At 39.0% G+C, this 62,581-nt stretch overlaps 1 protein-coding gene across 2 annotated transcripts; it reads right to left on the reverse strand.

The window, feature by feature from the left end:
* Window positions 1-1,201: 1,201 nt before the first annotated feature.
* Window positions 1,202-14,424, reverse strand: RPS10 (ribosomal protein S10). Of its 2 annotated transcripts, XM_007483702.3 has the most exons (7): window positions 14,289-14,424; window positions 13,312-13,391; window positions 9,291-9,440; window positions 7,515-7,686; window positions 6,159-6,236; window positions 1,899-1,954; window positions 1,202-1,289 (listed from the first exon to the last, which is right to left on the reverse strand). In XM_007483702.3, exons 3-7 carry the CDS (start codon window positions 9,438-9,440, stop codon window positions 1,248-1,250), a joined length of 498 nt encoding a protein of 165 aa, XP_007483764.1. In that variant the 5' UTR covers window positions 13,312-13,391; window positions 14,289-14,424; the 3' UTR covers window positions 1,202-1,247. The 2 variants fall into 2 exon arrangements, with proteins under 2 accessions (XP_007483764.1, XP_007483763.1); XM_007483701.3 differs by lacking the exons at window positions 13,312-13,391; window positions 14,289-14,424 and adding an exon at window positions 10,979-11,136.
* Between the last annotated feature and the right edge of the window lie 48,157 nt (window positions 14,425-62,581).

A 62,581-nucleotide genomic window follows, 5' to 3' on the forward strand; every position in this document is an offset into this window, starting at 1 on the left:
TAGTATACATGTCAGACCTTTGGGAAGGGAAAAACTTCAAAACCAAGCAAGCATTAGAGTTACAAAATGCAAAATAATCTGGATTACATCAAATTAAAAAGTTTTTGTGCAAACAAAACCAATGTAACCAAAATCAGAAGGGTAGCAACAAATTGGGAAACAATCTTCATAAAAACCTCTGACAAAGGTTTAATTACTCAAATTTATAAAGAACTAAATCAATTGTACAAAAAATCAAGCCATTCTCCAATTGACAAATGGGCAAGGGACATGAACAGGCAGTTCGCAGCCAAAGAAATCAAAACTATTAAAAGCACATGAAAAAGTGCTCTATATCTCTTATAATCAGAGAGATGCAAATCAAAACAACTCTGAGGTATCACCTCACACCTAGCAGATTGGCTAACATGACAGCAAAGGAAAGTAATGAATGCTGGAGGGGATGTGGCAAAGTAGGGACATTAATTCATTGCTGGTGGAGTTGTGAATTGATCCAACCATTCTGGAGGGCAATTTGGAACTATGCCCAAAGGGCGATAAAAGAATGTCTGCCCTTTGATCCAGCCATAGCACTGCTCGGTCTGTACCCCAAAGAGATAATGGACAAAAAGACTTATGGACTTCTCCATTAGTATCAATGCAATGTCCCTGAACAATCTGCAGGGATCTTCTACTTCTACTACTTCTACTTCTACTACTACTACTACTACTACTACTACTACTACTACTACTACTACTACTACTACTACTACTACTACTACTACTACTACTACTAACTAGTATAGGGAAATACTACCCACAAGCAGAGGATAAAACTGTGGGAGTAAAAACACCGATGAAAAGCAACTGCTTTCAGGGTTGGAGGGGATAAGACTGAGGAGAGACTCTAAATGAACACTATAATGCAAATTCCAACAACATGGAAATGGGTTCGAATCAAAAACACATGTGATAACCAGTGGAATCGTGCGTCGGCTATGGGAGAGGGAAAGGTGGGGGGGAGGGGAGGAAAAGAAAATGATCTTTGTTTCCAGTGAATCATGTATGGAAATGACCAAATAATGTTTTTTAAAAAAAAGAAATGACAGATGAAAAGAATGGTAGCCTTTCGGTTTAAATATTGATACATGAATCAATCTCTTTCCTGGGAAGGAACAGTCACAAAGACATGAAAAATGTTAACAAAACCAGGCACAAGTAATACTTTTTTCTCAAATTTTATTCAATAAAACACATCTTCACAATTCTTATTGAGGAGGTTGACCACGTCCACGTCCAAATCCACCTCTCTGTAAGAGAAAAGGAAAGGTACATTTATGTCCCATAATTTCACCTCTAGCTTACTCCTCTTCCAAGAAATTTCTCCTGTGGGTTTTGTTGAACCTCATCATTATCATTTAAATTTGCTTTTCCCTCAAAGAAATATTGAAAGAACTTCACTGAGAAGGACCAAGTGGTATACGAAGTGATTCCTTCCACATTATGACTTTCCCCATTGTGGTTTCAATATATAGCATGTGTGGGTATCAGCATAAGAAATTAAATGGGCTTTTTTTTCAGAAGCTGAAGACAACAGAAAAAGTTTAGAAACTCAGAAATACATACTTAACCCAAGATTTATAGTAAAGTACTATAAACACCTCATAAAAGAAAAATTTCAGACTTCTCTGGTACAAAGGGAAGGCTGAAAAATTTTTTGGATTTTCCAGATCAAGGGAGCATTGCACCCTAACCCTGGAGATATGGAAGGACTACTTCCAGCAAACTCTTGCTGCTTTAGACATACTAAAGTAATTATTTCAGATCTTCAGCAAAAGCATAGAGGCTTAGTACAAAGTCTCTAAAATCTATATCAGGCTCTTTACCTATACATCAAAATCCAAAATGAAATTACTTACAAATTGGAATTCTGTTGCTGATCCAGCCCCAGCCTCAGCCTTCTTGTCAGCACCAGCTAGAAAAAGCAGCAATGTTAGTTGATAAAGTAAGTTATAGTTTCAAGATGAAGACCACTGTCCCCAAAAAGGAAATTGGCGGGTGGGGGGAGGAGGAAAAAACAAACAGTATTTGAATTTATTAACACACCTGCATACATCATTTATTATACACTTACTATATATGCCTGGGCACTGTGCTCAGAGCATACAAAGGCAAAGAGTCCCAAACCTCAAGAAGCTCAAATTGTTAGAGAAGGTGAAACAAACATGGGCATGCCCACAATTGACTTTGGGGAAGCTTCTGGGAGTTCAGGGAAAGGGCTCATATAGAAGGTGGGATCTGAGCTAAGCTCGGAAAGAAGTTGGGGGAAAGAGGCAATGAGGGAGAACTGTCTAAGCATAAGAACCACCAGTGCAAAGACAAGAGAGATGGGAGAAAACATTTTGTGTGTGAAGGCTATTAAGGAGGCCAGATTATCTAGATCTCATAGTGTTAACTGGAATAAAGTATAGAACAAAGCCTAGAAAGAAAGGGGTCCAGTTGTAAAGATTAGGTGCCAAACAGATTTTATCTATATATACCTATATATCTATATATACCAATACCAGAGAGGTACTAGAATTTACTGAGTATGCTTGTAATGGTCAGTTTAGAAAATCAGTTAAATGGCAGATGGACTAAAATGGGGAGGTAGCTGGGAGACCAATTAGAAGACTATTACAAAAAGTCCAAGAAAGGGAAGATTAGGGACTGAATTAAAATTGTGGCTATTGGAGTGAAGGCTGGATTTAAGAGATGTTGTGAAAGTAAACAATGACCTGGAAGAAGATTTAGCAAAGAGTATCACAAAACATACAACTAGAAAAGACTATTCAGGAGGAGGAACAACAAAGGGCTCAGAAATTTTAGTTATTAAGAATGAGGAACATGAAGGGGCCATTAAGGCAAAAAACACAGGAGATAGCTAGTGGGGAATGTTTTTTAAGAATAGGAGAAACATGGACCCATCTGTAAAAAGTAAGAAAGGATCTAGTACCATAGGGAGATGAAGATAGAAAGGAGACTACGGGGATATTAGGAGGGACAATTTGCCAGAGAATTTGGGATAGGTATTAGACCAAAAGCTGCCTATCAAGGGGCTTGCTCAGGCAAGAAGGGCCACATCTTTATGTGAAATAGGAATAAAGGAGACAGTAGGGGAAGATGTCTGAACAAGGGAGGAGCCTTATATCACCTTTTCGGTGAAGTATTAAGGTAGGCCCCAGCGGAAAAGGTAAGGGATGGCGATGTTAAAGGAGACTTGGAAAAAAACACACAGGCACAGGTGGTACAAAGTTTCTACCACTAGTGAATCCAGAGTTTTTAGATGTGAAAAACTCCACAATGTTATTTTAGTTCCCATCTGACCCACTCTTTGAGATACTACTGACCATTCCCTGCTCCTTCATATTATATTTATCTCCCTCAATCTCCTCCTGCCACCAGCCCCAGTAGTATTTGTTGTTTGCTGTCATCTTTTCCAATTTGCTCTTTTTTACTCTCCCTGCCTTACTTTAGGCCTCCATTGAAACTGGCCTGGATTACTATTCCATGCCTTCCTTTCTGCTCTTGGTTATCTAATCCATCTCAAGGACCAGAATCACTTTTCCATCTAATTAAAGTAGGTCACACCTGGATTCCAGCTCTATATCCTTCAGATTGCTTTGATCTCCTTACAGGTTTTTTACCTTCCTATAGATTCAGCAAATCCCCTCAGCAACTACAAATTGCCTTTCTCTGCTTGAATATTCAAGGACTGCTTCCCACATCCAAACAACCTTTGCAATTTTTTTCTCATACCACCCCCCATCTCCTCCCACCCATACCATCTTCCAGCCAAACTGAACTAATTTCCAGTGTAACAGGTTAAGGCTTGTTTTCTTCTACCTTTGCATTTTCAAAGGCCTAGGAACATAATCACTCCACCTCTTCGATGAAACTGCTTTCTCCAAGTTTTGTTTTTTAAACAAGGGGACAGAGATGAGCAAAGTCATGTTTGACAAACCTGTCCTTCTAACACAGCAGCTACTTGCTATGATATAAATCCAGTCAGCAAAAGGCCAAATCTGGCCTACTGCCTATTTTGAATTGCCATGAGCAGAATGAAGTTTTACGGCTTAAAACGCAATAAATAAATGTAAAAATCATTCTTTGAAATGCCAAGTTAGCTTGGCATTTTCACACAAACCATATTGATGTGCTGCCCTCCCTATTAGATTGTTCTTCCCTCCCCCTCCTCCCCTCCCCAGAGGCAGCTGAGTGGCTCAGTGGATGAGAGTCAGGGTCAAATCTGATCTGACACTTCCTAGCTGTGTGACCCTGGGGAGGTCTTTGCTTACACTCTTCTGTCTTGGAACTAACATACAGTATTGATTTCAAGACAGAAGGTAAGGGTTTATAAAAAGAAAAAAAAAAAGGTCTTTTCTTCATCTTTTATCTTTTTATCTCCAGGGCACAGAGTGACTTAGACAATGGCATTTAAGATGACTGGAGAACTCTTAAAAGTTCAATGCAGGAGGGGAGTGAAGTAGTTTAATAGATAAGAGAGGCAGGCCTGGAGTTGGGAGGTCCTAAATTCAAACGTGGCCCCAGAAACTGACTAGCTTTGAGAGCTTGGGCAAGTTACTTAACCCTAATCAATTGCCTAGCCAGTACCACTCTTCTGCCTTGGCACTGATGATACTTAGTATGATTCCAAGATAGAAGGTATGGATTAAAAAAAAAAGGAAAGGAAAGGAAAAAAGCTCAATGCAGGATCAATAGCTGAGGAATTCCTGAAAAGTCTGGGAAAGAGAGTAGAAAGGTAAAAGTTCTTTGATGAGCTCAAACAGATGGGTTACAGAAGCTTAGATATAATCCTATATAAAATACAAAGATTATGCTGTAACATCAAATTTACAAACCTTCAACCCAGGGATTACCAGCCCACTGATTTACAAGCTGCCCAGTGCTCCTGAAGACAACTCATTTCCTTGAGGGCAGCTCACCTAAGCTCACTACTAATTTAATATTTCAACTGGTCCCCACTACCAAAGGGCAATCTCTCTATCTTTCCCTGCATAACTATCAATCTCTAGACACTTTTCCAAAACTCCTCAGACCTTATACACCACCTCTTCTGTTCACCCTCTCATCAAAAAAGGCCTTTCTTCTTGATCTCCCTCTTCTTTGGATTCCACACCTCATCTCAGTTCTCTTGTGGGCAGGGGATAAAGAGCTGGGCACAGGGTTAGAAAACCCAAATTCAAATCTAGCTCCAGACATTTACTAATAGCCTCACCCACGGCAAGTCATTTCTCCTTATCCACAGCCTCCTTTCCAGTCAAACAGCCCCAGGTTCATTCCATTCTTTATACTACTCTTAACAATGATCTTTATATTCCCAAGATTTCAATCTATTTTATGCAGGCTGATTTACAATCCAGCTTTCATTTCTTTCTTGAGACACCCCCATCTTCAACTGGATGGATTTTCCAAAGACAATCTCAAACTCTATAGACCTTAACCCTAAACCCCCATTTTCCCAATCACCCAGGCTCACAAAACAGTCATCCCTGATTCATTCTCTATATCCAAACAATAAGTCTTCTCAATTCTATCTGACACAAGCTCAACACTTCCGCTTCTTTCTACCAAGACACCCAACAACCTGCACCAGGGTCCTTCTAACTGGTCTCCTCCATACCATTGCCAAATACCTAAAGCACAGTTCATCTTTTCATTCCTTTGTTCAAAAAGCTCCACTGACTCTCAAAAATGCACCTAAGACAAAATACAAATTGCTCTACTTACAGCATTTGGACTCCTCTATAGGTTCTCTCTCTATTTGTTATTACCACCCTCTTACATTACATCTAGTCAGTCAGTGGTTTACTTGCTGTTCCCCATACCTAGAATGTACACTGGCTTCTTTTCTGTTGAAATTCCTCCCTCCTTTCAAGGCTTAGCTAAGAAATACTTCCTTACAAGGCCCTAATCCTCAATTAAGTGGTCCCCTCCCAAAAATATGCAACATATTTTGCAGTTTTACTAGGATACAAGTCCTATGTGTTTTCCACAACCCTCAGCAGAATACAAGCTTTTCCAGGGCAGGATTTTCTTTTTCTTTATATGCCCAATACATAATAGCTGTTTAATAAATTTTTGGTCAATTAAACTGACAAAGTAGGAAAATGACTTACGGGGAGCAGCACTTCGTCTGTATGTGTCTCTGTCAGCTTCACCCCGAGTAAGTCGGGCAGGTCGCTCACCCTCCAGACCTATACAAAATAAAGACATTGTAAATACTAGGAAATTTTGAATATAAACATTCCCTACTTTCTTTGGAGGGCCGCAGTGTTCCTAGCACCTTGAATGACTATTTTAATACATGGTAAATGAAACATTGTATATTTAAAACAAAATGAGCAATAATTGTATTCCAAATAAACTTTTGAAACGGGACTTTTTTTTACACACAAGAAAAAAACACCAACCCAAAGCCTCTCAAATTATCCTACCAACAGCTCCAAAAATGGAGTTTCAGAAAACCTAGGAAGCTTCTACAATTCCTTCGGTTAGGCTGGTTGCTCCCATATTTATTCATTGAGACATCAGTTGGAATAAATTAATTAATATTAGAAGCACTCACATAGGAACATACAGGAAAGTTCTCTATTAAGATCACCTCAATCCTGAAATTTCATGTAGTAGAGTGAGTTACTATGATACTGACACAGTATCACACAATGGAATTCTGAACAGACAATATTTATGGGGGAGACAAAAGCAAATGGAAACTTCACTATATGTAGGACAGAAGTTTACAGGGGCTTTACAAACTGGAAAAAACTCTCCAGTTGTTGATTTGGCATACAATAAGTGTGACAAGATTGTTAAAAATGTTAATGAAATGTTACAGAGGAAAATTAATATTCTTCTGGGCTTTAGGAAGAAATAAACAGAGTTCTTTCATCTTTCTACCTAAGCACATCCCTTCAAATAGGATCAAATGTTTCCAAAAACCAAAATCAAAACCTTGGAATTGGAACCAATTCAGCATTTCAAATTCAGTTGGCCATAGGAACATACTGAGAAAAATGGTTGATGGGGGGAATTGTGCGTTGAAAAACTTCATGATAGGGGGAAGACTGAGGAAACTTTTGAGCAAAAGACAGGGGAAAAAACCCAAACTTGAGTTTTAAAGGACAGTCTGATAAATAACACCCCCCTAAACAAGCAACCTCTAAACTATTTGAGCATATAAATCTTTAAAAACTCCCAGGTTATATTAGCAGGGTTCCTTTCCTACTAATGGGGCAGAAAAAGGATGAAGCAACAAAGGTTTTGAGAGCAAGGTCAATGTCATGAGTCAGTCTTTAAAAATAGATTTTAAAAGCTTGTTATGACAAACTATTTTGTGTACTTCGTTGTTTTACTCCCAAGGCAAACAATATTCTAGTAACAAATATCTGGTTCTCATGAGTTTTCTGCCCTGATATGTATGTGCTTGAAAAAAGTTCATGATGGTATAACCACATAATTTTTAAGCATAATACCTTTAGGCCTTGGCCTTCCTGTCTCAGGACGACTTCTGCGAAGTGTGGCAGGCACAATCTCTGGGGGAAGATGAAGGTAATCCCGGAGATACTGAATGCCCTCATTGGTAAGGTACCAGTAGAAATGCCTCCATGCAAACTGCTCCTTAACATAGCCACGAGACTTTAGAGACTGAAAGAAAATAACCAATCTATCACTTGAGGTTCTTGTAATCAAATGGCCTGAGAAAGAAATAGTAAATCTACTCTTTCAAATGGGGGGAAGAGGGGATGCAGCAAAAACAACCCCGAGACAAGTAGTGCTGGTATTTTTCTCCAAATTACAAAGGAAACTCAGAAGTTCAACTTTAGATTGTTTAGGACCACAACATAATTAAGTGTAGAGATGTGATTCCAAAGCCAGAACTTCAAATATTAAGTCTAATGCCCAGCCAAAAATAATGGTTTTCAGTTAAAATAATGAATCTACAAACCATTTGAAAGCCAATACTTCATATTGAAATTAACTAAAATTTCTCTAAGGATCACTAGAAGAAACTCAACTTCCTTGAAATTAGAAATGGTTACAAAGGAGAAAAATGAGGATCATGCAAGGATCAGCACCACCTGAAAATCATTTGATGCCTAGTACTATATTTCACAAAGGAGAAAATTGAGGCACTAAGTGACTTGAAGTAACATTAACTAATTAGTGGCTGAGTCAGATTTAGAACATTTTGATATTTTAAATAAGTTGATCTACAGTTGACACTCATTGAATATTTTCTATGAACCAAGTACTATGTTAACTAAGGAAATCAGTATAGGCAAACATTTGGTTCCAGCCCTACAGGAACTCAAATGGTAAGTAATGGGGCAGAAACAAACTATGCATATGTAAGATAAACATAATGTAACTGGAAGGCAGGTAGGTAAGCCAGTGAAAAGGAATGATGTTGGGAGATTGGGCGTAGGCTAGTGTTCCTGGATCATAAGAATATGTGGAGAATTAAGTTTAAGGACACTGAAAAGATAAGGGATCAGATTAAGGGCTTAAAAAGCCAAATAATGGATTTTTATATGGACCAAAGATGTAATAGGAGTGTAGAGGGTTTACTGAGGAGGGAGGGGGAGGAGAGGTAACAAGAGCAGATCTGTTTTTAGGAAAATTATCTTCGATCTGAACAGAGGATACTTTGGAGCTAGGCATGCTAGCTAGATTAATCAAAAAAAAGGGGGGGGGCCAGCTGGGTAGCCCAGTGTTGAGAGACGGGAGGTCCTAGGTTCAAACATGACCTCAGACACTTCCCAGTTGTGTGACCCTGGGCAAGTCACTTGACCCCCATTGCCTAGCCCTTACCACTCTTCTGCCTTGGAGCCAATATACAGTATTGACTCCAAGACAGAAGGTAAGGGTTAAAAAAAAAAAAGCTATTATAGGCTTAGAATTCAGAAAATTTGAGTTCAAATCAAACCTCAAGCTGAGACACTTCCCAGTTGTGTGACCCTGTGCAAATCATTTAACCTATTTGTCCCAGTTTCTTCATTTGTAAAATGAGGATAACGATAGCATCTATCTCCCAAGGTTGTTGTAAGAATCAAATGAAACAATTATAATGCACTTAACACAGTGTCTGGCACATAACTGTTAGCTATAACTATTATTACTCTCCAATGGGCAGCTTAACTTTTTTTAAGGCTTACCTCAAAAAGTCCTAAAATCAACGAAGAATTTTTTTTTGGACAAAATGTTTAAATCATGTCATTCCCTACCATCTTCCCACTGTCCTTTAGTACCTGCATGGCCTTCATGACATGGAGATTGGGTACATTCTTGTCTGCCAACTCAGGGTGCTTTGGCATGTGGACATCTTTCTTGGCTACCATTACTCCCTCCTTAAAAAGGAGTTCATAGATAGCAATTCGGTTCTTCTTGGGCATCAACATCTGAAATATCAAATAACAATAGTGAGTTTGAGGAAGATAGTCAATTATTGGATGCTTCAAGAAATAACATTTCTATACAATTTTGTCACCCAAATAGTCTAAGAATGTTTTCAAAAAGGTTCTCAATTTAAAAATACACATCTTTAGAGTAGCTAGATTTCAGACTCAATGTAGTTTATTCCTGGTGTCAACTAATCTATTTACTGAATAAAGTGTCTGGAGACAGGACCTCTGGCCGAGAGATATAGACTAGCTGTAAATACCATGCAAAAACTGTAAGTGGAAAAAAAAAACAACCCAAAAGAAAAACTGAAGGCAGAAATACCATTCTGGAGAACCACTACATTTCTTTCCATTTGTACTAGCTTCCATCTGGCCTTTTTGTCTTTAAAAACAAAACAAAAAGCCCAAATCCATACCTTCTTAGAATCTTGGCATCTGTTCCAAGGCAGAAGAGCAGTAAGGGCTAGGTAACTGGGGTTAAGTGACTGGCTTAGGATCACCCACCTTATAAGTATCTGAGGTCATATTTGAACCCAGAACATCCTGTCTCCAAGGTCTGGCTCCCTATCCACTGATCCACCTAGTTAATTCAACTTCTGTCTTTCTTTATAGTACTTATCCAATCCCAAACAGAAGTTAGAAAAACAGCAATCAAGTTAACACAGAAAAACAACATGAGCTCTGGGTTTGGTGCCAGAACATCTGGAAGCAAACCCTGTCTGTGTCACCTAGTTGTGATTTTTAACCTGTCTTCCAATTTGTAAACTAAGGAAATTGGTTCTAAATTCTCCTTTCAGCAGTGAACCCCATAATCATACCAAGGGAAGACCAGATACCCCTCACCATTTTAGTCTGAATATAAATAGGATGGTTTGGGGGGGGTCTTAAATATTCAGAAACTGTACACCTATTTGAGTAAAGAATACATCTATGCCATGTAAACAGTTATTGAGGAAGCACACTTCGAAGGAATCGGGTTCAAAATCCAGCTGTTTCTACTTAGGTCACTTCGTCTCAACCTCTCTAGACTAAATTCCATCCCGTATAAAGTTAAAGAGCGCGTGGATGACTCTCGCAGTCCTTTCTAGTTCTCGGGCTATGTTCTTATGATCTTTAATCCAATTCCCAGCCTGCCAACCCCAAACCAAAGAACCTTAGCCTCTCCAGCGCCCTGCCCCATCCCAGGCCCCACTCCAAGGCAGCACGGGGAAGCTCTGGGGTCGGGACTAAGTACATGCACACTTCCTCGGAGAATTAAAGTATAGCTTAACGCACAATCCTAACACCCTTAGGTTTTGGGGGGTGGCAACTGCGAGCCGAGGCCTGGGGCCGGAGCAGCCCGCGCCTCACACCCTCCTTCCGGGCTGGCTTCCATCCCGAAGCCAGGGAAGCCACCTTTCTTGTTACATAGAAATAAGGACACTCGCAGGGCCGGGAAAGCCCTCAGGCCCAAATCCGGGTGAGGCCACGGGTCTCTGCGGTGGGATGGGTCCGATGCATGGCGGATGGAAAAAGGGGGCCCATTCCTGACTAACCTTGGCGGCGGTGGCGGCAGCTGCTGCTCTAGAAGGAGCCCGGGCTAGAAAGGAAAGAGCATGCGCGGTGCGGTGCCTCTTCCGGGCTAAGTGAAGGACCCTGCCAATGACGTCAGGGTCAGGAAGGTCTTGGGTGTCTTTGCCAGTGCCTGTCCAAAAGCTCGCAGGGAATCTTAGGGGCACCCTTTGATGGCCTTCTGTGAATAATTTCTTTTAGATGAAGCGCGCATGCACTCTGAAAAATGCACCCGGGTCACCAGCCCTCTCTTCTGTGGGATACCCACTCTAATCAATGCAATTTGATTATTGATGCAAGCCAAGATTCCAAAAGACAAGGGATGAATGATGTTCTCTGTCTCCTACCATAGAGGTAGGAGACTAAATACACAGAATGAGATCTACATTTCTGGCATGACCTATATGGGAACTTGTTTTGCTTAACTGGGCATATATATTTTTCAGTCATTTCCAGTTCTTTGTGACCCCATTTGGAGTTTTCTCGGCAAAGATGATAAGTATTTTACCTTTTCCTTTTCCATTTCATTTTTCAGAGGTTGGATTTGAACTCAAAAGATGAGCCTTCCTCCCTCCCTCTCTCTTTCCTTCCTTCATTTCATTTCTGTCTTAGTATCAATACTAAAAGAATAGAGGCAAGGGCTAAGCAATCAGGATTGACTTGCCCAGTCACCCAGCTAGGAAGTGTCTGAGAGCAGATTTGAACCCAGGTCTTCCTCACTCCTGGCCTGACTTTATCCACTTTGTTACCTAGCTGACCCCTAGGTTTCTTTTCACACATTCTAAGTCTTTTGGGATTCTTTGGCCTTAGCATTAGTATGCCTTGGCAGATTTACAACCTTTTAAGTGGAGGCAGTGTGATGAAAGCAGAAATAGACTTGGATTTGGAGAAAGAATCTGGGTTCAAATTCCAGCACTAGTATCCACTACCTAAGTTTCTTAACTAGATTTCATAATCCTGATCTGTAAAATGTAAGGGTATGCCTCTTCAGAACTTTGGAGAATTTGCATTTTGTAAGACGCAGGTAAAATGTCAGTGAGATAAAGGGATATATCCCATTCCGACTATGTTCTAAAGAGTGAGACCCTTTAAGCTTGGAGTGAATCAAATTCACCAGATCAATGGAAAGAGTAAGGCCATGCCATCTCAGAAAATGCCTTTGCTTAGTTACTAAGTAGCTAGCTCCTTACCTCCACCCATTCACCTCTATTTCTTTGTCTTCCTGGCTTCCTTTAAGATTCAATTCAAATCCTGCCTTTTCCAGGAGGCCTTTCTTAAACCTCCAAGTAATTAGTTAATCAACTAACTTACTAAGGACCTACTATATAATTTCTGCCCTCAAGGAGATTACTATCTAAAGGGGAAGACCATATGCAAACAAAGCAAGCTACTTATAGTATTAGTTGGAAATAATTTAACAGAGGGAAAACACTGGAATTGAGAGGGATTGGGAAGGGCTTCCTGTAAAAGGAGGATTTTAGTTGAGATTTAAAGAAAGTCAGAGAAGTCAGTAGGCAGAGCATTTCACAGGCTTCTGGGATAGCCAAAGAAAATACCTGGAGCAGGAGAGATGGAGGGTATTGTTCCTGGGACATCTAGGAATCCAGGGTCACTGGAACAGAGTTCTTGGCAGAGAGTAAGGTATGAGAAGACCACAAAGGTAGGAAAGGATTGGGTTATGAAAGGCTTTGAATACTAAACATAATGTTATTTTTCAGTTAGTTCATATCTGACCCTATGTGACTATTTGGGGTTTTCTTGGCAGAAATACCAGAGTGGTTTCCTTTTCCTTCTCTACCTTAATTTACAAATGAGGAAGCTGAAACAAATAGAATTAAGTGGCCCTTTATAAAGCTACTAAGTGTCTGAGGCTAGATTCAAACTCATAAAGATGAATCTTCTTGATTCCAAGCTCAGAGTTTTATCTACTGTTGACACCTTATTTTATCCTGAAAGTGACGGGAAACCACTGGAGCTTACTGGATTGGGGAATGACATAGTTGGACTACTAAATAATGTCTTCCCTTTTCAAATTGCCTTCATCTACATTGTATATATCTTGTATGTACAGTTATTGGTATATGGTTTCCACTAGAATTGTTCTTTACTTTCTTTATGTCCCCAGGACTTAGCCTAGCACCTGGCATATAATTTAAAATAAATACTTGTTTGATTGACAAATCACACACATAGTCAGGCAGCAATGGTATATAGGAGAAAGGAAGAAAAGACAAGTACTCAACAGAGAATGCTAGGAACAGAAATGGAAGCTGCAGATTATAATGAATACATTTAAGACATTAAGCTATAAAAATACCTTTTTCCAAAGTCCCGCTGAACCTTTTTTTTGATGGGGTACTTTAAGAATTTTGGCTAGGCAGAAAAAGCAAGAGAACTCTGAAAAAAAAAAAGTCTAGGTCAGTTGGGGGATCTTGGAAGCAGTTGAGAATATCTCCCAGAATTCTCCTCCAAAACATAGAAAGGGAAAAAAATCTAAGATAAAATCACCCTTTTCAAATAGCAGCCAGAGAAAAAGGAAAGAAAAAAATAACATAACATCATAAACAAGAAGCTTCAGCAAAAGAGAGTAGAGACCCTCAATATAGATTTTTTTTTGTTTTCTAAATGCAAAATATAGATATGATATTGTCATTGTCACCCCTTACTTACCCAGGGCAAGAATGTATATGGAACTGTTCTTTGTCCTAGTATATATCTTTCTAATTCAGTCTGCTGAGCATGTTCAGTGTCCCACTCTGGTAAAACCATCTCCAAAGATGGTCTAAATCAGGTTGAAGATAACCAGCAGGTCTCAAACCTGTCAGTGAGTTAGGGGAATGTCTGCCCCAAGCATGGAATGGGTGAATGAAAACAGTTTGTTCCAACTGTCACGAAGGTGGCTGAAGCAGGCCCTATGGAGACACTTAGTGTTTGGTCAGACATCAAAGATGCCAAGGTCATCCACTATATCATAGACCATTTGCCAGTCATCTTAATTTTTGTCCTGCCCCTGGATTCAGGTGACTCTGGAAGAGTGAGGCTGATTGATAATTTTGTGTAGCTCTGCCTCACTTAAATCCAATTCACATGAAAGTCAAGACATCTCCCCATGATGGCAGCGGTCCTCTTTGAAAATGTAGGATCAACAACAACACTGAAGTACTAAAGGGAAGAGATGACCATGTTAGGGAAGCCTTTAAAGATTTCTATTTCTGACAGCCAAGATGGCAGAATAAGAAAAGTTATGAGCTTGCCCAAATCCACCTCCAAACAGCCATGAAAGAAAAAAGATACCTTAAAACAAATTTTGGAGAGACAACCAACAGAAGCCAGAGTGAAGCAGGAGAGGGAGAGCAAGAAGGACCTGTCTTGATGAGGTAAGAGGTGAGAGCAGTGCAGTCAGCAGCCCCAGAAGCAGACTGGAACAAGCACACCTGGGGGAATCCTCAGGAGAAGGAACACAGGGAAGATGGCAGTTTAGGAGTGGAATCCAGCTTAAATCCACTGCATGTGGCATCTAGGGGGAGCCCAGGGACAGTGCTCCTTCCACTCCAGAAGTGGAACCGAGCTTAAACATATAAGCAAGATTATGAAAAAATCCCCAAAACAAGGAAAAGACAAAACAAAACAAAAAAAAAAACAAACAAACCAAAAAACCAATCTGTTTCAGCAAAAGGGAAGACCAAAATGCAAGATCACAAGAAAATAACAATGCTGAGATGGGATTAACTCTCAAAAAGAAACATAAAAGTGTATTAGGCTCAAAATGAACACTTAGAAGTTCAAAAATGGACCAAAAAACAAATACTAAGAGACTTAGAAGAAAAATTAGAAAAGAAAATTGAGAGCTATGTGACTCAGGACAAGTCACTTAATCACAGAAAGAGAAAGAGAGAGAGAGAGAGAGAGAAAGGAAAGGAAGGAAGGGAAGGAGAAAGAAAGAGAGGGAGGGAGGGAGAAGGGGAAAAAGGAAAGAAGGAAAAAGGAAGAAAGGAAGGGAAGGAAGGAAGAAAAAAAATTCTGCTGCAGACTATATAATGTCAAGTTTGGGTTTGGAAATTTCATTTCAAATCTATTAATTTATGCAATTTATTCTCTTATTAGCCTAGAATGATAATAGTTGGGCCTGTGGTCAGTCAGGTTGGGGTAGAAGGCAAGACATTGAAGTTTTCAAAAATGTCCAACCACTGCCTTTGGGTGCCTGCTTCTCCAATTGTGTCCCCTGCTCCCATGCATATCAGCCTGGGCACATCCAGTATTCTCAAGTGACATTCAGAACCATTCCTAAAGTAGGCCTTTTCTAATATTCTTTATTAAAGCAGACTGCTAATAGCATAGCAGGTGGACAATCCATCTGTTAGCACTCCCTTTTTTTTCTGTTTTACTTTCCTCATTTATTTATTTATTGAAAATTTTATTTAGTAAATTTAGAACATTATTCCTTGGTTACAATAATCATATTCTTTCCCTTCCTCCCCTTCCCCCACCCCTCCCATAGCCAACAGCAATTCCATTGGGTCATGTGTCTTTGATCAGAACCTATTTCCATGTGTGTTGATGTTTGCACTAGGATGATCATTTAGAGTTTACATCCCCAACCATATCCCTTTGACCCATGTAATCAAGCAGTCGTTTTTCTTCTGTGTTTCTACTCCCACAGTTTTTCCTCTGAAAGTGGATAGTGTTTTTTCTCATAGATCTCTTCAAGTTGTTTAGGATCACTGCATTTTCTCTGATACAGAAGTACATTACATTCGATTGTACCACAGTGTATCAGTCTCTGTGTACCATGTTTTAATGGTTCTGCTCCTCTCACTCTGCATCAATTCATGGAAGTCATTCCAGTTCCCATGGAATTCCTCCTAGATCTAACTTTTGATACATGACACCTCCTTTCCTAATCAGATATTTCATAGATGATCCTCTTTATATCACAACTATCCCCCATTCATTTCCTGTACTCAAGACTTTTACTTTCATATCCTACAGTCATCCACACTCTCCAAATATCTTTCCATTGTCCTTTAGGTCACCAACAATGAATTCTTCAATAATTTTTGGCACTAGATTTTTCTTAGGGGCCCAAAACAACATTTCAAAGTTAATAATAACAGCACCTAGTATTTACATAGATAGCCCTTAAATGTTTGTAAAGCTTAAAAAAAATCAAAGAACCCTTACCTGGCATGATAATGCCTGTGTAACCCAGATCAAATTGCTTACCATGTCTAGGAAGGGAGATAGAAGGGAGGGAGGAAGACAATATGTATCTTACAACTTCAGAAAACATAGGTGGAAAATTATTACATGTAATAGGTAAAATAAAATATATTTTAAAAAAAGAAAACCCTTACTTTTTGTCTTAGAATAGATACTAAGTATTGATTCCAGGGCAGAAGAGAGGTAAGAGCTAAGCAGTTGGACCCAGGACACACAGCTAGGAATTGTCTGAAGCAGAATTTGAACCCAGGTATTTCTGACTCCAGGTCTAACACTCTATCCACTGTGCTACATAGCTACCCTGTTTGTGAAGCTTTTACATCTCATTTATTTTCACAACTCTGGGACATAGTTGCTATTATCCCTGTTTCATAGATGAAGAGACTGAGCAGATAGAGGTTAATTAAGTGTGTTGCTCAGTCTCTTATAGCTAGTAAATATCTGAGATTGGATTTGAACTCCAAAGGAAGGGAAAATTCCAACTTCTATCCCACCTTACCCCCTCTCCCTAATTCTTACAATTTATGCTCAATATCAGAGGTGTTAAATACGTGGGCCTGGAGTGTGGTCTGAGCCAGACTAAAATGTAATTGGGAAATATTTAAGAAAATAAATAAAAAAGATGATAAAACATAGACAATATTAATATATGGTTTAATAAATCAAAATGTGACTTGCTGGTATCCCTACATATGGTTTAATGGCCCTGTTTCTTTTTGAATTTGGCATCATGGCAGCCAAAACAATGACAATGGACTAGAAACCAAATCTAGGAGCTGTCCAAATGCCACTTAGACTCCTGGTCATAAGTTTAGAACTGGAAAGAATTTTAGAGCCCATCAAGTCTCACTTTCATTTTGAAGATGAAGAAACTGAAGTAGAGAGACTGCCTATGACCATATAGTTATTATGTGGCAGGATCTGAACAGTGACTCCAAATTCAAAGCTCTAGCCACCATGCCATTGGTTAAGGCAAGGGAATGTTGTCTTTCTTGAATTTCAGTATTTCAAAGATCCATGATTTCATTAGTGGGGATACCCTCTCAGTGACAAAGACTAGAATTCCTCCAGTCCTTAAAAGGAAGGGAACAGCATTTATTAAGCATCGAATATCATGTGGTAAGCAGTGGGCTAGCATTTTACAAATATCACCTCATTTGATCCTCACATCACCCCAGGCCCTACTGTTGTTATTGTCTCTATTTTACAGATGAGAAAACTGAAGCAAACAGTTTATAGGAATTCCTAGGGTCACACAGCTAAGTAAGTGTTGGATTGGAACTCAAGTCTTCTTGACTGTAGGTCCAAAATGGTACCCAAAGCACCACCTAGCTACCTAATGGATCATCTTTGAGAGTTGCTGAGACCAAAAAGAGTCTTCATCATCTGGTGGCCATTCCTTCACCATAGAAGAACCTCTCTGAAACTTAGTTATGCCTGTTCTCAGTCAACAGAGACAATTTATCAAAGGTTTGATAATTGAGAGCTTTCTAATTTGGTAAAATTTGGCCAAGCTTGTGTAAGAAATTAAATTAAAGGTTTGACTAAATATGTGAGAATTCTAAAATAACATGGTGGTCACTGATTTAAAATATCATAGCTCAAGTCAAAATGATTTTTAATAGCTTTTATTGATAAAGATGTGGAAAGAGTGAAAGTAGAAAAAAGTGAAAAGAGGGTAAAGCAGATATCTAGCCCATCACACTAAATATTGCTCCAGTACTCAGCTCAGCCCAGCAGGGTTTGGCAGGACTTGTTAACCCTCCACCAGAGGACCTGGAATTCCACCCACATGGCCTCCTCCAAGAGGGGAAGGCCTCTCTGCAACTAATCTCTTCTAAATTGTTCAATCATCAATAATATGCAATAGAGCATATATTTTATACATTGCCAATGTATTAGGTACATTATATAATTTATGTACATTGCACAATATTAATGTGATAGATTACATACATGTTATCTATTATTATAACACGGTAGTTTTCTTATTTTTGTATATGAATAGATTTTTTCACCACAAAGCTAAATAAATATGAAATAATTTGTCTTCTTTTTTGTTTTGAGACATAAATTTCCTGAAGCCACCCTGAATGAGGAGGGTTTGGAACTCAGTTTTTGTGACTCTCAGCTTTGGACTTTTTCTATTCTTTTTTCTGTAAGATCTTGGTGAGGGAGGTGGTGGTGGAAATGATTCTGTGGCCCAATGGATGGGCTTTGAGTATGATGGCAGCTTGCTGTGATGGAGAATGCTGGATTTGGAGTCAAAGGACCTGAGTTTCAATCCCCTTTTCTGTCACATAGTTCTGTCAAATGACACTAGATGGAGCAGTGGATAATACATTGGGATTAGAGTCAGATAGACCTGAGTTGATTTCTAGTTTCAAGTCACTAGCTGTGTGACCCTGGCCAAGTCACTTAATCTCTGTCTCAGTTTCCTCATCTATAAAATGGGCACAATAATAGCACAGGACTTTCTTCATAGGGTTGTTCTGAGGATCTAATGAGATAATAATTGTAAAGTGCTTAGCATAGTGCCTGGCACAAAGTAAGTGCTATGTAAATGGTGACTGTTATGATAGCACGATTTCAGGACAAAGTAAGTGCCTACTAAATTGCTTGTTTCCTCCTTCAAAGACCAACTCATTTAGAGTCTTTAGATATCAGGTTACTATATATGTAAAATGGAAAATATCTTGGAAAAGCTTTAAAATCTTGATTCATGCTGTGACCAGTCAGGATTTAAGAAGATGATTTGGATTAGGTTTTCAGGTAACCAGTGCATTGAGATTTATTTTGTTCACCTGTCCATATTTATTACAATTGATAGGAGGAATGGTGGGAGAGAGGAAGAAGAAAGAAGGAAAGAGAGAAAAGGTAGGAAGAAAAATGAAAGCTAAAGTAGAGAAAGGAATAAAAAGCATTCATAAACTATTAAAAGATATATTTAAAAGTTCAGGAGAAAACATGAATAAACAGGACAATTTTGTACATAGGTTACTGTGTTTAATATAAACTTAAAAAATAGGGAACAAGGGACAGCTGGATGGTTCAGTGGATAGAGAACCAGTCCTAGAGATGGAAGGAGCTGGTTTCAAATATTACCTCTGATACTTCTTCCTAGCCATGTGACTCTGGGCAAGTCACTTATTTTCATTTGCTAGTTCTTACTGCATTTCTGCCTTGGAACTAATAATTAGTATAGACAGAAGGTAAGGGTTTCAAACAAAGAAACACAAAAACCTATGCTATAGAAGTCCACAATCACATATACAATATCATTTTGGTTTTAATTTATTTAAGTATGTTTGTTGAAGATTGTTAAATTCATGATAAAAAAGAACATTTTTAAAAAATTAAATGAGAGTTTTGAATAGCTCTAATTTTAGGGAAGCTAGAACTTATCTTACTGGGTTCAAATCCAGCCTCACACACTTACTAGCTGTGTCACCCTGGGTAAGTCACTTAACTGGGTGCCTCAGTTTTCTCATTTTAAATGAGCTGGAGAAAGAAATGACAAATCACTCCATTATCCTTACTGAGAAAACCTCAAAATGGGGTCAGGAAGAGTCAAATACAAGTGAACCTACTCAACAATAATAAAAGATTACAATAGTCATTTACATCTGTATATTGCATACTTAATCTGTTGCAACATCCCCCATTCTTTCTTGGCCCAGAGGAGATTAAAGTCAGTGAATGAATCTCTCCAAATCCTTCACTTCCTAGGTGAAAGGGTTTACTGATGTTAGCAGGAGTGTGCCAGGACCATCTCTAACTAACTGCCTGGGGAGAGCCATTAAAAATTTCAAATGGTCATTTTCACCTCAAAAATCCCCAACAGCAGCAAGTCAGGGCTAAATTCACATTGTTAATTGTTTAGAGTTCAGAAAGTGTTAATAATGCAGATTAAAGTTAAAAATACAAGTGGTTCTCCCAGTTCACATAGAAATCCTCCAGATCATCATTCCTTATAGCACAATAGTTTGGGGTTTAGGCTTTAAAACAGTGATGGTGAACCTTTTAGAGAGAAAGTGCACTCCCAGTGGGCTGCTGGGCAGAGGAGTGGGGGATGTGAAAAATGTGAATTTTGCTCAATAAACATTGCTTGAGCTTCCAGGAGTTATGTAGAAAACTCCTGGAATGAAGTCTTCATCCACCTAGGGGTTTGGTGGCTCATTTGAGTCTGGAAACACCACTCCTAGTCTCTGTCTTTCCCCTTACCTTCCATCTTAGACTCAATACTGTATTTTGGTTCTAAGGCAGAAGAGCAATAAAGGCTAAGTAAGGCAATGGGGGGACAGGGACACACAGCTAGGAAGTATCTGTGGATGGATTTGAACTCAGGACCTCCAATCTCTAGGCCTGGCTCTCAATAGGCGCCCTTTCTTCATGTTATAAAGAAATTATTCTTTCTGTATTTTTAGCACTTTTCTTTTCTTTACAATTTTGAGTTCTGAATTCTCTCCCTCCTTTGCTCACTGAGAAGGCAAGCAACATTATACCAATCATACAGGTGAAATCATGCAGAACATATTTTCATATGCCTGCTAGAGATTCTCAAACTATCCTCCACTCTAGTAAACCCCATCTCCCTGTCAACTAGAAAAAAACACAGAACTATTAAATAGTCAAAATCACTTAAATCAAGGGCTAAGAAGGGGTTTGGCGCTAAAAGACCTCAGCACTAATAGGCCACAACAACAGAGCTGCTTGATCCCCTCAACTGCACAGAGTCCAGATTGAACTCTGGCTGCTCTGGTCACTGACCCCTGGGAGTGCCACCTACTCAGGAAGGATTCCAAGGAACAAAAAGAAATTGGGGAACCTATATAGCACTCTAGATGACCTGGGGGCTTAGGGTGAGAGGGACAGTTGATTGACTTTACAATGGTAAGAAAAGAAAAGGAGGAATTCCAGACAGAAATAACAGTGAGGGGCTGATGCTTTACACAGGACACAAAAGGAAAAGACCCAGCCCAGGGCTGGGCCACCTGGGTAAAGGACTTTAGCCTAGGGGAGAAACCTCTGGGACAAAAGAGATACTTAACATCTGATGGCTTTAGCTGCTCCCACCCAAACTACCAGGATGTCTGTTGTCTGCTGAAGTGGGACCTTCCCTCAGGGGGAAAACTCTGCTGTGACAAGGTCAAAACCTGGGGTTTCTACCTCCAAACTAAATAAACTGGGGATCTCTAGATTTCTGTGTTGACATCCCCATCCTCTAAACCAGACTAATCTGGGAGGGTCACTCAATCCCTCTACTCCAAGATGAAAGCACTTCAGATCAATAAAGAAACCCCTCCCCACTGCTACCCCCCCAACACACACACACACACACACACCTGCACAGTCTACATAACTCAGTGTGGTGGAGGAAGGAGGAAACATAAGTTCTAGGGTCTCTAAGCAATAGTTGCTTAGAGGTGATTCAGCTTCCCAGCAGGGCAGGGGTAGGCTCAAACAATGCAATAAGGTTTTCTCACAAAGGAATGGAGTTTTTCTCACAAGAGAGAAATTGGACTAGACCATAGAATGGGAACTGAGCTAACTCCAGAATTGAAACACAAGATGGCGTCATTGTGGTTCACTCCATTCCCACAATTAACTATTGGCTCTGCTCATCTCAATTCCCTCAACAGCAGTCCCAGTAAAGGACTCAATCCAGCATTTTTTACTTCATCTCTTGTTTTTCTTTAGTCCTGGCCCTACTAGATTCAGTAACTTGTTTTCACAGATTACCTTTATATACAAGATTTCCAAATCTACAGCTATTCTGCCTATTCTTCTAGCACTATCATCAGAATTGCTGCCACTACCATTGCCTGGCACTAACTTAGACAGGAAATGATGACTGAGTACAACAAGGAGGAAAATAAGAGGATAGGCTAGGGATAATGTAGCTTGTTTTTAGTGGTGTGCTGATAAACATTTGGTAAATGTAACAACCATTTCAACTACTAAAAATATACTTGAGACATTTTTTGGGGAAAACTACCTTTTATTTTAGAATTCATACCAAGTAATAATCAAAACAATCTGGTTAAGAAACAGAGTAGTGTATTGATGGAAAAAGTTTAGTTAATGACCATAATAACCTAATGTTGAATAAATCGAAATATCCAAGCTATTGGAGAAAGAACTCTTGTTCTATTAGACAAAAACTGCTTGGAAAACTGGAAATCAATATGGCAAAAACTTGGCATAGATTAACATCTCACACCATACACCAAGTAAAGCCAAAATGGATATTTGACCACTAAAGGAGGATATCATAAACAAATTAGGGAAATATAAAAAATTTTATCTGTCAGACTAATGGATAAAGGAATAATTTATGACCAAACAAAATGAATAAGATCAGTTACTTCTAGTTCTTGGATTTTAATATATAAAGACTCAATTTCTTCCCTAACTTTTTGGTCATCCTTCTCCTTCTGGTCTGATTGGCTTTCAAGACACTATTTTCTTGTTTTAGTTCATGTGCCTCGGTTTCCAGATGACTTACTTTGCTTTTTAAGTTCTTTTCCCAATTGTCTTCAGCCTCTCTTAATTGTTTTTTGAATTGTGTTTTGAGTTCTTCCAAAGCATGTGTCCAATTCATAGGAATGTCTGCATTTTTGCTTGGTGTTCCTTGATCCTCCTCTGTTTCATTTGCTCTTTGTTCATTACCTGGATAGAAGCTGTTGATTGTAATTTCTTTCTTCTTTTCCTATTGTTTACTCATATTTCCTCCCATTATTGGCTGTGTTCTTGCTTCTTGGTTTATTTGCTGGAACTGGGGTTTGGGCTATTCTGTCCAGAAGGGGCTCTGCTGATTGATTAGATTAATGAGCCCTGAGGTCTGCTGGCAGCAAAAGCTGAAGGTGGAGGTGAAAGTGTGGACACTGAAGAGAGCTGTGCTTCCTGCCTGTACCTCCAGGTTAAGGTATTCAGTAGTGGTTGCAGCCTTCTCCTTGTGAATTTAGTCAGTGAAGTCCCTAGGGGAAGGGATTAGAGAGTGAGTTTCCGTGCCCTTCTAGAGCTTCAGATCTTCCCTACTGATAAGATTAAGCCAGGGTGAGTTTATCTTCAGAGCTGGATGTGCCCTGAGGCCAAAACCTCCAGAAGAGAGTGGGGTGGGGGGGCCCAAGATGGAGAGTTTTGGCTAGAGTAGGCTGCCCCTCTCTATGCTTCTCCTGCATTTACCTCCCTGCAGACTATGGTCAGGTCCCCGAGCCGGGCACTGTGGCAGCAAGGCACTCCCTCTGGGCCAGTACCTTCGCCCTCCCAGAGATTCCAGGGACCCCCAGAAATACAGCACAGTAGGTGGGGCAGGGGTCCTGGGACCTTCCTTCTTCCTTTTCCTTAAATCCCAGAATTCAGGCTTTTTTTGTTTACCTGTTGAATCAGGCAGGAGGGTCCCCCAGCTCTGACCTGTTGTTAGATTTGGTTTTCTGTTCCCTCAAAGCACTTTGGTTTTGATTGGTGTTGAAGGGATTTCAGAGAGGTCTGGACTTTTGCTGCATCTAAACTACCATCTTGACTCCGCCCCAATCCCACCCCACCCCACTCCTACTGCAAACTAATACAATCAAGATTAGGAGGGAAACAACAATTTAGAGAAGAAATTTGTAGCAATTATCTTTGCAAAGACCTCATTTCTCAAATATTTGGACAATGGAGCCAAATGTATAAGAATACAAAGCATTCCCAATGGATGAATGTTCAAAGGATGTGAACAGGCAGTTCTCAGGTGAATAAATTAAAAATATGTATAGTCATATGAGGAACTGTTCCAAATCACTACTGATTAAAAAAATATAAATTATAACAACTCGGAGATACCACCTCATACAGATCAGAGTGACTAATATGAGCAAAGGGAAAATAATTTAAATGCTAGAGAAGATGTCGGGAAATTGGGGCACTAATGCATTATTGGTGGAACTGTGAACTGATGCAATCATTTTGGAGAGCAATATGGAACCACATCCAAAGGGCCATAAAATTATGCATGTCCTTTAACCCAGGAATACTACTATTCTTGGTCCTCATTTGCCAGTCTTCAATCCCTTCTTCTTTTATCATTAGCCAAAACTTGAGCTTAGGAATGAAAAGCAGGGTTTGATTATATATACTTTTTTTTTTTTTAAGGAATAAGGGAAAGGGACCAACTTGTACAAAAACAGTTTTAGCAGCTCTTTTTGTAATGGCAAGGAATTGGAAACTGAGGCGTTGTCCATCAATTGAGGAATCGCTGAACAAGGTGTGGTATATGGCTATATCAGAAAACTATTGCACTATAAGAAATGATGAACAGGATGAGTTCAGAAAATCATGGCTTTTAAAGACTTAAATGAATGGATGCAGAGTGAATTGAGCAGAACCAGAACCACATATACAGTAGCAGAAATATTGTCAACTGTGAAGGATTAAACTATTATCAGCAAAACAAGTTTCCAAGATAACTCCAAGGGACTCCATAAAAACAAAACAAAAACAGAAAAAGCTACCCACAACCAAAGAAGGAACTGTTGGAATCTGAATGCAGATCAAAGCACACCATCCTTCACTTTATTTGCTTCCTGAGTTTTTCCATTTTATATGTGATATGTCTTCAGTCATGACATGAAAAATATGGAAATATATATTACATGAATGTACTAGTATAACCTATATTAGATCATTTACTACTTTGGGGGGAGGGAACAACTGAATTGGAAAAAGTCAGAAAACAATTGTAAAAGTTTTTTTCTACATGTAATAGAAAACAAATAAATTTAGAAAACAAAAAATAATTGAAAGAGGAAATAGAAAAAAGTGAAAAATTTCTATTAAAAATAACAAAAATAAAGAATTGATACTGAGTATAGGTTTTAAGGCAGAAGATTATTAAGCAGTAGGCAATTGAGGATTAAATAATTTGAGCAAGGTCACACAACTAGGAAGTGTTGGAAGTCAGATTTAAACCTGTTTCTGGTGCTTTATCTACTCACCCACCTAGCTGTCCCATACAACACACTTTTAAGTTTAATTTTATGTATAATATATATATTTATTATTATTTATTCATATATATGTTTCTATATTAACATTTTCTCCGTTACTTTCTTAACTCTAGACAATTGACCAAACAATACATCAAGTGTTAGTCTGTAGTGTTTACTGAGATTTCGGTGTTCACATTGACAGTTTAATAATCAGCTCTTGGGAATCAGTTGAGCATACCTCTGTTCTTTTAAAAACATTTATATAAATCACGCCCTGTTTGAATTTCCTCAACTCAAACCCTGGTTAATGATAGGGGGAGAAGGGGTTGAAGACTGGCCAGTGAGGACCTAAAGCTGGGAATCTCTACGATATTCTGCCTGCCAGCAAACATAGGGTAGGGGGAGGAATGCCCCATTCCTAGACCTTACTTTGAAATAAGGTTGCAGAAATATTCACCTCTCAACTATTCATGGCGTTTGCAGGGACAGAAAAAAATGAACCCCACAGTGTCTCTACCTTTTTTTTTTTTAAACAACTACATTACATTTTTAAAAACGTAAATCTTTTGTTCCTGTAGTACTTCCATTTCTGAACATATCCTTTTGTCCTCCCCTACCCAGGGGTGTAAGCCTTGTGGCAAAGAATAAAAAAGTGGAGGAGGAAAAAAAAGCACATTTGAATGGGTCTTGACCGATTTTATTTTTGGTAACTTGTGGCTGTTCTCTGAATTGCACCTCATGGAGGCAAAAAATGTCCCCCTTCCTTTCACTTCTGAAGCTTCTTTTTCTTTTCTTTTTCCTTTAAGGATAGAGGCTTTGAAGCAAGTTTTGAATGTGGTAAATTGAAGCAATGGTTTGGTGGATGGAGAACGGGAAGAATGGTTAGGCTTGTGGATCTCGGGAAACCAAGTACAGAGTGGGATGGGGTAGGGTGGGAAGAGACAGAAGGAGGAGGATTTTGAAGAGGTACAAGAAATGGTCAGAAGTGAAGATGTTGGGGCAGCTAGGTGGCTCAGTGGATAGAGAGCCAGATCTGGAGACCAGAAGTCCTGGGTTCAAATGTGACCTCAATGACCCTGGGCAATTCACAACACTCATTGCCTAGCCCTTACTTCTCTTCTGCCTCAGAACCAATATAGTATTGGTTCTAGGGCAGAAGGTAAGGGTTTGTTTGTTTTAAATGAGAAAGTAAGATGAGGAATCTGATAGGAAAGGAATAGGAGGAAAGTGATACTTCCAATAATCTCTTCCTTGTGTATAACTTGTTTAGGTATTTTTTATACTGCAAGTGATTTAATTCAATTCAAAATCACTTATTAAGGCCCTACTATGTGCTGGGTAGTATACTGAGGATAGAAAGACAAAAATGAAAACAGTTCCTGCCCTCAAGTAGCTTACATTCTATCTGGAGAAACAGAACTCAGATAAATACAAATATACTCAAAGTAAATTACCTCATATTAATTAATTAATTGTTAATTAGTAATTAGGGGCAAGTGAATGAAAATGAACAATTTGGTATTAGAAAAGGCCTTTTATAGGGAGTACTTGAGCTGAACTTTGAAAGGATCTGGGAATTCCAAGAGGCCAAGATGAGGAAGGAGTGTTCTTGGAATGAGTTGTACAAGAACATGGAACCTGGAGCTGAAAGGTACTGTATAGGGAACAACATTGTCTGGAATGTATTTGTACCAAGGGGAGTCTTGAAGCTTTTTGAGTCTATGCCTTAGGAATACCACTCTGGCAGCTATGCACTGAATGGATTAGAGAGGGAAAAGAATGGCAGAGGAAAGCCAATCAGGAGGCTATTGCAAAAGTCTAGATGGGAGGGAGGAGGGCCTGACCAAGAGTGGTGGCCATGTGAATGGGACTTAGTAGTGTTAGAATTAAGAAAATTTAGTGACTGATTAGATTTTGGATTTTGGAACTTTCTTCCTCTTCATCTCCAGGCTCCCAACTTTCTTAACTTCTATCAAGTCTTTTTTTTTTTAACCTTACCTTTTGTCTTAGAATAGATACTATGTATGGGTTCCAAGTCAGAAGAGTTATAAGGGCTAGGGAACTGGGGTTAAGTGACTTGCTCAGGGTGATACAGTTAGGAAATATCTGAGGTTATATTTGAACCCAAGATCTCCTATATTTAAGTTTGGCTCTCTGACCACTAAGTCACCTAACCACCCCTAACTTGTATCAACTCTTAACTTAAATCCTACCTTCTTCAAGGAGATTTTCCTGTTTCTCCTTAATATTAATACCTTCCTGCTATTGATTATCTCCAATTTATTTTATGTTATGTATGTGTGTATATATATCATATATATCTTATTTTTTAAAAAAAACCCTTACCTTCCATCTTAGAATCAATATGGTATATTGGTTCCAAGGCAGAAGAGCAGTAAGGGCTAGGTAATGGGGGTTAAGTGACTTGCTCAGGGTCACACAGTGTCTAAAGCCAAATTTGAACCTCCCATCTTTAGGCTTAGTTCTCCATCCACTGAGCCACCCAGCTGGGCCCCCACCCCATAATATATATATATATATATATATATCTTATTTGTATTTAGTTGTTTGCATGTTGTCTTCCCTATTATATTGTAAGAGAGAGGGGACTATCCTTTACCTCTCTTTGTATCCCCAGTGCTTACTACAATGCCAGTCACATGGTAGGCCCTTAATAAAACATTTGTTGGCTGAGAGTGAGAGAGAAGAGTCAAAGATGTCTCTTAGGATATGGACTTGGGTGATTAGAAAGACTGTGGTACAGATAGGAACAAAGGAAGGAACTTCCTTTAGAACTCAAAAACTTTTTGAAGCAAATATTAAAAATTTATTACATGTACTTGGGAAAAAATATGTTTAAAAAGGATACTTCTACAGGTAGGAGTAGAATTAAGAAGGCTAGGTTTTGGGGAAAAAGAAAATGAATTTTGTTTTGTATAGACACTGAGAATATCATAAGAGGACAGAACATCAGTGTAATTGTGTGATAGTCATGAAACCCTGTTGACCTCAGTTTCCACATCTGTAAAATGGGTTAGAGAAAGAAATAGCAGATCACTCCAGTGATCTTTGCCAAGAAAACCCCAAATGGGGCCACTAAGAGTCCAACAGGACTGAAATGACCAAACAACAACCAACAACAATAAAATAGAACCTCAAGGTAGAAAAATCTGGTTGGGCAGTGGGTTATGGGAAATAAAGCTCCAAAGAGAAAGGAGTGCTAAATATATAGATGTGGGATTCATCTATTTAGAGGTGATTAAACCCATAGGAGTTGATGAGATCACCAAAGAAATAGAGAAAAGAGGAGGCAGACTCCACTGCCCACTGCCACTAGCACCAATGCCAGTATCACCGTCATCACCATTACCAGTGCCCAAGCAAAGAGCAAACTGAGCGCTGCTTAGTTCTTCCTCCTCCACTTAGGCAGCTGCCAACTTCCTTCAAGACTTGTTCCAATAAACTATTTTTTTTTTAGTTTTTTAAACTTTATTTTTTTTTCAATCACACTTAGAAACAATTTTTGACAATTTTTTTCTGACATTTTGTGATTCAGATTCTCTCCCCACTTTTCCCCTTCCCCAGGTGGTAAATGGTCTGTTATAGGTTACATCAGAGCTTTCATGTAGTACATATTTCTATTTTCTCCTTGCCATAACAGAAGATATATTTCACACATACAATAAAAACACATGAAAGAAATAAAGTGAAAGATGGCATGGTTTCATCTGTAATCAGATACCAATAGCTCTTTCTTTGGCTTTATTCAAATAAACAATTTTTAAATAAACCTTTACCTTCTATCTTAAAATCAATACTGTTTATTGCCTCCAAGGCAGAAGAGTGGTAAGGGCTAGGCACTGGGGGTCAAGTGACCTGCCCAGGGTCACACAGCTAGGAAGTGTCTGAGGTAAATTTGAACCTGGAGACCTCCTGTCTCCAGACCTGGCTCTGGATCCACCAACCTACCTAGCTATTCCTCCCTCTCCCTATAAATTAATAAAGCATAGATTACTATGAAGTTCATAATGTATAGAGAACATAGTCCACTTAAGAGTATATCATAAATTGGAATTTAAGTGGTATTTATATAAGAATACAGAAAATAAAAGAGCAGAAAGGAGATTTTCAAATGCTAAAAAGTGTTACAAATGTGGAAAAGGATTAAATGATGAAGGTGGAGGTGGAAGTCATTTTGATAGGCCATTTAAATATGGATATACATCCTAAACCCTAGATAATATCTTCAGGGAATTTTGGGTGGTTTATCTTGGACATGCTCTTTGTAATCAACCAACAAGCACAGTAGGATCTTATATTCTCCACATCTGTCATTTAATTGTGAAAATTTAAAAATATAGTTTAGTGTTAGATATCCGCTCATTCTCCAATAATACTTTCAGTAAGTATCACATTTGTGATAGATGACAATTTTCAGCACAATGCTGGTGCATTAAAAAATGGTTATTGATTGATTGAAAAGATTTTTAATAGATAGGAATGTAGACTCATAGACCTGTGCTTTTCTTTTCTTTTCCAACCCTTACTCTCTCTCTTAGATTCAATACTAAGTATCAATTCCAAGGCAGAAGGAAGGTAAAGGCTAGGTAAATGGGGTTAAGTGACTTGCCTAGGGTCACATAGCTAAGAAGTGTCTGAGACTGGATTTGAACCCAGGATCCCCTCTCTAGACCTGGTTCTTTATTTACTGAGTCATCCAGCTAAGTACTAGAGATCCAAAGAAAATTAAGAAAGGAAGGAAGGAAGAAAAAGTAAAGGAAGGGAGGAAAAGAAGGATAAAAAGAAGGGCAAAAGGAAGGAAGGAAGAAAAAAGAAAGGAACAAAGTAGAAAGGGAAGTAAGGAAGAAGAGGAAGGAAAGAAGGAAGGAAGAAAAAGAAACCCTTCCCTGTTCTAAAAAACTCACATCCTAATGGTGAGATAATATGCAATCAACTACATAAAAACAAGGATAAATTGGAAATAATCAACAGAGGGAAGGCACTAGAATTCAGGGATATTGGGAAAGGCTTCCTATAGAAGGCGAAATTTTATCAGGGACTTGATGGAAGTCAGGGGTCAGTGAAAATGTTTTTAGTTTGGAGATGGTTGTCATATTTGAGGAACAGTAAGGTGGTCAGTGTTACTAGATTGAAGAGTATGACAAAATCCAGTTCACTCTCTCCCTTTCCTTGCCTCACAAAAGTGTACCTGGAAGCCATCTTTGCCTTTAGCAGCAACTTCCTTCTTCTGGTTTTCTTTATAGCAAGAATATAATGTTTGATAGTTTTCAGGTCCTCTAGAAATATTTCATTTGCTCTTGGACCTCACATTTAGAAGACCAATAGTAAAAATGAAGTTTATCAACAGACTGAAAACTGCATTATTCTTAATCCAGTCTATCCTCTTTCCAATTAGTCAAAATCTTTGCAGAAACAGGGCAGAAAGGACTTCTGTTAATAATTAAAATTTTTTCAGCAAATATGAAGGGAAAAATGCATTCCATCATAAAAGTCTATATTAAATTTAACAAGGTATAATAATAATAACTCATACTTGTATTAAAGTTTGCTAAGTATTTCACATATAGTCTTACATTTAAACTTTTTAAAATTCACTTTTATTTTTTCAATTGATGAAAATCTATTTTCTCTCCCCTCCCACCTCTTCTCGTCCAAAAAAAAAAGTAAGAAAAAAAGAAAAATAAAATGCTTGCAGTAAATATTCATAGTCAAGAAAAACAAATCCCACATTGGTCATCTCTTATTTTGTCTTTAGAGTTCATCACCTTGGCAGCTAGGTGGCATAGTAGATAGACTGCTGGAACTGGAGTCAGGAAGACCTGAGTGAAAATCTGTCTCTACCTAGCTCTCTGAATCCCGGACAAGACATTTAATCTCTCTTTGCCTTAGTTTCCTCATCTTTAAAATGAAATAATAATAGCAAATCCCTCCCCGGGTTGTTGTGAGATTCAAAGGAGATAATATTTATATAAAGTGCTTAGCACTACATCTGACATGTTGTAAGCTCTATGTAAATGTTATTATTATTATTTTTTAAACCCTTATTTTCTGTTGTAGAAGCAATATTAAGTATCAATTCCAAGCCAAAGAGCAGTAAGGTCTAGGAAATGGGGATGAAGTGACATGTCCAAGGCTAGATTTGAACCTACATCTTCCAGACTCCAGCTGGACCCTCTATCCATTGTGCTATCTAGCTGCCCCAGTTATCATTATTATTAACCTCTCTCTTAGGAGGTGGGTAGCATGTTTCATTATTAGTCCCTTTGAATTGTAGGTTACTGCATTGATCAGAATTCTTAATTCTTTCAAAGTTGTTTGTCTTTATAATATTATCACATGTCTTGTTTTCCAGGCTCTGTTCATTTCATTCTGCATTCACTGATCTAAAATCATCTCAGATTTCTCTGAAAACACCCCTTTCATTATTTCTTAAGGTTCAATAATATTGATTACATTCATAATCACATAGCCTCCCCCCAGTTCTCTTTTTAAAAAATTCTTCCACTATGTTTCCATTTCTTTGACATTACAAAAAAAAAGAGTTCATATATATTTTTTTTACCAAAAAAGGCTTTTTTCACTTTCATCTCTTTGGTGTATTTGTTATTGTTGTCCATTCATTTCAGTCTTGTCTGACCCTTTATAACCTCATTGGGAGTTTTTGTGGCAAAGATATTGGAACATTTTATCATTTCCTTCTCTGGATAATTTTACAGATTAGGAAACTGAGACTAACAGGATGAAGTGATTTGGCCACTTACATGGCTAGTAAGTGTCTGAGGCTGGATTTGAATTCAGGAAGATGAGTCGTCTTACTGATTCCAGACCTGGAACTCTATCCACTATACCACCTAGCTGCCCTTCTTTGCTGTATCGATCTATCTAATTTGATTGTCACAATCTTTGAGGTAGGGGCTGTTACTATACCCATTTTACAGCTTGTGGGTGTCTGAGGGAGAATTCAAACCTAGTCTTTTTGACTTAATGTCATAACATTTCAAAATAGTAACTTCTCCATTTGTGTTGTCTTTGCCTTCTTCTTTGTGTGTTTTAAAATTTTAATTTATTTACCTATTTATTTGTTTTTTTATATAATTTTATTTTTAGAATATTTTCCTAAGGTTACATGATTCATTTTCTTTCTCTCCTCTTTTCCTTCCCCCCTCCCAGAGCCAACAAACAATTCCACTGGGTTATACATGTGTTATCACTCATTCTATTTCTGTATTATTTATTTTTGTAAAAGAGTCATCTTTTTTGTGTTTTAAAAGTTTTAGTTGTGCTCATTTCTTTAACTTTTAAAAAATCTTTATCATCCACTTGACCCTCCAAATAAAAGTCTTCCTTTATACCAATGAAGTACAGTCTAGCAAAACAAATCAACACTGTCTTGTCTGAGAACGTATGACTCACCTTGTACCTCTAGTCCTTTGCCTCCACTGAGAGAAGCCAGGCCCATCTCATCATCAGCCATTTAACATCATGACTAAGTGCTGTTTTGATTGGTTACAAGTCACTTAAACCCTATTGCCTAGCCCTTACAGCTCTTCTGCCTTAGAACCAATACACAGTATTTATTGATTCTAAGTCAGAAGGTAAGAGTATCAACAAAAGTTTATGGTAATAAAGTTTATTGGTGTGATTGTATCTCTCAGCCCCAAGCCACAGGAGCTCTCTCTTTTTTACAAGAAAATCAGTTAAGCAGAAACAACTGTAACCACTGTCCTCCCCATCTCTACTAAAAGGACTAGTATGTGGTTAGGTGGTGTAGGAGCTAGAGTATGAGACCATGGAGGCAAGAAGAGCTCTATTCAGATTTATGATAGAAATAACTTAGCTGTGGGACCTGGAGCAAGTCATTTCTGTTTGCCTCAGTTTCCTCATCTGTAAAATGCAGATAATAATCTCACCCACCTCCTAAGTGTGTTGTGAGCTTAAAGTTAAATAAGAAGTGCTTAGCATAGTGCCTGACACATAGTAAGCACTATATAAATGTTAGCTGTTATAATTATGAAACATTTTGTTGCTGTTATCTGACTCTTCCAGACCCCATTTGGGGTTTTCTTGGCAGAGATACTGGAGTGGTTTGCCATTTCCTTCTGTAGTTCCTTTTGTAGATGAGGAAACTGAAGCAAATAGGATGAAGTGACTTGCCAAGGGTCACAGCTAGTAGTTTGCTATTTCCTTCTCCAACTCATTTTACTGATGAAGAAACTGAGGCAACCAGGATGAAATGACTTGCCTAAGGTCACACAGCTAGCGGTTTGACATTTCCTTCTCCAACTCATTTTTTTATTTTTTTTTTATTTTGTATAATTTTTTTTTATTTATTTGGTTGTTTTCATACATTATTCACTGGAAACAAAGATCGTTTTCTTTTCCTCCCCTCCCCTCCCCCCCCCCCCCCCCCCCCCCCCGCCTTTCCCTCTCCCATAGCCGACGCATGATTCCACTGGTTATCACATGTGTTCTTGACTCGAACCCATTTCCCTGTTGTTGGAGTTTGCATTATAGTGTTCATTTAGAGTCTCTCCTCAGTCTTATCCCCTCCAACCCTGTAGTCAAGCAGTTGCTTTTCATCGGTGTTTTTACTCCCACAGTTTTATCCTCTGCTTGTGGGTAGTTCCAACTCATTTTAAAGATGAGGAAATGGAGCCAAACAGGATGATGTGAATTGCTCAGGGGCATACAGCTAGTAGTTTGCTATTTCCTTCCCCAACTCACTTTACAGATGAGGAAACTGAGGCAAACAGGATGAAGGGACTTGCCCAGGGGCACACAGCTAGTAAGTATCTAAGGCCAGATTTTGGAGATTTCTTGGCAAAGATACTGGAGTAGTTTGGTCATTTCCTTCTCCAGCTCATTTTACATATATGGAAACTGAGGCAAATGGGGTTGAATCACTTGCCCAGGGTCACACAACTAGTATCTAAGTTGAAAGGCAGGTCTTCCTGACTTCATCCACTGTGCCACCTAGCTTTGTGCCACTGTGCCCTGTGAGCAACAACAAATTATTATTATATATCATATATATATTTCATATAAGTGCTAGGTATTATTATTCTCTGAGGCTATGCTTAGTTTGTTTTTAATCCAGTATATTTCTGCAACCCTGTTCTGCTTCTTTATAGGTTAACCTTGAAAAAAAATATTTATTATATTCTGAACTCAGATTCTATGAAAATCAGATCTGGGGGAAAGTGTGGCCTATATTCATGCCAATATATTTGTATGATAGAATTCATTGATCAGAGCCTTTAGCAAATCATGATGAGGAAGGAGTAAATAAGTCTTTATTTGGCACCCTCTATTTCCTAGGCACTATGATAAATGTTACCCTGTGAAGGAGGTACTGTTATGATCCCCATTTTACAGCTAAGGAAACTGAGGCAGACAGAGTTTTACTAGCTTGCTCGGGGTCACACAGGCAGTAAGTGTCTGAAGACTTATTTGAACTCAGTTACAAACTTGAGGGTATACTGCAAAAGAACCTGTTTTTCCTTCTAGATTACCTGTTTCTTCATTGCCCAGATCTTTGCTTCTTTGGGTCTGAATAGGAAAGTTCATTGTTTTACAGATCAAGGAATAGCAATATATGGAGGCAGCTTGACTGGTAACTCTGGCAGAGAGCTGGGCTCTGGCACTTACTCTGCTGCCTATCTGTAAAACCTTGGGCAAACAACCTAAACTTTCTGGGCCTCTGTTTTCTCTTCTGCAAAATGAGGGGGTTGGAATAAATCATCTCCACAAGTCTTTCCCAGATCTAACACTCTCAGAATAAAAAAGCCTAAAATTAGATTTCTTTCAGCAGATGCCCTAGGCTTTACCTTCTTTCATGTTTCCTCCTATACCTAGAACAGGTTTCCAGTTAGTAGGTGGCCACCATTTACCTCTTGTTTTTGGATAAAATCTTTGCAAAAGCCATCTGTACTGTGAATTGTTTCATTTATAGCTTCTAGAGATGTGAATGTGTATATGTATATGTACATGTATGTATTGGGGCAGCTAGGTGGCACAGCAGATAGAGTGCCAGGGCCTGGAGTCATGAAGATTCATCTTCTTAAGTTCAAATCTGGCTTCCAACACTTTCTTGTTATGTGACCCTGGGCAAGTCAATTAACTCTATTTGCCTCAGTTTCCTCATCTATAAAATAACCCAGAGATGGAAATGGCAAACCATTTGCCAAGAAAACCCCAAATGGGGTTGCTGTGGGGTGGGCAGCCACCCACAGGGGATGGGATCTTGGAGGTGGGACAGTGTTGGCGGAATGATGGATGGGATACAGCTTTTGCATTTAACCTGCGGCACAGGATAAGCTGCTCTGCCTTGGCTGAGGCCTAGTTTTATTTTATACCCTCATGATCACATACCTACTTGGCACATAGTTTCATTCTCAACATACATGTTTCCATAGAACCTAACAACAGACGGGAAGTCTAGGGAGATAGTCAATGAAACATTGTTGCTAAGTGCAGGATCAGAGGGTAGAATCAACATGACCCAGATATAGGTTAGGGAATTCAGAGCACAGATGTGCCAGAAGTTTTTATGCCTAGACAAGAGGGTCCTATCTAAGTGGGTATATAAGAATCCTTAGGTTTAATTTTGTAAGTGTGATCTCCTGGTAATATCCTGGGGGGGACAGAGTGGGACATCTGTATTAACCCTGCAAGCATATTGCTCTCATCTATTTTTCCTAGGGCTAAGTAAGAATAATAATCATGGCAATTCCAATAATAAGGGGATGTTAAAAATGAAAGTCACTTAGAGGGGATTTCAGTGGGTGTTTCCATCCTTCCTGGGGGCTGCTTTGCAGTCCCTGGTTTCCACATGTGACCATGTCAAACAGCATGGCCTTTGATGACTCCTGGCATGGCATCATGGAAAATCAGACATGACTTGAAATGATTGAAAAAACAAACAAACAAACAAAAACCACACACACACATACACACACACGCACGCACGCACGCACGCACGCACGCACGCACGTATATACATATAAATATATATACATATCTTTAAGTAGGCTGAAAATATTACCGAATTGGAAGTGAAAAGTCTTGAGTCCTAAGCCCTGCTCTAGGCACTATGCTAAATGTTACCCTGTGAAGTAGCTGCTTTTATAATCTCTATTTTATTGTTGAGGAAACTGAGTCAGACAGAGAGTAAGTAGCTTGCTCAGGGTTGCACGGCTAGAAAGTGTCTGAAGTCAGATTTGGACTCAGGTCCTCCTGATTTTAACCTGGATGTGTGACTTTGGTCAAGTCACTGTCTACTCTCTGAGCCTCAATTTCTTCCTTTGTGAAACAAGAACTCTGATCTCCACTGATGCTTACAAAATATTTGCTTTACAGGCATTTAATTGTGTCAGACCCAGAGTAAATACATAGTTAAGTGCTGGGGATAAAAATATGGGGAAAAAAAGACAATCCTTGCCCTCTAGAGCTTTCATTCTAATAGGGAAGACAATCTTGAAAAGGGAGCTGAAAACTGAGTATGGAAACCTGAGAAATAAGGAGGATTCAGCATGATGGGGAACAAAAGAGAGTCAGAAGCACAGCCAGGAAGAAAATGAAGCTTGGGCTTAGTTCTATCAGGAAGGAACTCACCTATGGAAGACTGGGGCAACATGGAGGAGAGCTTGTTCCAGGCTGAGATGGTCCTAGGTGCTGAGACAAGTTCCAGGAGTAGAAAGTAGATGATTCCAGAGCCAAAAGCATAGCTAGGAGGAGAAGGACACAAAGCCTCCGTGCTTGTTGCCTGCCTGTCTTCACAAGAACCCTGAAGAACATGATCCCTATAGAACAGAAAGGGAAACTGAGGTTCAGAGAGATTTCATCCCATCACACAGCCAGTAAGTATCAGCACTTGGATTTTCTGTGTGTTTGATGCTGTTTGCACCTTCCTGGGAATGGCTGTGGGGGTTGGATAAATTCTGATGTGCCTGCCAGCTCCTACTCTCTGTGAATCCAGGGAGGTGCTTACATTTGCATCCTTATACTTAAGCTGTCCACATTTGAAACTGAAGCTTCCATGGATGCTATTTCCCCAAACAGCAAATATAGCCCTGAAAAGCACAAGCATCCTCTCCACTTGGCCTTCATCACTAATTGTGGCTCCCTCTCTGAGAGAGCCTGCAGCTGCTTCTCATTGTCTGAATAGGGCGCTTTCTCTGCCCTTGCTGGGACCTTCTGCCAGAGCTATTGAATGAAATAAAAACAACTGGAAAAACAGGGGTTCTAAACACTTGATGTTACAAAGCACAATAATAACAATGACAGCCATGGTAATAACAAGCATTTATAGGACATTTTAAGGTTTACAAAGCACTTTACATATTAGATTCTCACAAAAACTCTTGGAGGTATACCATAAAGTTGATGATGTTCAGTTGTGTTCAATTCTTTGTGATCCCATTTGGTATTTTTCTTATCAAAGATACTAGAGTGGTTCACCAGTACATTCTTCAGTTCATTTTACAGGTAAGAAAACCAAGGCAGACAGGGTGAAGTGACTTGCCCAGGGTCACACAGCTAGTAAATGTTTGAGGCTGGATTTGAATTCAGGAAGCTGAGTCTTCCTGACTCCAGGCTTGGCACTCTATATGTATTGGCACTACATATTAGGCACTGTGCTAAGTGCTTTTTACAAATTGTATCTCATTTGATCCTTAAAAGTAGTTACTATTATCACTCCCATTTTACACTTATGAAAACTGAGGCAAACAGAGGTTAAGTGAATTGCCCAGGGCCATATTATACCAGTGTCAGAGGGATTTCCCCTAGCAGTTGTCTTTCCTTAAGCAGATTTTTCATTTTGAACCTCAGAATACCTTTGTTAAAATATTAATAATCCATTTCAAAGTGCTAGCCTTCTAAAAGAGGCGGGAGGAGGAAAAGGGAGGAAAGGAATTTGGAACTCAAAAAATGAATGTTAAAATTGTTTTACTTGAAATTGAGAAAAAATATTAAAAAGATGCTCTAAAAATCAATAAAATTAAGGAATCCATGCTTACATATGATACAATATATGATATAAAACAAAACAGCTGTGTTCAAATCAAATTAAGGAGAAACATGAGAAATAAAAATGTTTTATACTTACCTGCTCTCACAGCTGTTTCAAACTGTTTAAAAGGCTGACTTGTGTAAGTAATAAAGAAAGAAAGAAAAGAGATTTCCTAGAAATTTGAGGGTCCTGGTCACAACCTTCGTGGATTAGCCAGACTGTGAAGATAATTTTAGGGTTGTGACTTAAATTCTAGATTTAATTGGCTGCCAGGGGAAATCCCAAATAAAATACTCAAGTCAGTCTGGAAATTTATGGTAATTTAATTAATATAGAGGGAAGGAATTTAAGGAGAAGGAGGGAAGAGGATATAGGATTTCTCCTGTCTGGCCTGTGCCAGGGGGAGTTTTAAAATCTCCGCCTCTAAGTCTCTGAAGAAGATTAGAGGCTTCTGAGAGGATAAAGTTGGAAAAGTAAAGGAGGGAAACAGCCAGAAACTCACCACCAAACCCGGACAATAGCTTGTAGTCACACTAAGATGCCAAAAGGCCCAGCATGCTGCTATCAGTCAACTCTCTGCCGCAAAAGGTATTGGAGAGAGGAAATGAGCCAATATATAGACCTTTCACTCTTGTGTCTTCTCCTCTAAATGCCCATTCTTTTTAGTTCTCATCTTCTTTGATTATATTATATCTTTAGAGTTATTTAACACTTCTTTGTTAAGTTCACTTTTTGTGATTAACCTTTATAGTTACTTAACACATTTTGTATTAAGATCTTAAGATAGACAGCTTAAAGTTTTATATATATATATATATATATATATATATATATATATAGCTTCACTATAAGGTAAGAATTAAGTAAGTACCTTAAGAGTTAAGTACCTTCATTGTTCAATCAGGAGATTACAACTTTATCTTCCCCTAAAGTAAGGTCTAAGTAGGGTGGAATAATTTAGATTTCCTGAGTCATTCCTGATTTTGTTAAACTAAGTATCTTCATTGTTACAATCAGGAAATAGCTAAATCCAATCTTCACACTAGGCAATAGGGGTTTAGTGACTTGCCCAGGGTCATACAGCTAGGACATGTCTGAGACCAGATGTGAATCCAGGACCCAGGCTTTCCAGGCCTGGCTCTCTTTCTTTTTTTTTAAACATTATTTTATTTGGTCGTTTTCATACATTATTCACTGGAAACAAAGATCATTTTCTTTTCCTCCCCTCCCCCTCACCTTTCCCTCTCCCATAGCCGACGCATGATTCCACTGGTTATCACATGTGTTCTTGACTCGAACCCATTTCCCTGTTGTTGGAATTTGCATTATAGTGTTCATTTAGAGTCTCTCCTCAGTCTTATCTCCTCCAACCCTGTAGTCAAGCAGTTGCTTTTCATCGGTGTTTTTACTCCCACAGTTTATCCTCTGCTTGTGGGTAGTATTTTTTTTAGATCCCTGCAGATTGTTCAGGGAAATTGCATTGATACTAATGGAGAAGTCCATCACCTTTGATTGTACCACAATGTATCAGTCTCTGTGTATAATGTTTTCCTGGTTCTGCTCCTTTCGCTCTGCATCACTTCCTGGAGGTTGTTCCAGTCTCCATGGAATTCCTCCACTTTATTATTCCTTTTAGCACAATAGTATTCTATCACCAACATATACCACAATTTGTTCAGCCATTCCCCAATTGAAGGGCATCCCCTCGTTTTCCAATTTTTGGCCACCACAAAGAGTGCAGCTATGAATATTTTTGTACAAGTCTTTTTGTCCATTATCTCTTTGGGGTACAAGCCCAGCAGTGCTATGGCTGGATCAAAGAATAATATCGAGTTTATTGTTTATCTCTGGTTTTTCTGGGAGACCGATAATTCGGAGATTTTCTCTTCTCCCTCTGTTTTCCAGATCTGTGACCTTCTCAGTGAGATATTTTATGTTTTCTTCTAATTCATTAATTTTTTGGGTTTGCTTTATTGATTCTTGCTGTTTTATCATCTCACTTTCTTCGAGGTGCTTAATTCTGGTCGTTAGGGACTGGTTTTGCTTTTCAGCCTTGTCTGCCCTTCTATTGGATGCTTCGAGTTCTTTTTCCAATTGAGCATTCTTATCTGTCAGACAGCTGATCTCTTTCTCCTATTTTTCTTTCCAGGTTTCCATCTTTTGGATAAGTTCCAGTTTGAGATCTTCCAGAGCTTGTTGATAGTTTCCATTTTGGGAGGCGTGTTCTGAATTTTTTTGGATTTCCTCCTCATTCTCCTCTTTTCCTTGGGTACTTCCACCATAAAAAGTTTTCAATAGTCACTTTTTCCCCTTTCTTCCTGGAGGCTTGATTTTGGGCCATGTGAGCCATCCCTTTGGTGGTTTTATTCCCCTTTCCTTTTTGGTCTGGGATCTGGGTTATATGGGAGGTTTTTCTGTGAATTTAGGTTGCTTCAGACTAGTTCTTCCCAGCCTCCGAGGTTTCTTAGAGCACTGGGTCCCTGATCACAGCCGCACTGCCCAGGTGTTCAGCTCCGCCCAGATAATCAACGTGTGGTCTGCCCCTGGTGTTTAGCTCCGCAGAGATGTTCAGCGCATCCCTCCCCAAGTACAGCTCCGCTGAAGTGCTGGATTCTCCAGTGAAACCGCCCTGAGATGTTTTTTCCTGGCAGTCCCCAGATCCCAAGGACCCTGGAGTGCCCCCCCCCAGACAGAGACGTTCCCCACTCACTCGTTGTCCCAGTGAGCGCTCAGGTAGCTCACTCTGGTTTAGTGGGGGAGGTGGGGTGGGGGAAGGGCGGCTCAGTTCACTTTTCTGTGCAAGCTTTTCCTCCTTATTATAGTGTGGAAATGTTCAAACCCCATGTACCTCTCGCCTCAGTGGAGTACTGGGAGTACTGGGGTGTCCTTCTGTTCCTTCATAGGTGATTTTTATGCTCCTTTGATGTAGTCTATTTCGTTCGGTGCCGGGGAGAGGAAGCGTGTGGCATCTAGATTGCAGCCATGATAACCCAGAAGTCACAATGTCTGACTAAACAAGGATTCTAGTGACATCAGGCCAGCTCCATCTCAGCAGTCCTCATCAGAGATCCTCCAAAAGGCTTTCTCCAAAAGGATCCCTGGCTCTCTTTCTATGCAACCTATCTGTTCCCTATTAAGGTCTTTCTATATGTCAAGCATCCTGGACTTTGAAAATAAAGGTGCTTTAAAAACAAAAGATTAATAAAAACAATTTCTAAGAGATAGTGTGGTATCTTAGATAATGGCTGATATTTTAGAAAGGGCAGCAATAAGACTTTTAAAAAAAAGTTTGCTTATTGGGGGCACCTGGGTGGTGTAACTGTGAAAATGTGGTTTGCCAAGACTGTGAATTGCCAAAACTATAAAGGTTTTGGCCAAACTGGTAAAGATAAATTTTAATGTCTTGACTTAAAATCTAAAATAAGTGGTCACTATGGGAAAATTCCCAAATATGAAAATACCCAAGTCAGCTGTGTTTTATGGAGATTTTAATTAATACAAATGAAGTAACTAAGGGAAGGAGAGAAAGAGAGAGAAAGAGAAAATAGTAGAAAGGGTCTAGGCCAAATGGCCTAGGCCTGAGCCTAAGGGAGAGTGAGTCAGTCTTTCTCACTCACCACAAGATCATCTCAAGCAAGCTCCAGTCCTCCACTGAACTCCTGAACTCCCAAACTGAGTCCGAACTCCAACTAGTCCAAACTCCAACCAACTCAAATTCAATAAGTCCCTTCCTTTTAAAGAAATTTTCTCTTATGTCACCTCCCCTAAATTTTCACATCTACTAATCACAGTAGATGCTTTTCCCCAGGACTGCCCATTCTTAGTTCTCACCACTCTTTAGTTCTCACCTTCTTTGGGTAGATCATATCTTCTGAGTACTTCATACCTCTTTTGTTAAGCTTGCCTTTTGTAAGTTGCTTGACCTTTTAGTGATTAATTTAACCTTTATAGGTACTTAGGTAGGTATAGGTATAGGTTTTGTATTAGATCTAAAAATAGACCACCTAGCTTAAGGGTTTAGCTTCACTATAAGGTATGAGTTAGGGACTTTTCATTGTTCAATCAGGAGTTTGCAACTTTATCTTCCCCAAAGGCACTGTCTGAGTAGGGTGGAGTAGCTTTAAAAGTTCTCAATATATTCCTGATCAAGAGCCTCCATTGTTAAAAATGGGGAATAGCTTAATCAAATCTTCTGAAGTAGAGTCTGAGCAGTTTTAAGATTCACAGTGGCTCAGAAGATTGAGAGCCAGGACCAGAGATGGGAGGTCCTGGATTCAAATTTGACCTCAGATACTTCCCAGCTGTGTGATCCTGGACAAATCACTTAACCCCCATTGCCTAGCCCTTACCACTCTTCTGCCTTGGAACTAATATACAGTATTGATTCTAAGATGGAAGGTAAGGATTTTTTTTTTTTTAAAGGTTGCATGTTTTAATTGAAGAAATGGTAAGAGGTGAGAGGGAAATCAGGTAGTTTCTTAGGACAAGTCCAGACAGAAGACTCTTCCAGTTTTTAGTCTGGGGTCCTAATTGAACCCTTCAGGGTCTGGGAAGATGTATTGGAGAATGTGGTAAGAAGCTTCTCTGAAGGTGGGGATTAAAACTTCAGCCTGGGGGCTTATTGGATAGAGAGCCAAGAGGTCCTGGGTTCAAATGTGACCTCAGACATTTAATAATTAATTAATCAATAATTAAATAATTAATTTCCTAGCTGTGTGACCCTGAATAGGTCACTTAACCCTCATTGTCTAGTCCTTACCACTCTTATCTCTTTTGAACTCATACTTGGTATCAATTCTAAGATAGGAAATAAGGGTTAAAATAAAAAAAGCTTCAGCCTGAAAAATTCAAGTTCAAAACCGGGTATATGAATGGTAGGCACAATGGAGCCAAATGTGGGAGGTTATATTTGAGAAAGAAACAGGGTCAAAATCAGGAATTTCAGCTGGATTTGAGAGAGGGTTACCTGTAGATGAGATCCTGGGTTCAGGTTATAACAGTATTTTCCCAATGGATTGTAAACTCATTGATTGCAAGGACCACATTTTTGTCTTTGTAAACTCTAGGCCCAACATAGTTCCTGGTAAATATAATGTAAACTCTTAATAAACGTATGTTGGTATTCTTGCTGAATCACTCAATACTGGGCAAGTAGTAACTAGACAAAGAGTGATCTCAACGTGTCTGCAGGGCATGTGAATATTTTTATGCTTATATGTGTGTGTGTGGCCAGATCCTCCCTCTGGTTTCTTCTAAGGTCCTATCAGCTGAAAATTTCCTTTCCCCATCATCACCCCATAATAATAATAACTCGAAATTATATTGCCCATAAGGTTTTAAAAAGTACTTTATACACATTATCTCATCTGAGGGTCACAACAACCTTGTGAAATGGGCAGGTCAGACATTATTGTCTCAGTAGAAATTTAGCACCAAAACGATGAGGTTTTGCTATTATACTAGAAAAATGAATTTAGGGTGGTGAGTGGAGAATGTTGTCCTCATTTTCCTTTTGTTGAGGTTCAAATCCATTTGCATTTTTAAAAAATCTTTTACCTCCTGTCTTAGAATCAATACTGAGGGGAAAGGGAAGAGGTGGGGAGACAACATGAATCATGGAACCATGGAAAAATATTCTAAATAAATACATTTTGTTTTTTGTTTTTTAGTTTTTTTAAATCTAGAATATTTGAGGTACCACCCCATCCAGCAGGCTGGCCAATATGACATCAAAGGAAAAGTGATAAATGCAGGAGGGGATGTGGCAAAATTGGGACACTAATATATTGCTGGTAAAGTTGTGAATGGGTCCAACTATTCTGGAAGGCAATTTGGAACTATGCCTAAAGAGCTTTAAAACAAATAAATTATTAAAAATATTTTTTCTTTATTTCCAATAACAAATTTATACATAAGTTTTTGAGTTACATGATTTGTGTTCTCTCCCTCCCTTTTCTTCCTGCTCCCAGAGCTGACAAGCAATTCCACTGGATTTTACCTGTATTATCACTCAAAACCTATTTCTGAATTATTCATTTTTATAAGAGAATAATCTTATAAAACTAGGACCTCATCTCTACTAGCAGCAATGCAATAATGCAGGACAATTCTGAGGGACTTATGAGAAAGAATGATATCCACATTTATTTTTTTTTCCATTTGAATTAGTTTATTTAGTCAATTTAGAACATTATTCCTTGGTTACAATAATCACATTATTTCCCTCCCTCCCCTCCACCCACCCTTCCTGTAGCCAACGTGCAGTTTCATTGGGTATTACTTGTGTCCTTGATCAAAACCTATTTCCATGGGGGCAGCTGGGTAGCTCAGTGGATTGAGAGCCAGGCCTAGAGACAGGAGGTTCTAGGTTCAAATCTGGCCTCAGACACTTCCCATTTGTGTGACCCTGGGCAAGTCACTTGACCCCCATTGCCTAGCCCTCACCACTCTTCTGCCTTGGAGCCAATACACAGTATTGACTCCAAGACGGAAGGTAGGGGTTTAAAAAAAAAACAAACAAAAACAAAAACATTTCCATGTTGCTGAATCTACATCCCCAACCATAGCTATCTACATTTAGAGGTGGGAGTAGAAACACAGATGAAAAACAACTGCTTGATCATGTAGGTCAATGGGAATATGATTGGAAATGTAGACTCTAAATGATCACCCTAGTGCAAATATTAATAATATGGAAATAGGTCTTGATCAAGGACACATGTAAAACCTAGTGGAATTGAGTGTTGGCTTCGGGGGGGGGGGGTGAGGGAGGAGGGGAGGGAAAGAACATGAATCATGTAACCATCGAAAAGTATTCTAAGTTAATTAATTGAATAAAAAAATTCAATTAAAAAATAAAACCAGGGGAGTTGTGAACTGATCCAACCATTCTGGAGGGCAATTTGGAACTATGCCCAAAGGGCGACAAAAGAATATCTACCCTTTGACCCAGCCATAGCACTGCTGGGTCTGTACCCCAAAGAGATAATGGACAAAAAGACTTGTACAAAAATATTCATAGCTGCGCTCTTTGTAGTGGCCAAAAACTGGAAAACGAGGGGAAGCCCATCAATTGGGGAATGGCTGAGCAAATTGTGGTATATGTTGGTGATGGAATACTATTGTGCTCAAAGGAATAATAAAGTGGAGGAATTCCATGGAGACTGGAACAACCTCCAGGAAGTGATGCAGAGTGAGAGGAGCAGAACCAGGAGAACATTGTACACAGAGACTAATACACTGTGGTATAATCGAACGTAATGGACTTCTCCATTAGTGGCGGTGTAATGTCCCTGAACAACTTGCAGGGATCTAGGAGAAAAAAACACTATTCATAAGCAAAGGATAAACTATGGGAGTGGAAACACTGAGGAAAAGCAACTTCCTGAATACAGAGGTCGAGGGGACATGACAGAGGAGAGACTCTAAATGAACACTCTAATGCAAATACTATCAACAAAGCAATGGGTTCAAATTAAGAAAACATCTAATGCCCAGTGGACTTGCGCGTCGGCTATGGGGGGTGGGGGGAGGAAAAGAAAATGATCTATGTCTTTAACGAATAATGCTTGGAAATGATCAAATAAAATACATTAAAAAAAACAAACAAAAAAAATAAAACCAGGGCCCCAAATCCTATACCCATATAAACAAGTGATAAATCATATGACATTTGGGGTTTTCTTGACAAAGATACTGGAGTAATTTCACCATTTCCTTTTCCAGTTCATTTTCCAGATGAAGAAACTGAAGTAAATAGAGTTAAGTGACTTCTCCAGAGTCCCACAGCTAGTGTCTGAGAGAGGGTTTGGTCTTCCAAATCCACTATCCCCTGTGCCACCTAGCTGCTCCATGGGATAAACAGGACATGATTAAAGGAAGGAAGGTACTAGAATTAAGAGAGGTTGAATGTGGGAGGCTTCCTATAGACTTTGGGATCTTTGTGGGACTTAAAAGAAGCCAGAGAAGCTGGTAGGCAGAAATGAAGAGGGAGAGCATTATAGGTCTTCCCTGGACAGCTGTGCAGCCTGTAACTGAGAGATGGAGTATCTTGTTCATGGACCAGCAAGGAGGCCAGTGTCACTTCTTCAGAGATATAGAATATTAGTGACAGAGTAGTGGGGGTGAGAATCTAGGGTCCTCATTCTCAGCCCAAGGAGTTTTCAGATCTGAGTTGACCAGTAGATTCATCCCAGAGAAATCTGATTTAAAATAAGCATCAAAAGCAGCACTAAAGAAGGAAGGAATACAAGAAATAAGAGGTGCTGGTGAGAAAAGAAAAGAAGGGAGATACTGGCAAGAGGAGATTGGGGAAGAGGGGGAAGTCTGTCTAACTCCAGTCTCTATAGCTCCTCACAAAGGCTTGACCAACTATGAGACCTCAACCAGCAACTTTCTCCCAGGAAGAAACAAACTCAAGAAGGTTAGGTGATTTCCCCAAGATCACACAGGTCGAATAAGTGGGGATTCAAACTAACTCTGCTGTTCTAGAGCACTGATGAATAGTCAGAATAAAAGTCCATCTAGTTTCACTAACCTTCCTGCAATTCCCAACTGCCTAGTGTAGAGAATGGGAGCAGGGGGAAGGTTAAAACATAGGGACTGTTGTTAGGGATTAGTATTCTAGATCTTTGGACAAGTTGTTTCCCCTTTCACTGACTGATGTTTGCAATATATGGAGTGGAGAGCCTGAGTTCAAATCCCAACTCAGACACTAGTTGTATGGTTTAGTCTCTGCTGCCTGCCTCAATTTTCTCAACTATCTTATTGTTGTTATTTAGTTGTTTCAGTTGTGTCTGGCTCTTCCTGACCACATTTGGGGTTTTCTTTTCATTTAAAAAAAATTAATTGATTAATTAGGAATCTTTTTCCATGGTTTCATGATGCATGCTCTTTCCCTCCACTCCTCCCTTCCCCCTCCCATAGCCAATGAGAAATTCCACTGGATTTTACATGTGTCATTGATCAAGACCTATTTGCACTAGGATGATCGTTTGAGTCTACATCCTGTTAAGATAATTTAAGGGTTGTGACTTAAAATCTAAATTAATTGGTTGCCAGGGGGGGAAAAAAAAAACAAATAAAATACCCAAGTCAGTCTGGAAATTTATGGCAATTTTAATTAATATAGAGGGAAGGATTTAAGGAGAAAAAGGGAAGAGGGTATAGAATTTCTCCCACCTGGCCTGTGCCAGGGGGAGTTCAGATGTCTGCCACTAGGTCTCTGAAGAAAATTAGAGGCTTCTAAGAGGATAAAGTTTGGAAAGTAAAGGAGGGAAAAATCAGCCAAAAACTCACCACCGAACCGGACAATAGCTGTAGTCACACCAAGATGCCTAAAGGCCCAGTACTTTGCCACCAGCCAACTCTCTGCCGCCAAAAAGGTCCTGGAGAGAGGAAGTGATGTGAAATATATAGACCTTTTACTCTTGTGTCCCCTTCTCTAAATTTTCACATCTACTAATCATATCAGAGGCTTTTCTCCAGGACTGCCCATTCTTTAGTTCTCATCTTTGATTAGATTATATCTTTTGAGTTACTTAACACTTCTTTGTTAAATTCACCTTTTGTTAGTTACTTAACCTTTTTGTGATTAATTTGCCCTTTATAGTTACTTAATACCTTTTTGTATTAAGATCTTAAAATAGACTTAGCTTAAAGTTCTAGCTTCACTATAAAGTAAGAACTAAGTACCTTCATTGTTCAATCAGGAGATTATAATTTCATCTTCTCCATAAAGTAAAATCAAAGTAGGGTAGAGTAATCTAAATTTTACAATCCCCAATTATATCCCCATCAAACCATGCGATTGCTCATAAGTTTTTCTTGTGTGTTTCTACTCCATTCGGGGTTTTCTAGGCAAAGATACTGGAGTGGTTTGCCATTTCCTTCTCCAGATAATTTGACAGATGAGGAAACTGAGGCAAACAGGAATATATGGCTTACCCAGGGTAACATAAGTAGTAAGTGTATGAGGCAAGATTTAGAGGTTTTCTTTTTTTTAATGTTTTATCTTTATTATTTTAATAACAAATTTCCACATGGGTTTTCTAAAGTTATATGGTTCATGTTGTCTCCCTCTCCTTTTCCCTCACCCCCTCCTGGAGTTGACAAGCAATTCAATCTGGGTTATACATAGTATTACACAAAACATATTTCCATATTATTCATTTTTAAGTGAATAATCTCATAAAACCAAAACCAAAACCATTTGGGGGGTTTTCTTGAAAAGATTCTAGAGTGGTTTGCCATTTTCTTCTCCAGCTTATTTTATAGATGAGGAAAGTGAGACAAACTATATTAAGTGACTTGCCCAGGACCACCCAGCTAATAAATGTCTGAAGCCAGATGGGGATTTTCGTGAAATGATACTAGAGGGGGCAGCTGGGTGGCTTAGTGGATTAAGAGCCAGGCCTAGAAATGAGAGACCCTAGGTTCAAATTTGGCTTCAGACACTTCTCAGCTGTGTGACTCTGGGTGAGTCACTTAACCCCAGTACCTTAGCCCTTACCTTTCTTCTGCCTTGGAACCAATTTTTTTTATTATTTCTAAAAGAGAAGATAAGGGTTAAAAAAAAAAAGAATTGCAATAGATAACCTCTAAGGCACCTTCCAGTTCTGCAATTATATAATTTTATGATTCTGAGTTGGTGTGATCCTCACAGTATGTTTTGCTCCTAAGGTATACATTTATATGCCCATATCTCCTCCCCTTGAGGGTAGGGATTATATCATTTTTATCTTTGGTTTTTAAATGGAAGGTAAGGGATTTAAAATGAATAAATAGAATAGTGCCAGTCAGCTAGGTGGCTCAGTGGATTGAGAGCCAGGACTAGTGATGGGAGATCTTGGGTTCAAATTTGGCCTTAGATACTTCCTAACTGTATGACCCTGGGCAAGTCACTTATCCCCAATTGCCTACTCCTTGCTGGTTTTCTGTCTTAGAATTGATACTAAGACAGAATGTAAGGTTAAAAATAAAAAAAGTAGCAACTTAAAAATGCTTGTTGGTTGATTAAATCCAGGATACTCTGCTTTGAATTGTTATTTTTATCACTATTCATTGATCAAATCATTATCTTCTTTGGGCCTCAGTGTTTCCATCTGTCAAATGGGGAGTTGCACTAACTGATCTCAAGGATTCCTTTTGGCTCTAAACATATAATCCTAGGATGGCTCAGGGAGGAGGAATTGGTTACCTACCTTCCCCTGGCCCACCCCGGCTATTCTTCCAGCCCACCTCAACTCTGCAATCTATTGGGACATATGGTCAACCTCATAATAAGTCAAGCTAAGAACCCTGCTGAGTGAGATCAGATCCAAATGGAACAGAAGGCCATCACAAAGCGGCCGCCCATGCTAGCATTATAAATAACGAGCACTGGGCAAAGGCAGCCCAGCAGCATCAATTTAATTTGCCTCCAAATGTTATGGGAGTGGCCCCTCTCTTTGGGATGGATAGTATCTTAATAAGCTTTCTTCTAGCTGGCTGTGGTTCTCAACCTTGGGAAAGGGGAAGGTCTGGTGATTGCCTGGTCATGTAATGTCCCCAGGAAGTCATTTATTTGTCCTCCCACCAAAAAACCCCTTTCCCTTTGGTGGGCTCCATTCCCTTGGGCTCTTCCCTCATCTTTCCTCCCCTGGCACTAGCTGTGGGTGAGAATTAGTCATTACTCCGGAGGGCTGACTTTCATTCTTTCCAGCTAGAGGGTGAGGCATTTTCTCTATGCTCAGATCTTTTTCTTTGGTGTGTTTCAGAGTGTTTGGGAGGATAACCCTGGATGGCTATTTCACTTGTTCTAAAATATAAAGGGATTTCTTTGCAAAACTGGGAGGGAGGGAGGGAGGGACCCTAGGGCCAGATGGAAAGGTCTGCTAGAAATGTCTCCTAGGGCTGGTTTTGAATAAAGATGTTCATGCCTTGGAATTAAAAAAAAATCACATAATCAGCTTGCCTCCTCTCTCTCCCTTTCCACCCCACCTCTAAAAAAGGCTCTAAGGTTTGAGGTAAAACTAATACTTTATTTTAAGAATATTTTCCCATGGTTACATGATTCATTTTTTTCTTCCTCCCCACTTCCCACCCCACTCCTGGAGCTGACAAGCAATTCCACTGGGTTATACATATATTATCACTCAATACCTATTTCTGTATTATTCATTTTTGTGATAGAGTAATCTTTAAAACCAAAACCCCAAATCATATACTCTTATAAACAAGGGAAAAATCATATATAAAACTAATACTTCAGAAGAGCAGAATTAGGATCCAGGAAGATTTGCGCCGGCCAGGAAGCTAGGCCAAAGCCAAGATGATATTTAATCGTTGTATATATCAGATCCCCAACTTAGGCTCAAAAAAACTTTAATGATTACTCAATCAATAAATATTTATTAAGAGCATATGCCAGGGGCCAGCTGGGTGGCTCAGGAGATAAGAAAGTCAAGTTGGAGTTAGGAGGATCTGGGTTCAGATCTGGCCTCAGACACTTCCTAGCTGTGTGACCCGGGGTAAGTTACTTAACACCCATTGCCTAGGCCTGCCTGGGAACCAGGACACAGTAAATGATTCTAAAACAGGGGGTAAGGGTTAAAAAACAAAACAAAAAAGAGCATATGCCAGGCCTTGATAGACTCTGAAAATACAAAGACAAGAATAAAACACTGTTTTTGAGGAGGTTCTCCTCTACTGGAGAAGACAGCATGTTTACAAACACACATATCCATGTACATAATATTAAATGCAAGGAAATTTGAGGGAGAAGGCATTAGCAACTGAGGGTTGGGAAAGGGTCCAGGAAGAGTTTTGTGCTCAATTGCCTGAGGGCAGCATAGAAGAGATGAGCCTTGATAGTAGATCGCTGGAAGAAGACTTAGGGATTTTAATGAATTGGACACACAGTGACTTGTCCAGAATCACCCAGAAAACTGAGTACGCCCAAAGTGGTTGGTTGAATGGGGTAGTCAATTTGATAATCCACTCATCTTTGGAACTCCAGCCCCAGGACTCAGTTCATGAGATTGGTGTCTAAGCATGTGAAAATGAATCTGTTTAATCCATATCTATTGGTTGTCCCTAGACACCAGGCCAAGCTGTAGCTTCACATCCCATCCCTAGAGGCAGCTAAGTAGCACAGGGCATAGAGTGCTGGATTTGGAGTCAAGAAGACCCGAGTTCATATCCAATCTCAGATACTTAGTTGTGTGGCCTTGGACAAGTCACTTAATTCTGTCTACCTCAGTTTCCTCAACTGTAAAATGGGGAAAATAATAGCAGCTATCTCCTAGAGCTGTTCTGAGGATCGAATGAATTAATATTTGTAAAGTGTCTGGCACATAGTAAATGCTTCCTTCCTTCCAGCTATTCATCCAGGTCATCTCACCATCTGGTCAAACTGACCCTATATATATTGTCCTATCCTATTAGAATGGAAGCTCTAGGAGAGCAGACAGTATCTCTTTTTTCATCTTTGTCTCTTTAGCACTTTGCATAGTATAAGGGACATAGTAAGTAAGTGTTCAATAGAGGCTTTTAAATTCATTCATTAATTCATAACTTAATTCATGCCAAGGCATGGAATAGCATCCCAATGTATTACTCATCCTGGAAAAATAATTCCATGTTGGGAAGAACCTTCAGTGCCTTAGTCTAAATCCCTTGGTAAATGGGAATTTGAAGTAGTATTAAAATTATATCTATATCTATCTATCTGTGCCTATATATCAATAGATAGAGGGATGGATGGATGGCTGGATAGATAGATAGACAGACAGACAGACATAGTGCAGAGTGACTTGGGATTGGGAAAATGTCCCCTTTCTAACATTTTCCTCTCAAATTATACTCAAAAAGGCCACAGTGAGGAAGAAAGAGGCAGGCAGCTCACATCAGCTTTGACTGCAACTGTGCCCTTTCCCAAATTCAGGCAAGGAGAGACAGATCCCTTCTGAGTCATGCGACATATCAAGGTGACTGTCTCAGGCTCCCTCCCCTCCCTTCTAGACCAAGCTATTGGTTGGAGCTGCAGGAAGGAAGTAGTTAAGTTTGAGGAGTTGGAGGTGGGGACTGAGGCAGCCTATCTGGGGTTGCCTTCTTTCCAACTCCCCCAAGCAGTCTGAATGTTGCCCTCCCTGGTCTCCCCTCCTCCTCTGCCCTTGCTAGCCACTTCTCTCCATTGTTCCCATCTATATCGAGGAGGAGTGGAAAGAAGACATCAAGGTTATCTCCTTGCCAGTCTTATTAACAAGGTTAGAGGATTTTGTCTGATATTGATGATGTCTCCTTGATGGGGTGTCAACATTCTGACCTGGTTACTGCTGGGTTCATTGACAGCTCATTAAGGATGACTTAGTTACTACTCAGTGCCAGTTCCTATAACTTGGGCTACATCCTTTGACTTCGTTTTAAAGAAACCTGGCTCCTCTCCCCCACCCCCTTTTAAACATTTTATTGGTGCTTTTTTTCCCATCTTTTTTTTTTAATTCTTACTTTCTCTCTTGGTAACAACTAAACAGGATTAAGTGACTTGCCTGGTCACATAGCTAGGAAGTAATCGAGGCCAGATTTGAACCCAGTTGCCCCCAACTCCAGACCTGGTGCTCTATCCACGGTGACACCCAGCTTCTCCCATGGTCTTTTTTTCCTCAAACAATACCATTACTTCCCGATGATTCCCTTATCCCCCATGCAAATCCCACCTCTGCTGTTACTTGCTTTATGCCATTGGGCATACATTTATTTCTCCAAGACTTAGTGTCCTCACCCATAAAACAACCTCTATGGTTTCTTCTAATTCTAAAATTGGACAGCACAGTGGATACAATGAACTGGAAGTCAGCAAGATTTGTGTTTAAATCCTGCCTCAGACACTTATTAGCTTTGTGGTTCTGGGGAAGTCATCTAACCTGTTTTATTTAGTCTGAGTTTCCTCATCTGTAAAATGGGGATGATAATAGCACCTAGCTCCCAGAGTTGGGATGAGGATTAAATGAGATAACATGTGTAAAGCACTTTGCAAACCTTAAAGCACTATAGCTATTATTATAAATTCTATGATCCCAAATTCAGAGAGGCTCATGTCCAGAAGGCTGGCTATTGGGTGACAATTTTCTTGGGCCAAAAAGGGATTTGTAATTATCATATCAATGGAGAATATTCCCACATGAATGAATGAGGGTATCCTTGAAGCATTAGAAAGTCCTATAATGAACTCCAGAAATTGAAGGTGCTTAACAGGTCAATAACATCCATTCCTTCTTTTCTGTCCTTCTGAGTCTTCCTGTGACATTCAGCTTGTCACCCACAGAAGAACCATAGAATAAAGTTGGAAATGTTTTTTCTGTAACAGCTAACTGCAAAACCATTCTGCCATAGTCCTCCCAGATCTATCTGCTCTCCTTCCTTAAAGCCAGAAATTAACTAGGATCCAGTTGAATTGATTTCACAAACATTTATTAATCTGCTATGTTTGCTGATGGATCTCAACCTGCACTGAAATGACGACTCCCATAGATGATATTATAGGTTCCTTGAAGCATTGACATATGTATTAGACGGATTCTGCTCTAGAAACTGAGGGAGATACAAGGATAAATAAAACCTAGTCCTTGCCTTCATGGAGCTTACAGTCCAGTTATAGAGGGTAGATATATGTATACAAATAATGGTTATAAAATGAATGTGAAAAGCGCATAAGGAAAGATGAATAAAGTGCTATGTGAATTCAGAGAATAGCAAGAAATTCCTAGTAGAGATGAGCAGTAGGAGAGCTACCACATAAGTGGCAGCAGGACAGCAGAAATAGGGGAAGAATCAAGGAAGACTTCATAGAAGAGGTGCCATTTGAATTGGACCTTGAAGGATAAGAAAGATTTCAACCTTCATGATCAGTTGTGCTAATTTTTCCTTTTTTTACGTCTTAAAAAATCTTATTTGTTGTAAAGGATACTCTTTGGAAGAGAGAGGAGAAGAGATACTGGGGAAAACTAAACAGATAAAAACAAAAGACTTTTAAAATTTATTTCTTAAAAACATAAATCTCACATCTATCACATTGGCTAATATATCAGAAAAGGAAAATAAAAAATGCTGGAAGGGATGTGACAAAATTGGGACACTAGTGCATTATTGGTGGAATTGTGAATTGATCCAACCATTCTGGAGAAAGATATGGAACTATGCTCAAAGAGCATACCCTTTGACTCAGCAACACCACTACTAGGTTTGTATCCCAAACAGATTTTTTTTAAAAAGGGGAAAGGATTCATCTGCACAAAAATATTTATAACTGCTCTTTTTGTGGTAGCAGAGAATTGGATCATCAATTGGGGAATGGCTGAACAAGTTGTGTATGATTATAATAAAAAGTACTGTGCTATCAGAAACGGTGATTCAAGAAAAGCTTGGGAAGACCTACATGAACTGATACAAAGTGAAGTGAGCAGAACTAGAACACTATATACAGTAATAGCAATAATGTATAATGAACAATTGTGAATAACTTGGCTATTCTTAGCAAGTCTTAATTTTCTTTTGTTTGAGTTTTCTTTCACAAAGTGACATTATGGAAAGATGTTTTATACTATTATACATATCAGTTTTCTTGTTGTCTCAAGGAAGGAGAAGGGGAAAGAAGGAGGGAGGGGGAGAATTTGGCTCAAACTTAAAAAAAAAACCCAAAGGTTAAAAAATTGTTGTTTTTTTATGTAGTTGAGGGAAAAATAAAATATTATTCAAAAAATGTAAAAACCCAAAGAAATCAAACAAGGAAGAATAAAAGAATTTGCCTTGCAACAAAAGTATGGAATGATCTGGAAGAACAGAAAAGAAAATTTGCTAAAGTGCAGACTAGAGTTCTGGAGTGGCAGGAAGGGTATTCTAGGGTAAATAATGGTGCAGAGGTGGAACGTGTTTGGCCCCACAGAGACTTACTTAGTTTGGCTAGACCACAGGGAGTTGGGAAATTATGTAAGACTGGGATATAAGAAGGCAGCTAGGTAATACAAAGGATGAGTGCCAGGCTTGGAGTTAGGAAGCCTCATCTTCTTGAGTTCGAATCTGCTCAGATACTTACTGCCTATGTTACCCTGGACAAGTCATTTCACTCGGCTTGCCTCCATTTGTCCAAGGTTATACAAGCTTGTTGTTGAGTTGTTTCAGTTGTGTCTGAATCTTAATGAACCTGTTTGAGGTTTTCTTGGCCAAGATATTAGAATGGTTCGTCATTTCCTTCTCCAGCTCATTTAACAGATGAGAAAATGGAGGCAAACAGGGTTAAATGACTTACCTAGGGTCACATAGTAAGTGTCTGAGGCTGGATTTGAACTCAGATCTTCTGACTCCAGGCCTGGTGCTATCCACTAAGCCACACAGGTAGAAGAAGTAGCATAGCATAGGATAGCATATTGGCCCCAGAATAAGCAAAGTCCCACTTTTGATATATATTGACTGTGTGACCTTGGGTAAGTCACAACTTCCCAATGTTTTAGACAATTCTTTAAGATTATAAATTGTAGAGAAGGCTACTAGCAGCAGTGCAATGATCCAGGACAATTCTGAGAGACTTATGAGAAAGAACACTATCCACATCCACAGGAAGAACTGTGGGAAAAGAAACACAGAAGAAAAATAATTGCTTGATCACATGGTTTGATGGGGATATTATTGGGGATATAGACTCTAAACGATCACTCTGGTGCAAATATCAATAATATGGAAATAGGTCTTGATCAATGACACATGTAAAACCCAGAGGATGTTGACTATGGGAAGGGATGGGGGAAGGGAGGGAAAGAACATGAATCTTGTAACCGTGAAAAAATATTCTTAGTTAATTAATTAATTAATTAAATTTTTTTAAGATGAAAAAAATTATAGAGAAGGGAGAGATCTACATTGGTAAAGGGAGTGCCCCCATTTGGGAGTCTCTTGTGCCAAGCCCATTCCTCATCCCTATCCTCAAAGAGGCTATAAGATGCAGAGATAGGATTTGAATTGAAGTTATTTGACTACACATTCAGTGTTCTTTCTATGGATTCCATGCTGCCTCAATGGCAGTGCTGTGCAGGAAGGATGGGGAAAACATATTTTCATTTGATGTTGGTAGGTGAGGATCAGTCAGTGGAGGTAGTAAACGCAGCAGGTACTCTTGAGGACAAAAGTAAAAAATCACCTTACAAAAGTGATGGTGGTAATCTTTTCTAGAGTGAATGGCATATTTTTTTTCTTTGCTTAAATCCAGCTTCTTTAGGCATAAAAGGAAGGAGAAAGAAGCCAAGCATATATACATGTGTCCAGTGGAGGCTGTACCATGTCCTTTCCAGGACATTTCCAAATGTCAGCTTATATCCCAGGCTGGCGCAAGTGGAGCAGATGGACTCAGACTTCCAACCCTTGTCCAGATGCCCTCAGGGCATGGAACACCACTACTGAGTCATAAAGCTGCCTAAAAATTGAATCTGCAGCCAAGGCGATATACAAAAGGGCACACACACAAAGTCCCTTTTGATTCACTGCCCAAGTTCAAGGAGAAACTTGACCTCAGGGTCAAAAATTATCCAGACCATTTTGTTCTTATTTCTCAAATGACCTATGACCTGAGAAATGGGATAAATACTTTAAAAAACTCAAGCAAACTTTCCTGCTGTTCTGCCCATCATCTCATACTCTGGTGGTAAGATAATCCTACTCTTCCTTGGTTGATTTCTATTTTTTTTAGAAATAAATGTTTATTGATTTCTTTTGTTTTTAATAGTATAATAATTTTCCTCAGTATCTCTCCCTGTCCTAATTCGAGAAAGCCATTCCTTGTAACAAATGATATTTCTTAACAAAAAAGAAAGAAAATGAAAGAGGAAAAAGTCAGCATAACTGATCAAAACATTGAAAAAGTCCAAACACAAGTGAAATGTACAGCACTTGTGGACCTCTCACTTTCACAAAGAGATGGAGTGGGTCGTGGTATCTTCTCATGTATCTTCTTTAAAGTCACGATTCTGGTCCCTCTAAATTATTCCTCATAATTTTGCAACATTCACTTTGTATATGGTTGGATTTTCCATTTACATTGCTGTAGTTACTATATATATTGGGGTTTTGGCTCTGCTTACTTCACCCTGCACCATAAGTGGCAGAGGTGGGATTTGAATTGAAATTATCTGACTACACATCCAGTTTTCTTTCTAAGGGACCATGATGTCTCAGTGATAGAGGTGTGCAAGAGGGATGGAGAAAGCATCTCATTCATCACTTCTTATAGCACAGTAATATTACTTTACATCCATATAACACATTTTGTTTAGCCATTCCCCAATCCATGGACATCTACTTTGTTTTCAACTCTTTGCTATCATGAAAAAATGCTGCTGTGACTATTTTGGAACATATTGAGAATTTCTTCTTATCTATGGTCTCCTTGGAGGATAAGTCCAGTAATGGAATTTCTGGGTTCTTGTTGATTTCTCATGTTATTCCCTACAAAACTATTCCAAATCTTCTCTTTTCATTTTGTCTTCCCATCATCTCCTTCCACACTACTGCCTCCTCAGATAAGGACCTCATTTTTTACTTGACAGAAAATTGAAATTTTTATGAGTTCCTTCTTCTCTTTTTATCTCAGAAATCTTCTTGAAATTACTATCCTCCACTCTACTTTGTCCCGGTTTCTACTAAAGAAATAACTTTTCTTTCCAAAGCCAATGATTTGACCTCTGTATTTTACCCCATCTTCTGGTGTCTTTTCCAGCAGATTACCCTTTCCTTCCTTCCTTCCTTCTTTCCTTCCTTCCTTCCTTCCTTCCTTCCTTCCTTCCTTCCTTCCTTCCTTCCTTCCTTCCTTCCTTCCTTCCTTCCTTCCTTCCTTCCTTCCTTCCTTCCTTCCTTCCTTCCTTCCTTCCTTCCTTCCTTCCTTCCTTCCTTCCTTCCTTCCTTCCTTCCTTCCTTCCCCTGGTTTTGCTCCTCTCACTCTGCATCACTTCCTGGAGGTCGTTCCAGTCCCCATGGAATTCCTCCACTTTATTATTCCTTTTAGCACAATAGTATTCCATCACCAACATATACCACAATTTGTTCAACCATTCCCCAATTGAAGAGCCTCCCCTCATTTTCCAATTTTTGGCCACCACATAGAGCGCAGTTATGAATATTCTTATACAAGTCTTTTTCCTTATTATCCCTTTGGGGTACAAAGCCAGAAGTGCTATGGCTGGATCAAAGGGCACACAGTCTTTTAGCGCCTTTTGGGCATAGTTTCAAATGCCATCCAGAATGGTTGGATCAATTCATAACTCCACCAGCAATGCATTAATGTTCCAACTTTGCCACATCCCCTCCATAATTCATTACTCTCTGTTGCTATCATGTTAACCCGTGTAGACTCTTGAATAAGATTTATAATCCTGCAAGTGTGTTAAGTCTAATTAGGAAAAACTAAGTGGATGAAAGTGATTATTGTCCAGGATATATGATATGAATTTGAATGGATAGCTATAAATTAGTCATTAGCATGTATATCCTGGAGAAAGGATGCAAATGGACAGAGAGGTGGGCACAGAGTTGAGCAGAAGGGAGTGCTAGATTGTGTTTAGGAAAAGACAAAGTTCTTTTAATAAGACCCAAACAAAGCCATCCTTTTAATGGCAATATTCTTCCAGTGATGCTATAAGGTGGCAAATCATAAAATGCCACAGTGTCCAAAGAATTAGAGTTTGAGATCACCCAAAAGATAATAGAACAGCATCATATTCTATATAAAAGCATCATATAGGAAAAGAAGCACAAAGCATCATCAGAGGCATGTACCATTGGGGTGGGGAGTGGGGAAGAACGGACTGGTCATTTATTGAGAAGAAGGGATAAACTGATGAAGGTAACTAGATGGTGCAGTGGATAAGACCACTGTGTCTGAAGTCAGAAAGACCAGAGTTCAAATCTGACTTCAGACACTTAGCAACTATATAACCCTGAACAAGTCACTTAAATCCTGCCTGCATGAAAGTAGAGAAGAAAATGGCAAACCATTCCAGTATCCTTACCAAGAAAATCCTATAGACAGCTGGTCCATGGGGTCATAAAGATTCAGACCTGACTGAATGACTGAATAACAACAAAGGGATAAACTGATGAAACACCATGTGCTCCCCTGCTATCTATCTAATATCAAGAGAATTAGGGAAAACCCTTCCTCTCTGCTCCCCATGTTGGGAGGACTTAACTATGAAGAATTTATGGGAGGTCATCTTTAGTAGTCAAATAGGATGGATAGGCATGAGTGGATTACTATCGGCATCATTACCTACAATGAAATCACAGATATGTCAATGCATATTTACCTTTGTTTTTCTTTTTTGTAAATATATATGTTCAGGGACATAAAATTTCCTTTAAGGGTTATTTTAGATGATTTCATATATGTTGGAATATTGGTCAATTGCATTGATATGTTTTTGAAATTATGCTACTTGATCTTTTCCATTTATTTAGGATATGACTTCTCAGTCTCAATTTATTACTGCATATTGTGTTCATATTTCTTTTATTGAAGACAATTTTCATTGCACTATGGTCTATATAAAATGTTTGACTTTCTATATTTGTTGAGTTCTTTCTGTCTTACTACTTGATCAAATGTTTGTATTGGGCATGTGGGAACCTGTGAAACACTTCATTTCTTCTACGATTCCCATTCAGAAATCTTTATCTATCAAATCCAATTCTTACAACACTTTGTTCAAGTCTAATTTACTTTTTGTTGATTTGCCTGTTTGGATTTGTCAAGTTCTGACAAAAGGACATTAGGGTTATCTTATTATTCTTATTAGAATTATTGTTTCTTTTCAATGCTAGATTACATAAAACCATTAATGATGATTTTTTGGGTCAAATCATTTGACAAGTTCTTCACTTTATGTGGCTATGTGCCAATTATCTAGCTCACACCTGTCTGTTTCCATGGAAATAACATAAGACTTTGCTCAATGCTCTGAAACTGAGGTAATATATAGCTACAGCCATATTTCCTTTATCCTTTAGTCTAGAATACTGTAAAGAAGTGGAAATGAGGTCAGTCTGGCAGAATCTATTCTTTTCTTTGTTCTAGATCTGATTTCAATGGTATTGAGACATTTCATACCAATGAGATCTATATCATAGCTGTTCTACAACTTGTAATCTTAGAATGTTTTCTATGACACAGGAAGGTTCAGTAACTGCCCCAGTGTCACACAGTATATCAGAGGTTGGAATTGTACCAGAGGTGTGCTAGAGCCAGCTCAGACCAGCTCACCAGAGCCCATTATTAAATTTTCAGTGTGAGCATTAACATCTCAGAAATCTGTAGTACCTACAAATCAGGGCTTGCTTTATTGTTTTGTTGATTATCTAGTCTTTTCTTTACCCAGCCCTTACTTTTTAGTATCAATTCAAAAACAAAAGAACAAAAAGGGCTAGGCAATTGGGATTAAGTGACTTGGCCAGGGTTACACAGCTAGGAAATGTCTGAGGTCAGATTTGAACCCATACCTCCCATTTCCAGACCTAACTCTCTATCCAGAGCCACCTGATTGCCTTTGATTATCTAGTCTTAGGGAAGTATTATTAATGAAAATTAAACTTAAAAGTTTATTCCATAATTCTCCTTCTCTGACCCACTCTAATCTCTAGTCCAGTTATTAAATATTTACCAGAATACTCTTATATTGTTCTATAAAGACTGTTTGAGTTCAGCAGGAGTGCCTTAGAAGGCTCAGGGAATGAAGTCATCATCAGCCTGGGAACTACTGTTCATCCTTCCATTTTGAAAAGGACAATGACATACCTTTTGATCCAGCAATACTAGTACTAGGTCTATATCTCAGAGATTTCGAAAAATGGGAAAGGCTATTTGTACAAAAATATTTATAGCAGCTCTTTTTGTGGTGGCAAAGAATTGGAAACTAAAGGGATGCCCCTCAATTGAGGAATGCCTGAACAAACTGTGGCATATGATAGGGATGGAATACTATTGTGCTGTAAGGAATGATGAACAGGATTATTTCAGAGAGAACTGGAAAGATCTACATGAACTGATAGCAAAGTGAAATAAGGAGAAGCAGGAGATCATTATACACAGTTAATGAAATATTATGGGCTGATCAAATGTGATAGACTTTGCTACTAATTGCAATACAATGATCCAAGACAATTCTGAGGGACTTATGAAAAAGAATGCTATCCACATCTAGAGAAAGAACTGTGGGAGTAGAAACACAGGATAAAAACAGATGATTTATTACTTGTTTATTTGGGTATATGATTTGGGGTTTTGATTTTATAAGATTATTCACTTACAAAAATGAATAATATGGAAATATATTTTGTGTGATAATACATGTATAACCCAGATGGAATTGCTTGTCAGTTCCAGGAAGGGGGAGGGGAAAAAAGAGGGAGACAACATGAATCATATATCTTTGGAAAACTTGTGTAGAAATTTGTTATTAAAATAAAAGAAAGATAAAACATTAAAAAAAAAGAAAAGAATGTCTTGATTTACTCATGAATTAAATTTAAGTGAGGTATGAGGCAGATTTGCACAAAATCATCAAAGCATCTTTCTTCCAATCATCTAAGTCCAGTGGCAAAAAGTCAAGACTACTGGTGATGCCTCAGGATGCAATGGATGACCTTGGCATCATCCATGTCTGACCAAACTAAGTACTTCACTGTGTTTGCTTCAACTGACATCATGGCTATTGGAAGAAATGATTCTCATGTGCCCATTCTTCCAGTTGGGGGGTGGGGGGAGTAGACATCCTTCTGACTTACTGACAGTTTTGAGGTCTATCAATTATCCTCTATTTGGTTTAGTCTGTCCTACAAGATGGTTTTACCAGAATGTGGCTGTTGGACATGCTACAGCTTCTTGGAGCCACAGGTAAGAGTTGGGTGAAAGGGGAAGGATAGAATGTATTCAGGGACAACTAGCACCTCTGGTGAGGGCTTGCCTAGCCCTTTTCAGGACTGCACATCCACCTCTGAGGACCGTAGGGTAATAAAAATTACAGGCAATTATTTAGAGCTTTAAGATTTGTATAATGCTTTAATTCACTATCTCATATGAGCCACCTAACACCTCTCTGACTTGAATCCAGGTTTTCTTGTCTCTGAGACTGTTTCACTTAGTATAACACTTAGTCTGTTCTTGATGAAGTCACACAGGCTCTTTGGGAACATTGTTTCCATTTTTATTTATTTTTATTTTTTCTGAAAATTTTATTTAATTAGTCAATTTAGAATATTTTTCTTTGGTTGCAATGTTTCTATTTTTAGAAGTATACTAATCATCCTTTATTTACATAGTTTAAAATTGTTCACATCCCACTCTTAGC

Source organism: Monodelphis domestica, chromosome 2 (genome assembly GCF_027887165.1).
Source record: "Monodelphis domestica isolate mMonDom1 chromosome 2, mMonDom1.pri, whole genome shotgun sequence".
Lineage (NCBI taxonomy): Eukaryota > Metazoa > Chordata > Mammalia > Didelphimorphia > Didelphidae > Monodelphis > Monodelphis domestica.

Coding starts and splice junctions, on each gene's coding strand:
- RPS10 (XM_007483702.3), bottom strand. CDS start 9,440: ATGTTGATGCCCAAGAAGAACCGAATTGCTATCTATGAACTCCTTTTT. Junction 7,687..9,290: donor ATGTCATGAAGGCCATGCAG/GTACTAAAGGAC, acceptor ATTTTCTTTCAG/TCTCTAAAGTCTCGTGGCTA. Junction 1,290..1,898: donor CAGCAACAGAATTCCAATTT/GTAAGTAATTTC, acceptor TTTCTCTTACAG/AGAGGTGGATTTGGACGTGG.